The sequence below is a fragment of the Thermobia domestica genome, chromosome 10, assembly GCF_964235325.1.
Source record: "Thermobia domestica chromosome 10, izTheDome1.hap1.1, whole genome shotgun sequence".
Taxonomy (NCBI): Eukaryota; Metazoa; Arthropoda; class Insecta; order Zygentoma; family Lepismatidae; genus Thermobia; species Thermobia domestica.
In genome coordinates, this window is record NC_137463.1 from 120,282,319 (window position 1) to 120,354,407 (window position 72,089).

At 34.7% G+C, this 72,089-nt stretch overlaps 1 protein-coding gene across 2 annotated transcripts; it reads right to left on the reverse strand.

Moving 5' to 3' along the window:
• Nucleotides 1-1,081: 1,081 nt before the first annotated feature.
• pasi2 (Protein) lies at nucleotides 1,082-53,789 on the reverse strand. Of its 2 annotated transcripts, none has more exons than XM_081728513.1 (6): nucleotides 53,683-53,789; nucleotides 46,760-46,965; nucleotides 39,219-39,348; nucleotides 21,943-22,037; nucleotides 15,946-16,182; nucleotides 1,082-6,963 (listed from the first exon to the last, which is right to left on the reverse strand). In XM_081728513.1, the coding sequence occupies exons 2-6, from the start codon at nucleotides 46,958-46,960 to the stop codon at nucleotides 6,874-6,876; spliced, it is 753 nt and encodes a 250-aa protein (XP_081584639.1). In that variant the 5' UTR covers nucleotides 46,961-46,965; nucleotides 53,683-53,789; the 3' UTR covers nucleotides 1,082-6,873. The 2 variants fall into 2 exon arrangements, with proteins under 2 accessions (XP_081584639.1, XP_081584638.1); XM_081728512.1 differs by lacking the exon at nucleotides 53,683-53,789 and adding an exon at nucleotides 53,471-53,670.
• Between the last annotated feature and the right edge of the window lie 18,300 nt (nucleotides 53,790-72,089).

Below are 72,089 nucleotides of genomic sequence, written 5' to 3' on the forward strand. Positions count from 1 at the left end.
CCTGCTGTTATACCAGTGTTATATCTATACTTTTTACAAACCACGTTTATTTACATTAACATTTTTAATTGTGAAACTTGTATTAATTTTATTTTGAAGTTCAAAAGTATCAGCACTTTAACTCAGCTTAGAGTTAGTTTTAAAGTATGAGGTAATTAGTATAGTCAGCAGATTCAAGTCGGTATGATATGTTTTAGATCCATTACTGTACTCCTCATGTTAGTTTTCATATTTATTCCCACAAGTTAAAAAAAATGCAATCGTGTATTTTTCAGCTAGGTATAGGGTATTAATGAAAACTATATACTGTATTTGTTTTAAATTTTTTAACAATGAACCCATTATCATCCCAAATTCATATTTTGCCAGGTGCTTTACAACAATACTCTCTTTTCATGGAATTAATTTCAAAATTTTAAAATATGTACTTTTTGAAAAATTTTGATTTTGAAAATAAAAATTTGTATTAGTCTATATCATATTGTATACCACAGGAAAGGGCACGAAAATGCTGTAAAATGACACCTCAACCAGCTCGTTAACTCAATTAGGAGAGCTGCAATTCCAATTTCAAAATACATTGAACATGCTATTTTGGGCATTTTATCCAAACTTTACATAGCCCTATCTTCAATACCGGTCGATAAATAAAGTTGAAATTTGGTATTTTTCTTAAGTCTATATGAATAGTACCCCCGTGCAAAATTTCATGACAATCTAAAATGGTAAGGTAAATTTTGTTTTCAAATTGTGTATTTGACCGGAGCGGCTTTCATTTTCCATACTCGTTCGCCCTGTTTTGAACTCATGCACCCACATCCGAACAGTGTTCTCTGCTAGAGCACTATCACCACACACACCTTGCAACTGGCGATTAATATTGGCTGCACAATGTCCAGATGTAGTGAGGAATTTCACAATTATCCGTTGCTCTTAAACCGAAAATTCCATGTTCCCGAGCAGTATCAGAAGCATCTCTTACTTGTTCAAGCGCTCAATTGATTTTTTATTATAACTAGCAACTGTGATTTTTTTCCTTATTTGGCTAGGTGATAGCACATAGAAAGTACAAGATAACAAATACTTTTAGAACATTTATTAATAAAATATTCAATATGAGATTCATTTAGGCACAGTAACTTACATACATATGGAAAAGTATATAATAATTCATACCATCATACATAACAATTCGTTTCAATCGTTCAATTTGTTTAATAATAATTTTATATAAAAATATTCCAACAATGTAAATCCTTTGGTGTAAATCGATTCATCAGATATATAAAAAATATACAATACGCATATTTGTGCATACATACAAATAATTATTCATATTAAAAATGGACGGATATATTTGAGGATTGAAAAAGAAAGTCAAAAGTTTTTTACCTTTATATAATTAATCAGGCACTTCCAAATAATGTCTAAAAAAAAAGTGTTGCTAATCCTTCTGGCTGACTGACTTCTATAACTTAATATAAACTCCCTGGCCGAATAACTTATTCCAAAGCGCATGGATGCAATGAACGTGTTCAAGACAATGGTCCTAGTGGTATCGTGCTGTGACTTCACTCCGTACATACGCTTTGTGTTGGGTAGAATTGAATCACATTGAGCACTGGCACGATGGCATCCACGAAAGCAATAGACGACTTCAAAAGAGGCCAGGTTGTCGCTACCAAACAATGTGACAGGGAAGTGTCGGATATAGCTCGTGAGTTAAACACATCAACAAGAAGTGCGTCAGACTGTACAGAGCCTACATGATGGAGGGAAAATGAAGTGTTTCAACATCCCGTAGCCATCGATCTAAAGCCCGTGATAGTCGTCATCTAAAGAGACTGCAAATCGTGAAAGCAAACGTACGACAACGTTCCAGATCATGAGGGTATTTCATAAAAATCGAAATACAACAGTTTCCGAACGTACAGTACGACGGGAACCAAAAGCTATGGGATTTGCAAGTCGTCACCTCATATGCAAACAGAATTTGATCATGAGAAATAAAAAGCGACGCCTTGTCTGGGCGAAAGACTGCCGTCAATGGGGTGTGGAAGTACGAAGACAGGTGGTGTGGAGCGATGAGAGTAGATTTACACTGTTTACAACTGATAGGAGACGACGAGTGAGACAAGAACAGCACGAATCTCTTCATCCAAATTGCATTGATTCTGTTGTGCAAGTTGGTGGCAGCGGTATGCTTGTCTGGGTAGCATTTGGATGGAATGGTGTGAGCCCGTTTGTTACTCTAAAAAGTCACAGAACTGGTGAAGGGTATCTGGAATATCTGGAGGGTGTTTCACGCTCTTAATGGGAAGCCTGGTTTCCAGTTGGTGATGGGATCTATCAGAACGATAACGCGACGCCGCATCGGACCAAGGCTGTTCAACGATGGTTTAACAGTGCAACAGTGTAACGGCGGTGCAACAGTGGGTCCCAAAAAAGCTGGGCATAAGTCTGATTTAAAACTTGTGGGACGAGCTGGAAATCCAGCTACGCCTTCTTGACCGATTGTCCAGAAATTTAACAGAGCTGGACGCAGGACTTCATCAGGCATGGGGCAATATCACCCTTGACAGATACACGACCCTGTTGCTTTACTTCCATGACGTGTGGAAGCTGTACTCCGAACTAAGAGTGGAAGTACTAAGTATTAACATGTGAACCACATCATTTGGCCAGGGTGTTTTGTAAAACAGAAAACTAATCAATTGCTTTCACTAACGCCAGAAGGATTCTCAGATCTGCCTCCCCAAATCACTTATTACAAACTAATGAACAATGAACTTACAGCGAGCAGTCAACAAAGCAGCCGTACTTACTAGTTCGTAAAAATTACTCAATAACATCAGGTAACTAAACTGTGTGCTCTTAAACTGAGAATAACAATAACTGGTTACGAAATAATTTTAGTGTATACTCCTAAACGTAATCTTCTCTTCTAGAAACATTAGAAGCCTTTATAATACTTTTTTACTACTTAAAAAAAATCTTACAAATACACAGTATACACAATCACATGGACTGCGTGATATACTCTATATACTTTACATGCAAAAATATATTCCCACACACTTCATTTAAAAATATTTTTCATTGAGCCACACAATATTAAATTAACATATTCTTTTAGTATAACAGTTGTCGGACAAAAATGTACAATAATAAATAATTATTATTTAGCTTAACTCCTCTGTAAAATTAGCAGCTACTCTACTTAATTAAATTCTATGTGCTTGTGACAATTTATGTGAATTATTTTGTATAGAAAGTATTTAAGGCGCTCAGAGTAGTGAGGGCGAACTCAACAAAAGGCAACTACGTGCAATTTGAAGTGTTCTGCACAGTAATACCTAACTAGTGTGCCTAGCTCGGCTCTCGTGCCTACATAGGTATATACATTCTCGTTTGACTTTCCTTTAAAAAAAAAAAAATTCAAAATAAACTTATGATTATTTTGATTGTTCAAAGTGCACTAGTAAGAGGGATTTTTAGGAAACAAACCTTTGTTGAACTTACCCTTATTACCCGGAACGCCTCGATCATTTAATATGCTAAGGGTTGCTTCATAAGAGATAAAGAACGAGCTTTTATGCTCTAAAAATCACATTAATGCATGTATTACTAAGTAGTGTACCATATAGCTTGGTTTCCGTGAAAAAGAGATCGTAAGATGCACATATTTTCGGTGCATCTGTTACCATTTCGAATATTCTTACCGCTCTTGAATTATATTATCTGCTTACCGTTTGTAACTTCTGTGTTCACCAAAATCTACGATTTTACCTTTGTTAACAGTAGCAGCTTATTCTTAATGCTACATTTTAGTATTTGACATCAAAAGTGAATACCCATCGCATATACAGTTCCTTTATCAACAACTTTCATTACATTCTTAGATAACAAATTATCAACATTTGGTATTTGCATACAGAAAACCCACGCAGATTAGACCCTGCATATCACTTGGCTATTATCACTATCATACTAGTGATATTATGAACCACCAGATACAGTGAAACCTGTGAACTTGGCCACCTGCTTATCTTGGCCTCGTTCGTCTTGAACCTGCATTTTCCCATAAGACATTCGTTACTTACTACTCTATAAGTTGGCCACCTGTCTATCTTGGAAGTTGGCCACACTGAAGCAATGTTTATCCTATGATGATAATGATAAATTTACCTGCGTATCTTGGCCAAGCAAAATGCCGTTTTGTTATTTTTCTTAACTCTTTCGTATTCCCATATGAGAGGCAGATGTTCTGTATTTGTGACTGGAGAAAAGAAGCAAGGTTTCGCGCGATTTGCTCTTGAGGTCAATGGCCAGAAGACTACCCTGATAAAGGGGTGGTGAAGGAAGATGTGAATAAGAAAAAGCACGTACAGGAATTCAAGAAATTGTTGTACGTATTTGTTTACCTTATATGTTTTGGTAAAACCATTAGCTATATCAGCTCCTCTCATCAGTAGGGGGCTTTAGTAATGCCGGAAAATTCTCAAGGTTAAAACTAACCATGTCAATTGTCAACTATTAGCACCTGTCGGCTTGTCAAAAGATAACGGAGTTTTTGATATATGAATTCCCTTAAGATTTTCTCAAAACATCTTTTACTCCGAGGGAAGCACTTCTAGTTCATTAACAAGAGGTAGTTAACTACAATATTAGAATGTGCATATCTGCCAAAAAGAATAAGACAAATACGTCCAGAATAAACCACCATTCAGTAACAACTGAAGAGAAGTCATATAAATTGCATATGAATTTCTTAAATTATAACTTAGCTTTTCTTGTTTTCAATCTGAATAACTCAGTGTGCTATAATATCAATTTCAATAAACTGCGTACACACGCTTCTATTTCATGGTTGTTTGTGTTATTGTGTTTTCAATCCGAATAATCCAATGTACCAAACTAGTTTTCAGGAAGAGAAAGGTATGCACATATATTAAACATACTATAGTAATATTTTCTAGTACTGTATATTTTTATGATTATTCTATGTGTGTTATTTATAAGTAGCTGTCGTGCCACTACTTATTAAAATTTTACAATCAAGTAATACTAGAAATCCTATTCTAAAAGTACATCAATCACACTTGTTTTCTGTAAGTTGGCCACCTGTTTAAGTTGGCCACTTTTCGATGGAACCGATGGTGGCCAACATAGACAGGTTTCACTGTAGTTACACCATTCAGTAGCATGGTTTACTCAGCTTTTAATAGAGATACGAATTCATTTATTTTATTGACAAAAAGCAACTCTTGCTGTATGATAATATAATACTAGTTTAGCAACTATTATACTTCTAAAAAATGTAAGACTAGCCTTATATCTCCTTGTCGTTTTGTTTGCTTTTTGAGAATCAGCGTTCCCAAATATTACACAAAACGTATTAGTACGTCGTTTATCCGACTCTAGCTCAACATATCCGACCCAGTTTACTTGCACTGAATCATTGCATAATGTACTTTGCGGAAACCCATGTACGCTTAATGAAAACATTTTACGGTTATGTGGATTTTCACATAAAGCAAAACTAAGCCTATTTTTTGAACGAACTTTTCAAAATAAAAGGAAAATACTCTAAGTGAATAGACGAAAATGATATTGTATCTATGACATCCTAGTTGGTTTCTTTTCCGAGATTTTACTATCTTAAGTTTATAAATTTACTAATGTTCTGTAATATTCCATGTAAGCATTTTGTATTATAGTATCTAAAATATACGAAATTATCATAAATTGTATATCTCGAACACTAAAAATTAATAAATACGTGAGAGAACAAAATGCTCAAGTGATAATAGATTATTTTTGTTTATTTAAACATCTCATTTTAGTTCTGGCGTTGTTCTGAAACTACAACAATATGTATAGTTTCCATTGGAAATCTAAAATCTTCCTCCCCAATTATTCAGCCATAAGGGAGCTATGCATATCACTGTACTGGTTATCTGACTATGCTAGTCAGCAGTTAACAAAATAGGTCAAGTTACCTGTTGAAGGTCTATATAACCTGTATCCAACATACCAATGGCCAAAATAATTTCAATAGTAGCTTTGCTGTTCTACTTATATCTTACACTAACTATTAAGATGCATAGGATTTCCCTGAGTATTTGGTATGTGCATATTTTCTATGGTCTCGATAATGATCAGAGGTGCTGAGCCTCTTAAATATTATTTTAATCAGAACTAATAATCACTGATTTACGATAAAGTGATTTTTTGAGGGAAAAAGGTAACACTGATATTATGTTCCCTGTTCAATTTGTTGAATAATCGAGACTGCTGTGCTTAGCAACCGGAAAATATCCGACTTAAAACAATTATTGGTCATAGTAGTTGTTTATATCTTAGTGACAATGAAATTCACTATTTTCCATTTTTACTGTTCAAAGAGCTTGAATTTCGATTCATTAAACTTCATATTAAGAACTATATAATGCATTTTCACCTTGTTACATTTAATATCTCTCCTCATGAATTGTGAATTGTTACACTTTCACCTTAGCTCTTTAAAAACGTGATTTATATTTACTTTCTTCATGTTAAGGACGGGCATAATTTTCGACCAATTCCAGTTCAGGAGTACTAATAAAATAATATACAAGAAGCTTACATAGTACATAAGAAACTTACTGTAGATATTAACAAACTAAACTAAAACTTCTGTACAGTAGTTTTAAAAAAAATCATAACTACGCTACTGTAAATTAATTACATATTTTGATATACAAATTATAAAAACAAAATAATACTTCAAAAAAGTAGAAAATATTATTAAAAACTATTAACGAATAAACTACTTGCTTTGCCCGTTTTACATTATTGAAGCCACGACAAATGGCTTCAGATAGCCTCCCATCACATAACCGGTGCTGTCGAAACAGTACTGTGAGGTGTTGTTGGTCGAGATCCTGCCAGTGACGCATTCAACGACGTCATTGTGCCCATCTGAAAAATAAAAAGTATAACCACACCTCAATATTATTATCAAATTAATTACAGTTCAAGACAAGCGAAAATTAAAATATACAGCAACATTCATTTTATATTTTAAATTCATGGGTTTCATGGTAATAATGACCTAGTCTCATTCCGAAATCAATCCCTTTATCCATAGTGGAAACGAGAGAAATCAAGTTTGGTTCAAATACTGTTTCGGTATTCACCTGGTAATCAGAGGATATTTCGTTCAAAATTATTCCACTTCTATCTCCCAACTGCGAAATAATGAGTCTCTTCCCTTTTATTTTTTTTATATTTTTTTTAAACACAACTCTTAAGAATATACTCATATTTCACATCTTTACATGGCACAACTGGAGACATTCTAACACAATATTTTTTACAGTTTAAATGTGTTACGTTCTGTAACCTTGTTTCGTTGCTTATAATTTCGCTAATTTAATCTGTCAGTTTCACCACCGCACTTTATTACCATTTAATTTAATGTCCCATGGTTTTGCCCTTCAGACTAAAGGACACGGATAATTAATGGAAGTGAATGGTTATAATTTTTTTTTTTGTGCTTTCCCACCTTTTTTGTGTTTGGAATCGAACCCGGAACCACGTGCACCGGAAGTGCACGCGCTAGCCTTTAGAGCATTCGGGATTAGCACTTAATGAAATACATAAACCACCCAATTGAACTTTTGCTCCCATTTCTTAAACTAAATCACACCATGCTGCAGTTATTACTCAATCATTCATTTACAAAATATGAACAAAGTTATAAAAGATGCTTTAGGGAAAATTTTTCCAAAGAAGATTCATCCCCAAGAGTAAACTATCCTTGTGGATTTTTTCATAAGAAATGACAAGCCACATTATACGATTAGCAATAAAATATTTATTTATGAAATATGAACGAAATCTTGAGAAAATTGAGGAAAAGAAAAAAGTAAAGTAGCCTTTGTGGACTTACTTTTATAAAAGGAATTTACATCATGTTATAGGGTAATTAATAAAGTGTTTGTTTATAAAATACGAACAAAGATCAGAACTATTGAGAAAATCCTCGAAATAAATAAATAACAAGAATAAACTAGCTATTGTGAATTTTTTCGAGAAAAATTTGACTTATGCCATTTTGTACGGTTGTTAATGAAACATGAGCAAAATTGCCCGATTTGTTTTTGAGAAAATCATTCCAGAAAATGTTGCTCGCATGGAAAGCATATGCAAACTTTTTCTGATTTTCAATATACTTGCTGACGTAAGTTTGATTTCCCTGGAGTTGCGCAAATCTTGCACACTTGTCACTAATAACTTTTCACAACGTCTCGGCCGATGCAAATTGTTTTCACACATCCTAAACCAATGGATTCACCCAACAAGAAAGATATCTAGCCACCAGTGAGAATTTCTATAGCAGACAGATATACACTCACTTATTTATATAAAATTATACGATTGCTAATGAAATACGTATGTATGAACTATAAACAAAATCGTTAGGGCCATTTTCGAGATATCTGCATTTTTATATTTTCATCCTTAAGTAAATTATGCTCGTTTTTGGATTAAGAAGAAGAGAAAATTAAAACACGAAAACCTGGCATTAACCAGGCGAATATACATAATATCGGGGCGAACAGACACACGACATACATCCAAAACTTTTTTTTTTTTTTTTTTCGATATGTGAGGGTCATAAAACATGTATATCCAATCTCGATGTATTTCTTCACGATCTGCATTCTTCTTTACTATCATCGCTCGAAAGTAAAAAGGAGGACATGGAAACTTTGAATATGACAGAAGTAAACACACTCCTACTTGGTTAACTGATATTTTTCACTTCACCAGGTAGAAACGTATCTTTTATTGCATATAAATCTACCTTCTTCAATACCTAAAGTTCGTTGACCATACGTTTTAAGAGCTTTGATGAAGCTGACATTAAACAGTCACAGAAATTATAGACAACGCCATAGCGATACAAAAAATAATATGTGGATTCACAATGTTTTAAATACGTGTACTATGCCAATATAACGGGCTAATTCAGTAGGTTTAGAGGGAATATCTCTGGTGCTAGGAATCCCTGGTTTGATCTCCAGCCAAATGAGTTTGTGGTAGACAACATCATATTCATAGGTTTTCTTATTGTACTCTGTTTTCTCCTACATTATCATTCCACCAATTCTTTCATTATAATTCACCTTACTTAACTAGGTTTTAGTTAAGTTTCAGGAACAAACATGAATAGTAACCAACCATCGTACGTCTTTCGTAATTGACAGAATACTCAATAGCCAGTACTGGAAGTATCAGTAATTATAACGGCATTTTGCAATTTGAACCTTGAACAATCGAACAAGATTCTTTAATTCAAGAGTACTAATAATCTTTTCCTTCTAGTGTAGGGAAAACTCTTTTTTTACGTCGTTCACTTGAAATTAAAAAGAAGAAGAAAAAAACATTGAAAGATCTCATTTTTCATCCACACTTCCAAACTGCAGGACTTCTATGGATATATGCTTCTCTTCAAAGTTAAAAGTGAAACATATTCAGTTTTACTTATTGCAAGGAATTTGTGTCACCATTAGATGGCAATAATTAACACAATCTGCTAGTTAATGGTATATATATATATATATATATATATATATATATATATATATATATATTTTACATAGTGTATAAATAATTCATCAGTTCCTGCAAAATAAAAAATATCTATGATAATTAGGAGCGGACGACATACTTTTCAGCCCCATAAAAATGACTTTTTGTCAATCCTCTCGAAAACTACAAATCAGAATCTACCCTTAAATATGTTATTTTGTTCAGTTTGATGCCATCTACCGATTAATATACGTATTACCTTTGCACAATATTACAGTTAAGTTTTAGAGTTAATTATAATTTTAAGATATAACTCATTAACCATATTGTGTACTTGCAACTTGTTAGTGTCAAAATGGAAAGCCTGACGAGGATATACTTCACATCAGTTTTTAAGTTTACAAAAAATGCATTTTATCGGTTTTCTAGAAAATTTTGCATGAGAATTTAGTTTCATCCATATAATTTTGTTGGGCCTAATAAGTAATCTATCGATTGCAATATGTCTCATCTCTGGACTTTCATTTTTATTTATTATCTTATAATATGGTGAAAATTAGCATTCTTAAAGAATGCTCACCATGACTGCCAATCTTATTGGTCTTGCGAACTAACTGAACAAATACATAAAAGTAAATTACAAGAAATGTTATCTTACCCAATAGTTTTGAAACAACACCCACTGTAAAGATAATCATGCTTCAAGTATTGAATGACAAATTAATCGTTCACAAAATCTTTACCAAACAAACTGATCATTTGTAGAATATTTTTGCAGGCGTTTACCACTGTAACTTACAAACTGCTATTAACACTTTTTCTTCATTCTGAAACGTACAAATTAAAATTTGTTACACGTAAAGTGTAACTTGATTTCTCTTTGATGGTCAACACATACTTAGGTAATACAACTTAAAGTGTTCATAAAATATAAAGTCTAAAATATGTAAGTCTTCTCTTGATACAACGTTCAAGTACATAACTAAGTGATGGACTTTTAAATGTACTATTACCTAACTTATGTATAGTACGACATGTGTTAGAAAAGTAATGAGACTGATTTTGTACTAACTATAGTTTTTAAGTTTTTCAAACAACAATGTTATCTCCTTCAAAGTAGTTCCCTTGGGCAGCTATACACCGGCGGAGTTGTTTCCACTCTTGGTAGCAGCGCTAGAAGTCTTCAACTGGTATGGTATGGCTTTTAACTGGTCGGTCACAGTCTTTCGAATGTTCTCCAGAGTTCCAAGATGACGTCTTTTAGGACATGTTTCAATTTCAGGAAAAGGAAAAAGTCATAAGGACTCAAATCTAGTGAATAGGGGTGTTGAGAAACAAGAGTAATGCGTTTTGAGGTTAAAAATTCACAGATGAAAATGGCCGTGTGACATGGGGCATTGTCATGATGAAGCATCCACTTGTCTGCAATGTCTGGTTTCACACGAATCACTCTTTTTCTTGAGCCCTTCAAGGACACTTTTATAAAACACTTGGTTGACAGTTTGTTCTAGTGGAACAAATTCTTTGTGCACGATACCCATACTTTAAAAAAAAAAACTTGATCTTTGATTTGCTCATTCGATATTTCTTCGGGCGAGGAGATGACGGAGTGTGTCACTCTTCGCTTTGCCGCTTTGTTGCAGGATCGTACTCAAATATCCAGGATTCATCACTTGTTATTATACAATTGAAGAATTCTTGGTCATTGGCAATCATCTCAAGAAGATTAACGCATACGTTTTTTCGATTGTTCTTCTGTTCAGTTGTGAGGTTTTTCGGCACCATTTTGCCACAAATCTTTCGCATGTTCAAATCGTCTGTCAAAATTCGATGTACGGTGAAAGTGTTTAAATTTAACTGTTCATTCATCATCCTTACTATTAAACGACGGTCTGATCTCACAAGAGCCCTCACACGGTCAACGTTTTCGTCAGTTTTTGAAGTTGAAAGTCTCCCTGAGCGAGGTTCATCTTCAACGTGTTCTCGGCCTTCCAAAAATGATTTATGCCAGCGGAAAACTTGTGTTCTTGATAAGCAATGTTCCCCATAGGCCTGTTTCAACTTTTTAAAAGTCACACTCGCGGATTCACCAAGTTTAACACAAAACTTTATTGCAGACCGTTGCTCTAAATTCCGATGCCCATTTCTGTAACACACAATATAAACACAACTTCACTGATGGCGCTGTCAAAAATAATGTGTTAGCTGTACGGAGTAACTCGGAATGAGGAAGTGGAAGGGATAAACAAACCGGTTTAGCCCATGCCGGTAGACACAACATTGCCAGATCGCCCGCAGTGTTGCCAGTCTCATTACTTTTCTCACATACCTTGTATCCTATACTCAAATATGCAAGCAGATAAGCTAGGAAGTCACACCAAAAATATTTAAAAATATAATTAACATAAGACGCATATATTCACAGAAACACTTATCATTAAAGTTTCAAGCTACTCAAGGAAAACTACAAAATATGACTCAGGTATATACAAAGACGAAAGGTGTGTGGCGGCTGACTAATTTATTTGGGGTTTATCGGAACGTCAGCTATTTTCTCTGTCACGAAAATGGCAATGACTGATATATGCTGCTCATAATAGGATCGCCATCGTGAAACAATGGCGATCTAATATTTTATTTTGCCGATAGGCACTTAGCCTTTGCTTTGTTTGGCTTCGAATTGCAGTTTCTCGTGCATGGGGTAAAAAGTACTTACGAATTTCAAAGTAAAATATTAAAGAGGCAGCACTGCCGTAAACTCTCAATTCAGCGACTTCGCGAGGCCATCATATTGTTTGCTGTGCCTCAGCTATTGTTTGTTACATGTATTAACCTTCTTGATATTTCCCTGCATTTATTATATCTGTGTGAGAGAAAATAGTAACAAAGTTTTCTGATCCGATTATAGGATTCAGACCTGAAATGTCGTGCTTTGTAAGAAAGTGATCATAAACATCACTTCTTCTCGGGAGAAAAGCAAATACAAGCTCGATGAAATATAAAATAAAATAAAATAATAATAAAAAAATCATCAAATAAGATTTAAAACATAGATACTGAAAAAGCTATATATAAAAATAGAAAACAATCAATAACTAAAAGGAGTAATAAAGATAAAACAGCCTGTGAGAACGTCAACTGTTTCAATCCCACGATTGACTAACCTCTAAATAGGTATGTGTAAGATGAGTTCCAATATGCAAGCTTGTTTTACAGAATTGATTTAATTGGTTTAGTTCCAACCCACTTGCGAGTGAGAGCACATCCATTCAATGAAATAGCTAGACACTGGAATAAGGGAGAGGGTGCTTCAGTGCAACACGGCGTGCTTGACTACTCTACACCTCATTTCCCTGAATGCCGACATGTCCCGGCCCTAAATAGACAACGACACACTTGTCCTGTTCCTATAGCCGATGATGGTATCTTACAAGAAAGTCTTGTACAAAGGAATGTTCAACAGACATTCTGTAAGCTTATAATAACGCTTTGCGACTTAGTGCAGATAAGCACACGACGTAGAGCCTAGAGTAGTCATTTCCAGATAAGTACACAACGTAGAGCTTAGAGCCAGTCATTTACAATTGAATGCTCTGTAACGTCACAGTGTGTTTTCCAGTGAGAACGAGTTGGTGGGTAATTTGACGTCAATAAAGGGAGTAATGACAGACACACAACATCGATATCGTAATCGATGGTTTTACAGGCATATGGCTTATGAATCCATTATCAAGCTTCAATGCTAACACTTCCTCTCTACGTTATTCACTCCCGTCTCTCCTCATTGTGTCTATACTTTCTTTTCCAGATTGAAAATCTGCGCTTCTACACCATACATTGCCAAGTTAGAAAAGACTTGAAGTATATACAGATGAAGCGCAAAGTTGAAGGCAAGCTTAAATGCTGTTAGTTCAGCAGTGAATTCTGAACAAGAACGATGAAAAACTGTTCATATCCGTGGAAAAAGGAACATCAAGAGAATTATCAACTTTGGAACTATCCGTATACAACATTTTAAAAGCAGGACACTCTTTATATGTGTTCGTATGACACAGCTCTAAGTAGGCTTTTAGTTCAGAATTCTCCATTTGAAAACTGACTATTCACATAAAAGGAAGAGGAAAAACTTTCACTTCATTCTATTCTTTCTGTCACATTTAGTGAAAATGTTACTGTTAAATTATTATCGAAAACAATGTGGTAGGAGCTGGTACAGTCCGCAAAAAAAAAAAAAAAAAAAAAAAAAAAAAAAAAAAAAAAAAAAAAAACTGCAACATGAGCATGTAAGTTTATTGTGAAACGACGAAAACCTTTGCTCCAAAGTAAGTGTGTAGGGAAGGAAGCCGAGGTTTCTCCTTGCGTGATTCGTGCCACTTAGACGTTATCTTGATTCCCTGCACTGTTAGGCGTAGTTTCACAATAAACTTACATGCTTTGTTGCAGGTTTTTTGCTGCGGACTGTACCACACGCTCTGTAGTGCGAATCTGGCAACATCACTATCAACGTGCTTCCAACTACCTATATAAGTGCAGCGCAAACACGATATTTTCTTCTTTTTCGTTGTTACAAGTCCGGCTGGTAGCAGAGGTAGCAGTGAGGGAAGCTGCTCACGGAATTGGATTGGCGGCAAATGGAAAATCCAAATGACTTTCAAACTCTTTGTGGATTCTAGTGTACTGAGTCTAGGGTTAACGCAAATTAGTAACAGTGAGTGATAGTGTTGTACTGCTAGATGAAGACATTTTAGTGTCCTGCCAAGCAGAAGAGGACCAATAACCCTATAGAATCTCAAAGCTAAGTAGCGGAATATTGTTTTCCCTTTTCTACTGAATATCCCCCTCCCCCCTTTTTTTAACTTTTGCATAATGTTTTGTAATTATTCGATAATATATTCTTGGAAGTTAAACGAAGTGTTTCGTTTCTGTTTGCATCCCTAGAGTTTATCATCCAGTTTCATCCATAAATAAATAAATAAATAAATAAATAAATAAATAAATAGAAAAATAAAAAAAAAAAAACGGACCTCCACTTGTTACCACGCAATGTGCTCGTTGAACAGTCTTGTATGTTGAACGACCACAAGAACACTAAGTGAAAACACTACATCTACCGGGATGAACGAAACAAAACATCTAGTTTTATCGTTTGGAATATTCTGATATTTTAAACAGGAATTCCCCTTTCCAACAGCCCTAGATAAAATATAAAGGTTAGTTTCTCGAGATGTGTCATATAAAACTGAAACTTTATAAAAGTTACTCGTTGCACACGTTTGAAGCTACCTTGGCAGCCATCACTTATCATTATTCGGATCCTCGATAATATAATATTCTTATTTATGTCCCTTTCCTTACTGTTAGAACTTTAAAATAAGTTACAGACAGAAGAATATATTGTGCTGTTTCCATATCGATTGCTTTAAGGGAAACAAATTCCTACAAACCACATTTTTCTCATAACTGTGCAATCACCTTCAAAATTTTAAACACTTGCTGTTTTTTCTTACAACTACGAAATGTCATAAATTGGTATTTCCACAAATTTACATGACTTCCGAAATGACAGATTCGAAAAATTATCTAAATAAACAACATGTAATATACTTCGAAGTTTTAAGAGCTGTTTTTTGTGGTTCTGATAACACAAATACAAGCAGATAACGTGCTCAAGATGCGCCTTAAGTTGCAGCTCCGTCTCTGACACTTCAACATTCGGAAAACAACAGACGAACATGTTTTAAATACACGATAAACAAAGAATGAAAAATACAGGACTGGACGGGATTCGAACCCGTCTCTGAACTGCCGTGACAATGAGTTTACCACTACACTACCAGGTCCATACTGACTGTTTAGAAAGCGGATTACATATAGTAGTTGTTACGCATCGGCATAGTAATCCAGAAACACATGTTCGAACCTCGGTCCAGTCGTACATTTCTTCACTCTTTCTATATCGCTAAATTTGCACCTGCGGAAAATTTGGTGTGATATGAAATCGATTATTCTCTCCACTTATCTACATAATATATTTTATTCGTTATTCTCTTTTCAAGGACGTTACTTAAAGTACCTAATATTATGCTTGGGCCTGTGGTTACAGAGTCGCCTTCTTCTCCACTTACATGTTGTACTACTGCAAAATAACTGAAATTATCCAATTGCAGTGCTTAAATAAGTCGGTTTTATGTCATGCGGAAATTGTCTTTGCATTTTGTATTTATCTATGTGACATTAAATAAAATGTTGTGGTTATTCCTTCGAAAGTTGGCACTAGACATTACTGAATAATATAAATCCATAAACTGCATTACTAACCAACTCAATCTCACTTCCTAAATTCTTCAACTTATTAGTACTTACCCTTAAATGTGCAAGATCTTCTAGTTTTGTGAGATCACTCAGCTCTAAGTATAGTGAGTATACCAATACCCAGCCGAAAACACTGAGAACAGTAAAAATCATCCAGAGCAAGCACATTGCAATATTGTATCCGAATATCATGTCATTAACAATGGCAGCAAAAACGAAGGAGAAAAGTCGCCATAATGCAAATATAGCCATGCATATCAGCCACGGGACAATTTTCTTTTCATATTCCTGCAAGAAAGAAAAACAAGAATTAACTTCATCTGATCGTTAACTGTTATACACTAATTCCTTATATATATATATATATATATATATATATATATATATATATATATATATATATATATATATATATATATATAATGCCAAGACAGGACTTGTGGAGGCCTACTTTCAGATAACTATAGAAGTACGAATACTATTCTGTGTGGTTCAATAACACAGTTAAGTATGTAATACGAATGATTAGTATTAATAAGTACGAGTTGCTTGAAAATAATTATACTGCAAAATTTTGGCTTTTTAAATTTTATATTAAAAAAAAAAAAAAACCTTCTATTTTCATTACAACTTAAAGTCCTCTAGTGGGTATCTCATTAGCGTACTTGTCTTCAACTTCTGGTGAGAGTTCATGCGATTCGGATTACATGTTAAGTTGTAGATTCATGTCTCATATATATCCTCGGTGTTGAAAGAGATGGTAAATTCCAATCCAGCCAACAAACCAACAAAAACAACTTTAAAACTGTATTTTGTTCAAAATATGGCCAATAATAATAATAATAATAATAATAATAATAATAATAATAATAATAATAATAATAATAATAATAATAATAATAATAATATTTTCAGTTAATAAAAAACGACACAATTATAAATAAATACTATTATACTATACATTACAATTAGAACTCTCTAGGGCTTTCCTCGTATAACTACGAGGGCTAGTCAAGAAAGACTTGGACTGATTTTTTTTCTAGGCAATTTATTATTACTCAGCAACAGGTACATGATCCTTTTCAAAGTAGTCCCCGCCCATTTGAATGCACTTTTTCATTCGAGTCTTCCAGTCCTCAAACACGTGTCGCAGGCCATTCTTTGAGAGGTCCTTCAAAACCGCCTCCGATGCCTTCAGAACCTCGGAATTATCGGAGAAGCGGCGTCCACGCAGTCTGGATTTTAGGGCAGGGAATAGAAAAAAGTCGCACGGTGCGGTAGGCGTCTCCACCATCCTCAAACCTTTGCAACAGCTCCCTGCAAGTCTCCACTCGAACGGCCTTCTGCTCTGGTGTCAGGAGTCGCGGAATCCATCGCGCACACACTCGGCTCATGTGGAGGTGGTCATGCAAAATTTTGAAGGCACTGCCATGAGATATGCGTAGTGCGGCTGCCAGATCGTCGATACTGATGCGGCGATCTTCTCTAACAATGACTGCTGCCGTGTTAATGTTCACCTCAGTAACAGCTGACGCTGATACACCTGGTCCACCAGCTTTCGTGATTGTCATTCGGCCCTCTTTAAACTCTTTGAACCACCAGAACACGGTACTTCGTGGCAGAGCGTCATCTTTGTAGGCTGCTTTCAACATTCCTAGAGTTTCTGTTGCACTTTTCCCCAGGCGATAGCAGAACCGTATAGCTGCAAATTGTTCATCTCGTAATGACTCCATTTCTTCTACAGGCGACTTCTAGAGGCGGCGCAGAACATCACCAGCAATAAAAAGTCGTGGTTACCAAACATGCAATGATTCCTTAACAACATTTTATATATATGCACAGCAAGACCCACCCTACTTGTATGCCAAACTATGAAGCTCCAGCGTTAACAGAACTGCCGGGAAAAAAATCAGTCCAAGTCTTTCTTGACTTGCCCTCGTATATGGTTAACGTTATCGCTTTCGGCTCGATTCCCGATAGGAACGCATGTGGTTCAAATTAAACTGCAAGTGAACACCTCGTACCCAACTGAAACAGAAAAGAGAAGCTAAACAATAAAACTACAAGTCTCCCTTCATCCATGTTAATATGTTAATATGCTCATCGCTATTCATCATACACAACTTACTGAAACATAATTTCTTTTTTTATAGAGATATAAAGGCAATAAAAATTTTAATAATATTTTAGTTATACTATAAAATAGGTTACAGAGGAGCGTGTTAAAATATAGATTCGTGATGTCTTTAAAAACATTACTTTGTCACTCTGGCCATATGCTACTATAAAAATTTCATCTGTATATTGTTAGGAAAAATGTTATAAAACTTACTCAAACCGTATTTGCTAATAACTACAGCAATTAAACTATCTTGTTTTAAACAAAAATATACTGACATTCGAATAACAAATATATAAAAAATAAAAGTACTATTAGAATTATTAATAAATAATCAAGTTTAAACTACAGTTAATGGGTGATATCAATAAAACGAAGAAATTACTTATTATTCGCAATTTTGTAGTAGTTACTCGCATTGGTATCAATAAAAAGAGAACTGAGCACTACTCATCTCGGCTGACCTCGATGAAGCCGCGCCCCTTTGGAGTAAACACACATCTATTCTTGAGCTGAGTAACTACTCCGCGTTTGATATCAATAAAAGTCAGAGACTCCTCTGTGATGCAAGTAACTTTTCCAAATTTGTGGGGCAAGATCAGTAGGTGACTCCGCGCGAAACATGGCAAAGTATATGATTGTTTTGCAGCGTCAAAAAACTTATAAGCTGCATAGAAATGTTGCAAATGGTCATTACAAAAAACATTACAGGTTCATGAAAGAAAATGTAGTGTGCTTAGCACAACATTTTTTTAGGAGAACCAACCGAAAGTCGGGGTGGTGCGCTACGTAGTGACGAAAAGATGCGGGTTTTTTGCGTTACGTGAGTGATCCGGGATTCCAGATCGGAGTGTCAGAAGATTCTGGTGTGGCTCCTACAAGTCTGTGTCTATGAAGTAGTACTGTGTCTATGACTACTACAAGTGTAATGGATGCAAATATTGCGAAATCTGAAAACTGGATTGTTTCCGGCAAGTGTGCGTAATATGCAAACAGCAAAGCCAGAGTGGCAAGAACGATATACATTTCCGGATGCTATCGGAGCACTTGGCTATACCCACGTGGCAATGAAGAAACCTAATATTTTGGAGACGAATATGTTAATAGGAAGAGCTACTTCATGGCTAAGCGGTTAGCGTATATGCCTTTGGTGTGGGAGACCCGCGTTCGATACCCGGCGGGAGCTCATGTGGTTCGGATTCCACGTTAATCAGTAGGTTCCGTCTCATATAGCCTCGCTATTGAAAGGCACGTTAAAGTCAACTCAACTCAACGTTGATAGGAAGGGAATATACATGTGAATGTATTTTGTTTATATCAAGGCGAAAGGGGACACGTATAGAGTGGAAAACGCAATCAGATGGACGTGCTTTATGACGTGACTGGCTGGACCTTTTTTAAAAAAGAAAACAAAGGGGCTGATTTCGTTCTTAAAGCCAAACAATCTACAAAGACCTTGAACACGTGATATGCGCTTGTCGTGCTAATTTTCATATTGCTGGATTCGAATCAACATCCATTAGCTCCAATAGGTTCGTTCCCATGGTTTCAGTATTACGTTTTTGTTTCTCTTTTTTTTAATTAGTTTTTTGTTTTATTCTCGCTCGAATATTAAAGATTCTCTTTTGGATTTGTGTCTTAGTCGTAGATGTATTTGATATTTTATTGCATTTCACTGTAATTGCCTTCAAAGCTTCGGCTTTCCTTCGTTTACTCTCTGGTAGCTGTGACTTTGAAAGTACCACTGGAAACTCTTTTATAATATCCATAAATGCACTTTGATTGAAAATGCAGTTGCTACTTGCCTCTTCCATGGCGTTTAGGATACTGCGTCATAGGTTAACCACAACGAAATGACCGCGTGACGAATGAGAGAAATGAGTGATCACTTCTTTTATTGATACGACTCACTGCTACACGCAGAGGAAACGCGAGTGAACGTTCATAAATCTGGAGCAGTCTAGACCTGAGTAGTGACTTATTTTATTGATACGAAATTGAGGGAGAAGATTACTCCAGATGTAGTTACTCCGATTCTCGAGCAGGACTTCTCAGGAGTAGTTACTTACTTATTTTTACTGATATCACCCAATGGTGCATTAAACATTAGGCACAGTATTTTTTTTTTTTAAAGTACGTATACAAATTATGTAAAATTTATTTGACTTTTAAACACTAAACATTACACTAAAATATCTTAGTTTATTCGCATCCACTACAAAGCCTTGGGGGAAGCTAGGTTCGAAACCACGCACCCTACGCTCCAGGAATGAGCGCTCTGCCACTAAGCTACTGTACTCTCAACTATCTTCAAATCAAGAGCACTGATATAGGTACTGGTATGGCTTCCTCATATAGTAACAGATACCTGGGACGCCTAGAACAATAAATACTCATCCCATCACCACTTCAACCTTTCATCTGGTTAAATTCATAAAGGAAATCTTTATAATATGAATACACAGCCAACAAGCACAGAACAATCCCTAAACAAGTGTCCAGTTAAATTCACATGCCCTCCTGCCTGTAATCACTGTACTGGATCTGAACCTCAGACTAATCCGCTTTGCGTTCTTGAAATGTGGCTATTTCAGTGAACATCCCGGGCCACCTCTAACATCTTCTGAATACTGTTTCGAAACAGTATTTACAGAGGAATGCTGGAGGGACGTGTGTTTGTGTTGATCACGCACATCATCATCGACCTTCGCGTCAACCCCAGTAAACTACAACGGGTGTGTATATTGCTCTGTTCTTTTTCTCTGTTTGGTTTTCCTCGCGTGTGATATTCACGCACGAATATCGTCCACCATTCTCATGCATGTGTAATCAGTCTCGTCTCTTCTGTTACTTAGGCATTTTCCCGGTGTCCGATTTGCTTTTTTATTATCCTATTTCTGACATATCAACTTTCTGCTGTGTTGGTAACACTGCATTAAAGATTGCAACCCTGTTAATGGTCTTTCATAATCCTTACTGTCTTCCTTGTGGTAAGTTTGGTTTGCTTACTTTCTCTCTTTGCGAGATATTCACTTTCACCGTCATTACTGCCTTTCTCTCATTTTGGCGATATTCAAAGTTCGCTTCGTACAGTCTATAGCAGCTTAAAATTTGGTGATGTCCATTGCCTTTCATTCTCAATCAGACGCTATATGTTTGCATAGGATTGCGCGACAACCATATGGATCTTTACTTGTTACGGCTCTCTCATCGCATGCTCTCCTATCTCCCTCTGCCACGGCTTGGCTGACCTTCCTCTGGTCAATGTGCGGCCGGCTTTACTACACGCTACCAACTCACTCTTCTTACAGCCTACAAAGACATATAGCCGGCCAGACGACCTTTTCATCGGTTCCTATGGTAATTACTTCTAGTTTCCTAGACTAAGCTATTCTTACGCTAGCTTGATATAGTAAAAAATATGAACTGATATCGTCAACTTTCGCTTAGCACTGTGCTAATTTTCTAATACAGTCGACTCACGGTAATTCATGGTAATTGGGACCAAGCCTATCTTGAATAATACGGAGCTCAGCTATTATTAGGTACAGTGGTACACATTGTTAATGACGAAAATTGCACAGAAATTGTTTCTACAGTATACTAAAACATAAAAAAAAAAGTTTTACATGCATACAGTACTATACAATACTTATTTATTTAAATGGTCAGTGGTTATTTTCCAAGACATCTTTTGGTCTCACTTTGATATTGCTATGTTATAGCGATACACAATGACAGACGGTTGACTCCAAAGATCTGGGACTTGGCGGTTCGGAAACAATCAGTGTGCGCGCCATTCCTCACAACAACTGTAATCTACATTTTTTTTTTTAAGGACTGACGCGGTTAACTGGGATTCGGATAATCGCAAGTCTACTGTATACTGCTTGTGAATACATACATTTTCTATTCGACTAGTTACTTACCTTTCTTAATGCGATAATAAGTATTATACTAGTAACGAACAAGGCAATCGCTCCGATCAGTGAAAACAATGCAAATACCACTAACGAGTTCCTCACTGAAAAATAAATAAATAAAAAAATTAAATTATAATGATTTATGAAGATGAAGTTTTGGTTATTTGAGTTGTTACTATTTACATTCATTACAACTCTTAAAACGAGAACAAAAAGCATTGACAGAACACGAATAGGTTATATTACATACAATGACATTACAGGCTGAGACAAAAGTCTCCATACACAAGCACTCTCATTCTGGTTTAGATATATTCTCTAGAATCACAATATGTTCAGAATACCAGCCATTATTCTAGGCACACTCGTGTAGACGTTCCAAGCATTAGCGTTGAGCAGCCTGCAGAGTCACCATATTGTACAGTATTTGCTGTTTGAAATGTTACATGCTAACAATCTACACTTTGAAAATGAAATGAAATATTTGAGTTTTACGTCCCACGCTTATGCTGGTTAGGCTAAAGGAAACGGTGATGATGAGTAATGAATGAAATGGTGGAATGAAGAAAGTGGGCCGAAACGGGAGAATCCCGAGAAAACCAACGCACACGGTGTTTGTCCACCACAAAGTTCACTTGACGGGGGCTGGGATCGAACCCAGGACCCCAAGCACCAGAGGTGAACGCTTTACCACTGAGCCACCGCAATCTACACTTTGTACAGTCTTCAAGTGAAAGACTACTTCGTAACTAAAAGTCCAGAGGTTTCAGGTTAAGAGACCATGGTAGATACTCCGTGAGATGCCACCTTGCAATGAATGATCATGGAAACAGCACACATCTAACCACTGAGCAAAATGACGATTTCTCTCCTTTCTATGCAGACTTTTAACCTAAATTGCTTAGTTTTAAATAATCAGCAAGCTAGATTTCACAAAATATTCAACTTTCTCACGTAGGAAAACGAACTTTCTCATGCAATGAACTCTTATCTACAGGAGAGACTACATCGAAGACTTATTTTTATTCTTTTCACGATTTTATTGCAAACATACTTATTTTACGCTGAAGAGCTAAACTGTAAACTTTCTTTTACTTGATTTTTCTTTAATTTACTTATGTATATGAAACACATTTTGTAAGCTGAGTACTGGCAAATTACGGATCCACACGAAAAATGATAGCTGGCTAGTAGTCGGTTCAACTTGTTAAAAGCCAATCACGGACAGTAAAATTAACGTATTTAAAATATAGATTTATATAAGAGATATAAATTTTATAAAAAAGTTTAAAAAACCAGAGGGAATGCATTAAATCTTAAGAGTGCCATTTACAATCTATTTCACCACTCGATGCAAAGGCAGAAATGAAAGCCATATGAGGTACGAAAATAAATTAATCTGAAGAAAATGTAATACACGTGACATGATGAAAATTATTCTAAAATAACGCAAACAATCATTATCATTTGTATCGTAAATATACCCCATTAAAAACGAACGACAGTGCTTAAGAAATTGAATGATTCTGAAGAACGTACTTCAATGTTCATTGTTAATAGGCAATTGAAAGAATAAACAATTTTCATCAATGTAACTTTTTTTTTCCTAAATGTTAAATTTGTAAAGCAATATGAAAAACAAGTCACTTCTGTTCATTTTCCGTTATTTATGCTTAGTTTTTGATTTTATGATTTGAAATTTTCGCCTAATGCCCTGACGCAACAACGAGGTTAGAGAGAATGAGACGTAGAGTAGAATCCAATCCGTCACTCAGATTTACATCTAATTCGTTGCAATCCTATTAGGAGGATTCGGTCCTACAAACGTGCTAACGACGAGGCCACCTTACACTCAGCCTTTGAGCTTCTGTGTTTCAACGACATACGAATAGGAAAATCGCTCACACGGAGTCATGGAAAAAAGATCTGGGGATTCACAACTGATTTTTGAATAAATTTGCCACATGCAAATATGCAGCTCTTGTCGCTGTAATTACAATCAGGAATTTGACTTCTTGATACAAGAAGTTAACATTTTATGCTCGTCAAGAACTTATGTATGGGGACGAAATATTTAATTTTTTGACATCATCTTCGCGTTCTTCTCGAAGCTTTCGTTCAGCACAGATTTAAATTCAAGTCGCCTGTACAAGTTTAGCACTTTAATATTTATTTATTACTATTAGGGATGGCCAATTCCGGATTTTTTACTTTCCGGAATCGGGAAAGTAAAATCGAAAAAATCCGGAACTCGGAAAAATTCCGATTTCGGAATAATTCCGGAATTTAAAAGATTCATATTTCGCTAAAATTATTTTCCTTTTTGTAATTCTTTCCTTTTTGTAATCCTTAGAATATATGACGCAAGTTAAGCTGAAACTTACATCCTGAAGTATACACTACTCAATCTTTCCATTGTTAATGAGATGTAGCCCAAAAGTATGATGTACATCTAATATTTAATTTTTGTTTTACTGTGATATTGTCCAGAGATTAGACATAATGAAGGTGAATTATTATGCGTAGTTTTCGGGAAAATCGTGAGAAACGAATTTTTATGAAGTTAAAATATGCGTCGCTTGTTGTCAATGTGATACAATTGATAAGTTTTATACTGGAATAGTATTATTATTATTTATTAGTTTATGCACTGTAAAAGAAAAATTTGAACCGTTAAGGAGCAGATTTTATCTATCGTTTTTTGATATCTTCTAACCGTAACGCACATACTACTTGTAAATCGAAATGACTATCAAGAACAAGGGCATATTAATGTAAGGAATACTCTGCAGACTAGCAATAAATAACAGATAAACAATAGTTGCAACAAAATAACTAACTTGGGCACGTCAGGCACCATATCCCCATTGCGCATTATGTTCGCACGAATTGAGGCTCTAATAAAGAGCGTGATGTTATCATGTTCGTTTGGCTAATTTTAATAAGGTGAGCCTGATGTATAAAGTTATTAAAGTCATATTATTACTCCAAGAGCTGTACGAAGGAGGCATTAACGTTAATATTAATGGCACTAGTAAGCACTTATGTTGCTCTAACGGTTAACCTCATTTTTGAGATGATTCTTAGATGTAGGTCTGTTGGCATACAGTTAGAAAACTCATACTCATTATTAAAAAAGTACATGTTATCTGTGGAGTACCAACGATTTGCGTCACTATCGAACACTAACGTAGCACTAGCGACATGTCAAGTCGAAATTGGGGTCTGACGTAAGTGGCTTGTCAACTTCATGGACATTATTTTCCTTATTCATACAAGGTTTATGTCACCAGAGGCAAACATGAAATTCGACGACCCCTAATTTATATGTAAATTTATCTATCTATTGCCCTTTTAGGTGCAACTCCAACCACACGCCAGGGCACGTTCCTTGCCCCTTAGTAGCGGTCTGTATTCATATATCTCTATATTTGAAAAAAGTCCTGACTGAGTGAGTATTTGACTGACTGATCAACGTTCAGACCAAACAGTTTAAAGAAATTTGGACAAGACATACAGTAGGTACCACTAGGAAAGGATTTTTGGAGATTCGACGGGACAGTAGCAGAAGAGGGTCGGCAATAACTTTCTTAAAATGTCCATATTAGTGTTACCCACGAAACGAGACGAGACGAGAAAAGTTTTATTGTCTCGTCTCATTTTTTTTGTAAGTCTCGCCTCAATTCCCAAACCGTTCTCTCTTGTCTTGTCTAGGCAAGCCTTTTTGTCCCTCGTTCCAAAATTTCTCCTTTCGTGTGTCATAAATGTATATACAGTAGACTACCGACTATCCGGTCTAATGTTGCAGAAGGGCAAGCCGGATAACAAACATGCCGGGTACATTGGAGTACTATGATTGTTGTTCCACACATATCATTAAAAACACACTTTTTGCATCACATTCCGTCTTATTAATATTACATGAATACTTAGTACAGACAAGTAATTTATAAATATTTGTTAATAATGTAACATACTTTTAAACGATATTACATGCAAAGGAAGTGAAAAACAATAAAAGTAGTGAACACATTTTAAAATAAATCTAATAATGTCAAATTTAGTTGCAGGAAACATGAAAAAAATGTAAATCAGGAGTTCTCAACTTTTGCACTGGCGTACTGCCGTAAGTAGTATGGATCACCCTTAGCGCCTCGCGATCAAAATTAACTAGGTCTAAAAGAGTCAAATAGTTTCTAGTTTTTGAAAATGTCCTTGATCGATGACTGTTTCTTCTTGGCACAGTCGCGTTTTTATGAAAGCGTTACAAGTTTAGTAGATCGTTTACAAAACATTTCTCATTTTATTACGGAGTTTTCTCTCTTTCTTTCCTTTTTTTGTCTCTTAACTAGGCCGGATAGTGCTGAGTCTACTGTACTTGACTTTTGGAAATAACGCAAACAGTAGTCTTTGTGGAATAATTTATTAATAGGACCCCGCGGCTCGTTTCTAAACCCAGCATGATATGCGCAAAATGAGGTAGCAATTTGCTTTGGAGCTATCAGGATACAATATGTTGATGGACTGTAGGATATCCCCATGTCCTATTCGCTTGGTTTGCACAAAATTAACGTAGGAATTCGTGAACTTTTATTTTGACACATATCAGTGATGATAAAATATGCTTTGGCCCCGTGTGGCGTAGTCGCTAACACTCTCGTCTTTGGTGCGAGCGGTCCCGGGTTCCATTCCCGGTGGGGGACACTCGGTCGAAAAAGTGTAACACCTTTTTTCAGACCAGCCATTTTGAGCAAGGTTTTTCCTGAGTTTCTCTCATTCACACTAGGGAAATGCCCGGATGGTTCCTACATACAGGTCCCAGTCGCTTCCTTTCTTCCCTTTCCTCGGATAGTGTGCTCGCCGAGGGACGTCACCCTCATACGTGACGGGCTAAATAGCCATAGATGCCGACAGCTCAGAAATCTAATCCCTAATAAAATATACTGGTTGAATCCCTTGTTAACATCGTCTGAAAGATTATGTTTAACAGATTGTAGAAATATATGTCATAGGAAATTTATATGTGTAATCATCGATTTTCATGCCTGAGACAATAGGAAACCAAAATATTACACAATTTTCCAAACTCTGATGCAGCGTAACTATTTAAATTCGGTTGCAGAGGACCCAAAACAAATTGAAACACTAATGAACGTGAGATACAGATTATGGTAATGTCAACATACAACAACAGAAGGTTGGTTCTAAAAATTATGAATAAATTGACCGAGAACCAAAGTAATCGATGATTTACATCTGCTTTACATTGCTGTTACTTATGAGCGACATACATCTGCTTTACATTGCTGCTACTTATGAGCGACGAAAGCGATACATTTTTCGAACATATTCACACAGGCAAGGAAAACTAAATATTGCACAGTAAGCGACTTCTCCTATCCATGTTTGAAGTTATATAACTAGTCAACCTTCACCTCGGTGTTGTCAAAATTCAGCGTATATATCAATAGATATAATAAGTCACAGCTAGGCTTAAACAATGCATACGCATCAAACCTACACTACCTGACTCATAACAGGTCAAGTAATCAAACCTATACTACTCGACTCGTGTTTTAATACCATCCATCAACTGTAACCTCTTTCGCCGCTCCCTGTTTCTCTTTTCACCATATGTACTAGCACATTCTTCACGACGCAAATCCAACCAGTTTCTCTTCCTCGTTTCTATTACACCAAAAAATATTCTTTTCTTTCCTACTATTTCTAACACTTTCTCATTTGTTTTCCGTTTGATCCAGCTAATTCTTTACATTCTTTACCAAGCACAAATTTTCTAAAGCGGAAAATGCTCCCCAAATACCTAAGCTCACTATTTTCAGCAGATGCACAATTGGGTACTAGACATTAATATTATCGATTACAGGAAATCGCTTCTCGCTATATATTACCATATTTACTGTACAGTGATTAACGTCAAAACCGGAAATGGTTGATCTGTACCGCATCCGGTTTGAATATTACATTCAACACGGAACTCGATTCTTAACTATTGACTCTGTACAAAACTGATGATAATCCATCAAATAGTTCTCTTAGACTGTTTGTTTCCCTGACGGACAGAATGAATTTAGGGCTATAGAGTTTTGGTAAACTAAATTCATTAATGAGTGATGATGGAAGAAAACAAGAAAGATCACGGGAAAATTTGCAAACACACTATTTGCCATCGAAAACCCACATGACCTGGGTTAGAATACCATAGATGAAAACTCTACCACTGAGTCATCAATCACCCGCTTATAAGTTTTATTAATTATTATATTAATATAAATTAATGAATGCCTGCTTATGTTAATTATTGAACAATTAAATTGTATACTTCAAGTCAAAAATTATAAATTTGTATTTACTGTACGTAGGTATGTTGACAATAAGCGAATGTTGTCAGAATGGTTGTTGAAGATTTATTTTCCCTTCACAGCCTTTCGTTTGGTTAAAAAGTCAAACATCTTTCTCATAAACCAGTAAATATCTGCAGAAGCAATTCTCTACCTAAGTGATAAGACATCTCCAACTACAAGAAACTAATACAAGTTACAGTATATATTCATTATGGTGTTTTATTATTATTATTATTCTTTTAACAGCTACTAGCTGGGAATGGCCCATTCCAGAATTTTTACTCCACAATCCGGAAAGTAAAATCGGAAAAATTCCGGAAAGTAAAATGTCCAATCCCGGAAAATTTTGGCCATCCCTAATTATTATACAGCGTCATTTTTTAAGGTTTAAAAAGTGACGCTGTATCCTCGGTAATAATTATAATTAATTAGTCTACTATGAAATTCCCTCACTTATACTTTTATAAAGTCATTTGAGGTCTCCTCTTACTACTGTTGCAGTTTAAATGACCCCACTTTAAATTAACTTTTAAAATATGCTTTCCTTCCATTAGCATTTCCTCTCGTAATCTGTTTCTCAACTTCAAATACATTCTCTTTCTTGTCGTTGTTTGGCGTATTCTGTTTCCTATTTTTTTCAACATACCGTCAGTAATGTATCGCTTCACTGCCCTGCTCTTATCCCAATATACCCCACAGTTGCAGCCTGAAATACGCGAAGTTTGAACCCTTCTCCTTGAATTTCCAAACAAATACAATTTGTGTTGATCCAACTTTCAATTGAATACTCAAGTTGGCGAGATCAAAACAGTATCCGTATATTTTCTTGTAAGCAATTCATTACATATATTGAGTTACTAAAAAGTAAAGAAAATTATCACACAATAAAGTGGGTACATTATAACTTCTTTTGCTAAATACTTATCAGATAGGGAAGGGAAAGAGTAGAAAGAAAAGAAAATTTAATGAACACAAAAACACGGTAACGTTTACATACTAATTCACTTTTATATATTGAGTAATAAAATAGTCGTGAAGACCTACGATGGACGCCATATTGGAAATCTTGAACTCTTCACAATGTTTTTTTTCTTTTTCTTTTTTTCTCCCCTTCACTTCAGTATCTGCTGAAGTGTTTACAGACATATTATAATATACTTTATTCTTATTATGTATCAAGTCTCTTCATAGTCGGGAGGCAGAACACGTGGTTATTAAGTCTCGTTCAACCCGAGAGAGTAAAAGCAACCGATGGTTCTAACTCATCAAATCTACTATCCTGATCATTTCTAGACCGCCGGTCACTTGATGTGAGCGGAAGGTTTCCCCGTACACCCCCTTTCCCCTCTACGGAAGCTAAAAATGACCGTCTCAAATAAAAGGCCATATCTCCGAAACTAATCAAGATATTAATGAATTTCTTTTTCCGATTTTATCTCTAATGTGTACTTTACGATTTTTCTATTCGTGCTTTGGATAGAATCAACGGGTTTTCGGAAAATTTAACTTAAACATTAAAAAGTGACATATTTTGTCCTTAATATTTTCTTTTTTGCACTGTATCTCCCCAATGAGTTTAGATATGGAAAGAACACCCCTAATTTATTTATTTATTTATTTATTTATTTATTGAACAAATTCCCAGATACAGCATAACTTTGCCATTTTACACAGGGACATGCTAACAAAAGAAAGAAAAAAACAAGACAACAATAACAACAACATAGAAAACAGTGTAAAAGTAAAACTATTCCGTCAAAGCTCGTTTAATTGCTCTTTCAAACACTGGGTAGCTCGAAAAAATGTCCACATCAGTTGTTACTTGATTATAACAGTTTGGTATTCTATAAAAAAGAGACCTCTGTATAACAGCCAACCTAGGACGGGCAAGATGGAATAGGTGGGTATTCCGGGTGATGCGGGAAGGGACACGTAAGGATAGTTCCTGAAGTAATATTTCCGATCTTAAGTTTCCATTAACTATTTTTATGTAGATATTTCAGGTCAGAGATAATTCTGCGTACTTCAGGAGTCTGAATATTAAGATGTCGCAAGAGCTCCTTCTTAGATAATATTCGAAGTGCAGGAACACGAAAACGGACTATAGCAATGAAGAAATTGAGAACAGAATCAAGTCTGGAGAAATGTGTAGGTGCTGCCATGGCCCATATGGGAGAGCAGTATTCGATCTTGGGCGCTATAAAAGTTTTATAAAAAGTTGCTAATGACGAAACAGTGCGTAGTTCAGTGAATCGATAAAGAAGTCCCAACATGCGCATTGAATTCTTTAGTATGAAGGAGATGTGGTCAGAGAAGGTGAGTTTTGAATCAAAGATGACACCAAGATCGTTATGACTAGCAGAATGTGTGATAGGGGAATCGTTGATATGGTATATGGAGAGAACAGGAGACTTTTTCAAAGTAATAGTAATACTGTCACATTTCTTACTGTTGAGTTTCAAGTGCCACATTTCACACCAGCCTGTAAGGTAATTTATGTCTTCCTGTAGAGCAATTGTGTCATGGAGACACGATATTTCTCTGTATAACTTACAATCGTCAGCAAAAAGCAGAAGACCACTAGGTTGAGCTGACAGGTGCGTGTAGAGACCATCCATAATTAAATTTGTAGAGCATTAAATTATCTTTCCAACGGTACCAATATTGTTAGGTTTACTTCCAAAAATAGTCGTACAGTGAGGTAAGTTTGAAGAGAAGTGCACTATGATTTGAATGCTGATGCTCCGAATGGCACCACTGAATTTCACTCACGTCAGTCAATAAAGATTTGTTTCCGAGATAAAAGCTGATTTTTTCCCCAATATTTGAAGTACAGTTCTCATCCTTCTCCCTTGAGTTCTTCTGCACTGTCATGATCATTTCTAGATCTCCAGTCACTTGATACGACCGTGCGTTAAGGATCACAAAATTTTGAGATAAGTAGAGATGTCTTTTATAGTGTTAAAACCCATTTATAGTTGATATTCAGGTTGATTCAAATTTTTCAACTCTATTTGTATGCAGTATTTCCACCGATCCACAGTGGGGCGAAAACGCAAAAAGCTGGCCAAAATATAACTATATTCAACTTGAATGAAATTTAGTATTAAGGGGTTATTGAGGTTGCTGATTACGATGCTGCAACTAAAGTTGAAAAAAAAATGGCGGAATAAAATTTGCAAAAGTCGAAAAAGTCGTAGAAATGTTGTAAAAAGTGGCGAGAAAGGAGTTATTGAGGTTGTTGATTACGATTCTGCAACTAAAGTTGAAAAAAAAAAAAAAAAATGGCGGATTCAAAATGGCGGAATAAAAAGAATGTCAACATACTTCGTAATTTTCACAATGTATCTTTAACAACATTCACTTTTTTCACATATTTTGATGAACAATTACTTGTTACTTACGTTCTTATTTATTAGAAATGTATTATTACTTAAATGACACAAATTATTGGTATTTGATTCGGTTATGATAACTGCAACGGCTTGTCACTGTAACATTAAATGAACAATAATTAACATCAACACGCTTCGTAATTGGCACGTTTTGGCAGCTACTTTTTTGTCGACAGCATTAATTAATATTCAGACTGCCATTCTACAAAATATGAACGTGGTGCACGAGGGTACACATAATGTTTTCAACGCTTTAAGTTAATAAAATATATAAACAATGTGAAAATTTTGCCTGACTTGCGATTCAAATTATAAATTATTACATCATTATTATTAATTTTTCACTTCAGACACTTATTCTACTTACCAGTACGATATAGGAAAACTTTACAGATTTAAAAACTATGAACGCGTTCGAAAGTTACAACCGTTTCTGAAGGGTCTACTTAAGAGTGGCTCAGGTAATCGGAATAAAGTAAAAACCCTATTCTTTTTATGGGTTTGGGCCCTTCTACCATCACTCTAGCCAAGTACATAAAAAATTCCTATATTACTAAGTTTCGTGTTTTTACTTTTGGCCAGCTTTTTGCGTTTTCGTCCCACTGTGCGATTGTTGAAAATAATTCCTTATTTCTCTAACAAAAATGTTTATCTTGCAGAACATATAAATCAGGTAAGAATATATGTAAAGATGTCTTAAGTGAGGCAAACACCACTTACAGGTGATTAATAACATCGTTGTACACCTGAAGGGTATTTCTAAAATCAAGAATGGTCTGTATTTTCTCAACGGTCATTTTAAAAAATGTTTATGCAGAAACCTCAATTATTCAATTTGTATGTACTTAATTTATGAGAATACAGGGTGTCTATTAAAATTCCAAAATGAAATTTCGTGACTTTTTCGTGAACTTTTCTTTGCCAAATCACAACATTTCCTAACATTTTCAAGAGGGAATTTGGATGCGAATTAGGCCGAATTTTGATCCATGCGATAGATAGTTTTTTGCTTGCGATTTGGTAGCGTCTAAAGCCGACCATAGACATTTGTAGTGGTGAATTTTGATGTTTTGTAGAATAAAATTTTCCAATCTGTAGTTACATTTGTACAGTTTAAAAAAAATCGAGACCCAGAAGCTAAATTTCTGACATTCGTGACCGACAGACACCCTGGAATATTACATCGAACTTCATTAAATACTTACTACGTAATTACTGGAAACAAGCAAAACTACAATGATATTCTACATTATCATATCAAATCTGCATAAAATTACATATTTCTTTAGGGCCACGGTGGCTCAGTGGTAGAGCGTTCACCTCTGGTGCTAGGGGTCTCGGGTTCAAACCCTGCTCCCGCCAAGTGAACTTTGTGGTGGACAAACACCGTGTGCGTGGGTTTTCTCGGGGTTCTCCCGTTTCCTCCCACTTTCTTCATTTCACCATTTCATTCATTACTCATCATCACCGTCTCCTTTAGCCTAACCGGCATAAACGTGGGACGTAAAACTCAAAGATTTCATTTTCATTTTACATATTTCTTTAGTCTTTTGAATCCTCATCAGATGAATCATTTTCTGGTACATAAGTGTTTATAAGTAAGTTATAACACTTGTTACCATTACAGCTACAGGTTTTCATGCACTCCACTGAAGCCCGCACACAATTGCAATTGCTTGTGTCCCACGTATGTTTACATGTACAAGACTAACTCTGGGCAACTTTTAGCTTTAGACTCCTGAGTAGTCCATTTGGGCACTAATTTCCTTTCGTAGTTTGCCAACCAAAATGTTCGAGTTGAAGGAGTGCTGGCTTGATGTTGGGCATTAGAGCATCTTTCGTTGGTGGAAGTTGGTGTGAGTTTTTGTGACCGACCAAATCAGCACTGAGAGAATTGGTCGAGATTTTTTGTGAGTCGGTGTAGAGATTCATCACAAAGCACGAATAGACAAAACCGTAAAGCACACCTTCGAGATAAAACCGGAAAAAGAAATTTATTAATATTTTGATTAGTTTCGGAGATATAGCCTTTTATTTGAAACGGTCATTTTTTAGCTTTCGTAAAGGGGGAGAGAGTGTACCCCGCATGAAGCGACCGGCGGTCTAGAAATGATCAGGATAGTGGATTTGATGAGTTAGGACCACCGGTTGCTTTTACTCTTTCGGGTTGAACCAACTTCTGATTTTGAAGACTTTTTTTTTTTCTTTTTTTCAGATTCTGCCTCTCGACTATCACTTTTTTCTGGCAAGTTATTCCATACACATAGTATTGTTGCCAAACTTAAAATACGGTTAGAAGTTTTTAATTACTTAAAAAGTTGAGTTCTTACAACGATTTTATATGAAACAAAATCCACCCTATGGAACTGACAGAGGCTCTTCTTTAGCACATTCGTAATACCTGGTATCTAAGGGTTCGTCATTTAAGAGTAAATGAACAAAAACATACAGTAGCTCACTCTGACACATTGACGAAAGTTGCTTTGTGACATTGCTACATGACAATGTACTTACTGTCAATCGGCGCTCTTTTGGTGGAATCTTTAATATAGATCGATTATCTACTCAGATTTACAAAGCAGAGGTTAATAACAGTCAAAAATCAAGATCGAGATAGTTCTTCTCTCTTCAGCAAGTCAACTATTCTCAGGTTGCCTGCAATACATTGCTTCACACGGTAACTGCCCAAAATTCACGAATAAAGTGATTGATTAATTTGGACTCATTATTTAGTTTTAATTAAACAGAATATTTCATTCGATAACCCCTTAATAAATCAGATTAAACTAAGAACGAATTCTAATTTGTAAGTTACGAAGAATCAAAGTGTATTGAGTTCAAACTATATTACACTGATAAACTACATTTGAACTTAAAACTCCCTACTAATAATTTCACTTTTATGAACACATTCTTATACAAACATATACAAACTTTACGTATATGAGTTTCGACAGCAGGGTTTGAAAAAACACGGGTATTTTTGAAAAAACCCAACCCACCTGGGCCCATGTGGGTTTTTTCGGGTATTTTCGGGTTTTATTGGGTTTTTTCGGGTTTAATTGGGTTTTTTCGAAATATTTCAATCTCTTTGGGGTAAAAATGTTAAAATAAGATTTACATTTTATGAGTGTCATTGTCACAACTTGCAACAACTTTCTATTCACTGCTGTTTTGAAAAAAATGCCGCCATTTTGAAATTTTATATTGGATCACCGAAAAAATCTATACAGCAACTTTAGAATGTCTTGTGCTTCTACCTTCAAAATATCAACTTAAAAAGTCCGAAAATTGTACCTTGTAGCATGGATACCAGCTATTTTGAAAAATGGCCGCCATTTTGAAATTTTACGCCGCCAAAATATATACAGCTAATTTAGTCTCTCGTGCTTCTACTTTGAAAATTTCAACTTGAAAGACCCAAAATTGCGCTTTGTAGCGTGGATTTCAGCAGCGCCGCAAATTTGTCTTCAACATTGGGGAGACGGGTAACACGGTATATATATACAGGGTGCGAATTACCGGGGGGGATGAGAGGGATTTTCCCCCTCAATCACATTTTGTTCCCAACCAAAGAAGTCAGCTGAAGTATCCCCACCGGGGATGCTCGCTTTCCCCCTCAAACTATGCTTAGTATAACTCCAAATTTCACTGATTTTTGTTATTTCTTGTAAGTTTAATCTTCTAGCTGTATTTCGAAATGATCGATGTAAACTGCTCAGTTTTGGTCATTTCTACCTACCACCTAATTACCCACTATTTTCAACGTTGTTTAGTAGAACTATATTATTATGACTACGGTTGTTACTTGCAACTGTACCTTCGTACCCTTCAGTTCGTCATCGTTTGTGAATTTGAATGTACTAATTGCGTATAACAAAGCCACATATAGATTTATAAATGTTCTTAGCGGTTGGCCAAGGAGTAAACAAATAGCTTCTTCTACCATACTTGGCGAAGTTCGGATATGTAATATTCATACTCTATATTTGTATCGATTATCATCTTATTTTAATTTTTGTTATAACATGTTATTTCATTTTCCAGTGTACTCTTTGTTAGCACATGGTCTTAATTCCCTAGTAGGTTGTGTGTATGCAACTCAAAAGTTGCATTTAATTTGTGATAATTAGCATAGTAATCACTGCTTTTACAGTTTACGGAAATGAACTTTTGAAACTGTACTCAAAATCTGAGATATAGGTATTCTCTCGTAAATATATGTTAACGTACACACTGGGGGATACGCTCCTAGTGAGCAGACATGTTAATGAAGGTGATTTTTAGGTGAATAAGCGAATAATTCAAGATTTGTTTCAGCATTTGTTAATACGACTGGTTCTCCGTGTCATTGTCCGTGTCTGTATAAGCATTTCAACTGGAGCGGGTTTTTTTAAAGTTAACCCTTCATTTTTCCATCTTTTCGCTGTACAGTTTGCTGTCCACGCAATTAATGTTGTCTGAAAGACTTCAGTGTAATGTTTTACTTTATTTGAATAACGTAGCCCATAGTGAATCAACTCATCTTCAACCTAACAGTAAAGTAATTTTTAAGTGTTGACTTTCCGTGCCCATCACGGAATCAATATTTGGAGAAAAAAAAGTCGTGATGAGGACAGCTTTAGCGGGAAGTAGAAGCACAAGCTCGAAATTTGAATTGAGAGATTTTAAATATTTGGCCTTCGATTTGACCTTGATGTGAGAAATCGGGACCAGCAACAATCCATTTCTTATTTGATAGGCTAATATCTAGATTTTCTTTTTTTTTTTTTTAAAAAAAAAAAAAAAGGTCCGGTTTAACTGATAATTTTAGTGGTTTTCACAAGATTGAAGTAGGTTTCTTTTCGCAACCTGTATGTATTAATGTAAAGTGGAAGCTTTCAATATGAGTGGAAAAATTAACATATGCTTGTGATCATGGCTATCGTTCGAGCCGAATTATTAACTAAATAAACCTTAGAGAGCTACGGGGACAAGAGTGAGTACAACATTAAAACACGTTCAGAAAGGTTTAGTGGGGTGTGTGTATGTCACACAATATATATGTGCATAGTTATTGTCGGTAGATTTATTAAATTAATAAATCTCTTATTTATTAAACATGCCACACACACACACAGACACATACATATTATATATATATATATATATATATATATATATATATATATATATATATATATATATATATATATGGGGTAAGGCATTTATTGTCTCATTTTGAAATTTGAACCTTCAGACTATGTCCTTTGGCTTAATTTTATCCCCCCCAATATAGGTTATCTAATTCGCACACTGTATATATATATAATATGCGATGTACAAAATATTTATGAAGGAGAAAAACAATGCTGGGGAGGATTACCTATGTCGGTCCCGGCGTCCTCCACAGGGGACATAAAATATGACGACATTATTATTGCTTTATAACTTTAACATCCGACTGGCAACATTGAAAACTGTTTACAAGGGATGATCCAAATATGATCATTCCCTGTAAACAGTTTTCAATGTTGCCAGTCTGATTTTAAAGTTGTAAAGTAATAATAATATCGTCATATTTTATGTCCCCTGTGTGGGACTCAGGGAAAACATGGGTAGGGGAGCAGAGTTGTCTTCAACATTGGGAGGCGGTCAGATTTGAGGCTTATTCTGGGAGGTATCAATTTCATTTCACTTTCCTTTGTGACAGTTGGACACAAATCATCACATTTCTTCCTAAAAGACACATTTCCAATCGGATTATTGAGGGGGACAGTTCCAAGATTGTAAGAGATATGTCCCCATCATCCTCCCGGGATTTTCGCCAGTGGATATCAGTTATTTTTTTTATATAATAAAAGCGCGCCATTTTGTAATTTTTACGTTGGTATGCTGCCAAAATCTAAACAGAAAATTTAGTGTCTCTGGTTTGTATCCTGAAAATGTAAAAGACCGAAAGTTGAACACTGTGTGGTAAAGGCAGACAAACGAACAAATGTAGATCGAGTCATCCTAGGAGCCTTAGTGACGTTCGCCAAATATGAATACCAAATAGCTATACTAATTTAAAACAAAGACATAATTCATCAAAAAGTTTTAAATATTTTTCAACGTAAAATAAATGGTCTTATTGTTGAAGTTCACTTTCGATGCTTTGTGCATTCAATTACGGGAATTATCCGAGCACTTGTTGCAAGACCGTTCTCTTCCGAAAATTAATTCAAAACAATTAACAAAGATAGGCCTATAATTCATATTTTATAAAGTAAATGTTTGAAAATGTCTAAAATGAAATGAAATATCCTCCAGCGTAAAATAAATAGTTTTATTGTTGAAGTATTCACTTTCGATGCTTTGTGGGTTCAATTGCGGGAATTTCGCGAACACTTTTTTCACGACGGGTTTTCCCTCAAAATACAGCTTGCTTTACTGTACATCGAAACTTCCATTAATACTGAAGTTTGACTGCAGCACTTAAAAAAGTAAGCGTTACGTAGTCTTCGGAGCTCCGAGCATTAAGCTTCTTAGTTTTGACAAGAATTTTTACGTTATTGCTAGTGTTGATTCCACAGAATGCTTATTTGAAGGCTAGCAACAAATGACTGAACTTAACTGTTGCTGTTGGAAAACCAAATTTTACTGAATACTTTTTTTTACCATCAAAGGTAAGAAACAATACTAATAGTTTTACTAATGTATTTACATATTTACTGTTAGTACCGGTACCTATGACCTTAAACCCGTCAACGTATGAGGGATAACGTCCCTCGGGGTGCCGAGTCACGAAACATACTATTCATGGAAAGTATTTTCTAAAATATACAATCGCTTACTTTACTTCAAATAGGCTATAAGCATAATCCACACATTAATTTGTTCTACAATTATCTTAAGCTAAGGTGAGGGTTTTATTTATTTATTCATTCATTCAGTGCATTTAGAGCTTTATAAAGGTCTTATGTTGAATATTTTTGTCTATCTTAACATGAAAGCATATAATTAGCCCAAAGAAAGTTTAAAATCTGATAAAAATAGCTTTCAATGCGATCACCTTAGTTGTACCAATAATACACTAACAAAAAAGTCAAAAACCCAGGTGGGTTTTAAGATGGGTTTTTTCAGGTGGGTCCAACCCGAAAAAACCCGGTGGGTTTTTTCGGGCTGGGCCCACTTGGGCAAACCCTGTTCGACAGTAAGACATTTCAAATTTTTATACATCGTCCTGAAGTTACATGAATTTGTCCATCTTCTTGGATTAAACACAACAGTACATTATGTGTAAACTACTGGTGAATAATAATAATAATAATAATAATAATAATAATAATAATAATAATAATAATAATAACTTGACTTGTTCTAGAGAAGCAAGTAAATAAGGAATTCTACACAAAAGTATTAAACTACCTTACTAATTTTGATCAAGTCGAAACATTGGGCAGGTACTGTAATGTGAAACATAACGAACGCTACATGATGGTTGGAATCATACACTTAAAAGGAATTTATATTAAAAAAAAAAAACTGAAGCTCCACATACCATGTACGTTCCCTACATAAACGAATTCAAAACTTATGATGTAGTATCCATAGTGCGTTGATCCCGGAGCTGCTTGCGCCAAACAATAGATGTCGAAAACTGATGTAACAATGGTGAAGACACTTAATCCCTGGAAAAGAGAAACTTATAATTAACACTACAGATAATAATAATAATAATAATAATAATAATAATAATAATAATAATAATAATAATAATAATAATAATAATAATAAATATATATATATATAATAAAATTGTAATAACACTAGAGTTATTTTAAAAATTATCCGGCTAACCTTGCTACCATCGTTCGAATTATTAATTTTTATTTATTCATTCATTCACAAATATAACGATTTCTTGATGTATATACTTCAACTATTATCTATTTATCACAGTGAGCTGCTCTAAATGACAGAACATCAATTATGCTGGACTGCCTTCTATCATGGGAATTTGGCTGTGTTTTCCTATCTGTAACGTCAAAGTATATTTACGGATATCATGATGTGAGAACTTTGTATTCTTAACGATAAGGTTTCTCCATATTGCAAAATTCTTAAGTCTAACGTCGTTATCATTACTTTCCTTATGCAGACTTTCGTTCCCTATAATCGCTTTCGAAATGTCCTCGTCCTACCTTCGCATTGAAATCTCCTAACATAGTTAAAAGAAAGCCTATCATTAATAAATTCAACTCACTTAATTGATTATATCATTCGTTTGTGAATAAAAAAAAGCCTGTTTTTAGTTGTTGATAGGATTATTACAATAGGAAAAGTTCACTGTCTTTCAACGGAGGAATCTACATTCCTACGGATGGGAATCTTCATTACAAACAGCATTGTATCACTGTTCGGAAGATAAGAATGTAAAAGATAGATATTCTGAAAAGACGTTGGTATAATATATAAATAAAATATGCCCGTGCAAAAGAAAAAAACGTAGGGCAGACATATATCTTAAATCAGGGACGTATTTTCAATCATTTAATTAAACAAAAAGCAATTTACAAATAAATACCTGGCCATCTGTGACTTTTAGTCGATAATGGGCAAGACAGAATAGCTCTGCAGTACAAAACTATAGTAAAAATGGGAAAACTCCAGCAAGTTGACAAACACAACTGAGTTTAAGTTACGATGCTACGCTGACAAACAGAATAGTTGCAATTCATCTGGGGCGTAAGTTTCATCAAAACTTCACAATTAAAAAAAAATAAATTCAATAACAGTGACGTAAAATATGGAATTATACATAACGAATCTAGCTCGTGCTTGATAAATTCGCTGTAACGGTGTTCAACTGTAATCTGGAATACAAAGCAATACGACTATATTCCCTTTGTTTTTGTCGTACATATTCGCGTATTAGTGCATATAGAAAATAAAATGTCCTCTATGTGTCAGTTACTTACAAATAGAAAATTCTTCACTTCAAAAAAAAAAAAAAAAAAAAACGCTACTTTTGGATGATTACACATACAAAGGAAAAAGAGCTGCATTAAAAAATAAACAAAATCTTCTCTTATGATAATTACAAATGCATACATCAGTTTTTTATCTTTCTTTTTTTTTAAGCACGATAGTTTGAATCAAAGACACCAAATGCTTCACTTAAAAAAGAAAATTACTAGAGATATATCTCTATTTTCTCAACATTACACTTGGATAATTACATACATAGAAACGAAAAATAGCTGCATTAAAAAGGAGATCGGCAAACTCCCAAATTCTTCTTGCACATCTGATGGAATATGTGACGTGTAGCACGATTATCAAATGTTAAATGTAATATAGCAAGTCCTTTAATCGTAAAATATTTGTAAGAAAGCAAATTGGCAACTGAAAATGAAATTTTAAAGATTCCATTTCAGTTCCTATAATTTTTTTATATTTTGTTTCTTACAGTTTTAAAGGAAAAACGTGTTGACTTTCAGTTAACTAGATACTTACTGCTTCAGTATTACTCACTTGAGTTTCGTGTTTCACACGTTATTATCTTCAGAATGAAACAAATATATATGGTACCATGCACATATGTGTGTGATGTAGGAGAGAAGGGGAAAGTTCTGATAAAATTTAAAAATTTCCCAGTAAAACAATCCCTTTTGTTGTTTTGCGCCCTCTGAAGCAGGCTCGAGTGCAGGTATCCGAATATAATTCACCTTAAAAAATACTATACTCTGCATGTGATATTTGTTCCAAGTTCAATTGCAATATCTCGAATAGGTCAGGGTTTGTCCAAGTGGGCCCAGCCCGAAAAAACCCACCGGGTTTTTTCGGGTTGGACCCACTTGAAAAACCCACCTTAAAACCCATCTAGGGTTTTGAGCTTTTTGGTAGTATATTGTTCGTACAACTAAGGTAATTACATTGAAAGTTATTTTTATCAGATTTTGGACTTTCCTGGGCGAATTAGATGCTTTCACTTTAAGGTATACAACAACATAATACTTTTAAAAACTTCTGAATGCACTGAATGAATTTAAAAATAATTAAAGAAAACTTAGCTTAAGGTAATTATAGAACAAATTAATGAATAGATTATGCTTATATCCTGTTTGAAGTAAGATATGTTATTTTATATTTTAGAAAATACTTTCTGTGAAAAGTGTGCTCGCTTACTCTTGGCGACGTCGAGGGATGTTATCCCTCATCGGATTTAAGGCCAATTGAACGCACAAAGTATCGGAAGTGAACTCCAACCAGTGGCGGCGGTTGGACGTTAAAAGTGGGTGGGTAAGACATGATCTGAATATTTGATATCAATGTTAGTTTTCCTGGTTGCTTGTAACACTTTGTTTGACGAAAGGTTGTATAACTATTAGGATACTGTCTTTTTCAGTTAAAATACCATATATCTTGTTTCATATTTTATTTAGTAAATTGACAAGAGCAACTCTTAAACAACGAAGGTGTAAGAAGGGATTTGATTCCTTGCTCATGAATATCTGTCTGGAAAATTGTGTGATCAGATTAGGGGCCTATTTAATAACATATTTGCAAAACAAATAAACAGAAAGGATAATATTAATCAAATAATCATAGCAATGAATAATGAGGCTTGTTTTGCAAAAGTTACATTGCAACTGGAAATTAATGAACAACTTATATTTTTAATTCCACGCATGCTATTATATGTGTTATTACTCTTAGAATGACAGTGAATACTACAAGTATATGCTACGACATTTAAAGAAATACTTTTGCAGCTTCCCAAAGCATGTTCGCTGCCATTAAGTACAGTTTTCACTTTCTTGGAATATATCAAAACTCAGCAATACTTAGTCACTCCACATTTCAGTTATACAAAATAATTCTAAAACCTAGAATTATGCTGAATTTACTAAATTTTATCTATATATACAAAACTGCATATGTACACTCCTAAACTTGCATATTACACTGCAAATTAATATTCCTTACTGAGCTCCTCCATGGCTAAGCGATTAGCGTACACGCCTTTGACGTGGGAAACCCGGGCTCGATTCCCGGGGAGGAGCTCACGTGGTTCGGACCCTACGTTGATCATTAAGTCCACGTCTCATATAACTTCACTGCTGAACAGGATGTTAAACTGAAAAAAATCAAATCAAAATATTCCTTATTATTAGAAAGAAGAAAATACACTTTAGGAACAGTCGATTTTTGTGAGATTCAAGAATAACTTGTGAAGGACTTTTTTCCTTGCGAAATGTTATCTCAATTCGTTCCAGAGCAGCTGACTAACATATCGCGTCCTTGCAAGAAGAAATGAAAGTATGCTCGAATTGTGGCGCTCCAATAGGTTAATTTTTGGGCCATTTTTAGTGGCAGTTCAAATGCAATTCCTGTAGCTTTCTTAATTCCACGGGAAAACAACCACTACGTACTCATGGAACGACAAATATTTTATGGCACCAGTTTTACTCTATGAACCAATAATGTATACAAAACTTTATATTTGCAAATGAAACTATATACGTTAATGGGTAATATCAAAAAAGTGGGGGCAACTGCCCCCCTAATCACCACAAATGACTCCTACAATATAACTATTTATTTTACACTGGAAAATATTTGTGTCGTATAAGACATTTTGAGACATTTATTTTATAAAACACGAATTATATATCTTTGTTTTAAATTAATATATTTTGTGTTCATATTTGGCGAACATCACTGAGACTCCTGGGATGTTTCGATCTAAATTTGTTCTTTCGTCTGTCTGTACCACACATACTACAGGGTACCACTTTCGGTCTTTTAAGTTTAAATTTTCAGGATACAAGCACAAGATACACTACATTTTCTGTATAGATTTTGGCGGCATACCAACGTAACATTTCAAAATGGCGGCCATTCTTTTTTCAAAATAGCGGATATCCACGCTACAAAGTGTAATTTTTCGTCTTTTAAGTTGACATGTTCAGAGTAGAAGCACGAGACACTCTAAATTAGCTGTATATACTTTGGTAGCGATCTAACGTAAAATTTCAAAATGGCGGCCGTTTTTTCAAAACTGCAGTGAATAGAAAATTGTTGTGACAATTGTGACAATGATAATCTTGAAATATAAGTCACATTTTAACACTTTTACACCAAAAACATTGAAATATTTCGGAAAAACCCAATTAAACCCGAAAATACTCGAAAAAACCCACATGGGCCCAGGTGGGTTGGGCTTTTTCAAAAAAAAAAAAAAAAACGGGTTTTTTCAAACCCTGGAATAGGTACGAGAGAAGAAATATTTCTCAATCTTGTTTGATTATATATAAATAGGAAACTTCTTATATATATATATATATATATATATATATATATATATATATATATATATATATATATATATAGGGATGCTACTCCTCGGAAAAGAAAACAATTTGCAACCGACAATGTCTTGTGGGTCGCGTTTAAACAAACAAGAATGAAAACTGCGCGTACCCCAAATGAACCGTAGCAAAAAAGAAAAAAACAGAACGAACATGTGGTCCAATATGTTATTTACAGAATGCCTACGAAACTCTCGCTGGCGGATTTTGTTGGATTACACGTGTTCGTTCACTACCTCTCCACGTCATTTTCTTTTTTCTTTTTTTTTTCAATATTGCGCAAGTAAAAACTACTAAAATTTATGCGTAGATATTTAGTACCGTACCTAGAAAATACTCTTTATAGTCGTCATATTCATCTCTGTTAAGGAATACATCTTCTGATCATTTAAGTCGTTGTAGTAATTGCTGTTAGGTGCTACAGGATACGTGGTGAGTAACTCAAATCTACAGCTTTTTACCTTGTATCATGAAGAAGTTGTACTTTAATCAAACATTTTATTTTGCACTGGCATTTTTTTCATCATGATCATCATCATAGGTATTCTGCCATTATTGGCAGATCCTTGCCGCAACTGACAAACTTCCATGCTCAACCGTCTTCCGCTAACCTCTTCTTCTTCTCGTCCAAGTTTTATGTTTTAATATCGTCCATCAATCGTAGCCTCCTTTTTTTTCCTGCCACCATACCCTCTAGTACGTCACTCATGATGCAGTTCCTTCTTAGCCAATGTCCTAGCCAGTTTCTCTTCTTCTCAATATCTTAAATTATGCTTTTTTCTCCCCCACCATTTCAAACATTCTCTCAGTCGTTTTCAGCTCGAACCCAACTAATTCTAACCATTCTTCTCCAAACCCACATTTGCCAATGACTTCTAAAAATTGCTTACTCAACACATATGGAACGACTCTTGTCTACCTACGGAACCTTTCTAAAAAAAGTAAAATAATCTCACTTCTTAAAGTAGGATCCACAGTAGTAGTTGTATTAATGATATTAACTAGTTGTTCTTAATAGCGTAAAATTGGGATGAAATTCCTGATAACTGAATTTCACTATTACAAGTAAAACCGTTACTACTGAAAGTAAAAATGAAAATGAAATCTTTAAGTTTTACGTCCCACGGTTATGTGGTTAGGCTAAAGGAGACGGTGATGATGAGAGATGAATGAAATGGTGGAATGAAGAAAGTGGGAAGAAACGGGAGAACCCCGAGAAAACCCACGAGCACGGTGTTTGTCCACCACAAAGTCCACACGGCGCGAGCTGGGATCTGCTACTGAAAGTGCATTAAGTTACATTATACAATACAGGGTTATCAACAGTGGTATAGTTCACTTAGAAATGTTAGTTCTCTGAAAGGACTCACGCTGAGGAAGGCAATAACCATTTGCGGAAACGTTCACGGTGACATTTATAATCTGGGTCTTGTTTAGTAAGCATAGCTTTAGAGTTTATATTACATTTCTTTCGCAAGGCTCCATAGAACCATAAGCAGAAACCTTCACAATGTGTTTAGTTTAGCAACTTTCAGAAGTTACCAAACGGTGTCAAGCACACTCCGAAATTGTTTGATTAAAGAATAACTATTTCGTGATACACGGTAAAACTGAGTATTCTAATTAAGATATTACAGATTTAGACGACGAACTGAATAAAAATGAAGACAACCTCAAAACAATTCCTTAATTTACTAAGATTATGATTTCTAGAAAATTATACACAGAAAACATATTATTCCTTGATTTCTGCAAAATTTTGAAAAATGTGAAGAAAGTAGGGATGAGGTAACTCTCTACAACAATAATATTACTTACATGACTAAAATACACAGCAGATCGAAGGCAAGACTGAGACAATCAAGCATTGACGTGACCGAACTTAAAGACAAAATTCCTATTCCAAAATGGATACCACATATCATTCATCACATCAGTACGTCATTACAAACAGGCGGATGTTAGGTAAAATAAGACAGTGGGACAATTGTCTAAAAGTGCAAATGTACCAATCCATATGAATATATATAGTATGTTTCTGTTACATCCGTGTAAATAGAAAGGTCGCTTTCGATTTTCTTTTTCAATATGTTGTACGGCCAGATCTCTTGAAAACTTACTTCACTATCACATGGAATCACAATTATTTCCTTTGACGGAGTAGCAAAATAAACTAAAATATAATTAACTTAACTACTCATCTAAAAGTAATAATTTACCAACTCACCTGAAAGAATTAATAATTTCTTTCTTTGGATTGTGTATAATGCGTGTTATAAAACTTCGGATTGATGTGTAAAGTGAGACTATGCTCTAATAATTATTACATATATATATATGGAAAGAATTTCATTCTTCTTTCTTTAGTAGAAGTTCTCTACAAATAATGACCAGGTATGGATGTTTAAATGGAATTCAAGATTAATACTTCATTAATTAATATGCATCTTATCAGTTCATTTAGTAACGATCACGTTCGTTTACAGATTATTTGAACGTGCGGTACAATTTCAGTTTTTGTATGTCATTTGATGTTTATCTTCATTATTTCGCGTAAAATTTTAATGCCTAAGCCTGTACATCGCGTCTCTAGTCATTATCTTGTAGTTTTAGAATGAGATCCTAACAGGGAAATATTAAACAAAATAGCTTTGTCCAGCCAACATAGTTAATATAGCCGTCTGATCATTTAAGCATATACTTGTTACCATGTACTAATACTTACTAACGAGAAAAATCCCATAACAAGAGATCCCCTCTGAATATCAGTTACAACTGCATCTTGTAAAATTGGCCTTCTATACCATGGAATCTTCAATGATTTAATGGACCGCGATGCCCTTAAGTTGGCCGATGATCGTGAAGTAGTTGCATGAGAATATACAGATGACGTGCCAATGCTTGGAGTTCTTTTCTCGTAACTCATTGTAACTGAAAAAAAAAAAAAAAAAAGTTAATTACCTTTAACGTTATAAGACATAATTTACCTAGTTGATGCTTCTCCATAAACAAACTGGGTGAATTATAGAAATATATATGTACAAACCATTTAATTCTCACTTAATTCCATAATGGCTAACCTAAACTTCTACACGTATTTCTTTTTCTGCAGTTGCAGCAAGAAAGGAACATTCACGAATGTATATGAACTGTAGAAAGAAAAAAGCTAAATAACTTAAGTGTTTCTGATGGCCTATTCTAGTTGAATGCTGAAATTTTCTAACCTCTAAGCAACAGTCGCAAGCAAGTCCTTATGATATGGTTAAGTTTGTTATGTGGAAATAACAGAACTGTAAACAGCAAGTAACATTAAAGGTATGATCTCCATGTAAAACAGACCTATGTGAAGATAGAAGTTCTACATTTTGAGAGTTCGTTATATAGAGGAGATGTAGTCAGCATTACAGTTTAGCTGCCTTAACTCCTCAGGTCTCACTGCACAAAATCTGGATAAGCCCCTGAGCCTGAGGTGAGGATAGAACAAGAAAATAAATTCCGCCTTACAGTGGAATGAATCCAGGCCATTTGGCTGGTAAGTAGACACTACCATATCTCTAAACACTCAACCTTAACCTAGCAACATAATGTAATATCTACTTTGTAAGAGGCAGAAGACCACATTAAGAGGAGTGTCAAGTAGATATTAATATTTACGAGTGAATGTATATTATTGTGAAGCCCCCATATAATAGTCACTTTTTTAATAATACCTTACTTCGTATAGAAATTAAAATATTTATTGATATTGAAGTTAGACGCATGTGAAGAACTTATTGTAGAATATGGTTTAAACCTGTAATCCTTGAAATGGAAAATCGCTTAAGTATCTGAATATTGCATCCAGCTTCTAGGAATACAAAACGAAGTTAGAACTATTTTTATATTGATTATTCATCTATTCAGTATGAAGCGGAACTAAGAAAATTCATTATATTTGAAGACAAGTGTCTACATGCTTAATGGACCTCAAGGAAGTAACGAAATAAATATAAAAGCAACCGGTAAGGCAACGCAAAAATCTAAACACAGGAAGTTCGAAACAGAGCTTTCTCTGAAAATGGGTCGAAAAGCCAATTTCGGACAAGACAAAGGACATTTCACTTCCAGTGTAAATGAACCAAGAAATCTTCTCTCAGGGCACCCGCGCTAGACAAAGGTTATCAGAATAGTAAAATGCCACTGTGTTATAACAGTTCAAAAACAAAATCAACTAAAATGAAAGCAAAAAGCAATGAAAGACATAATAGAAACTAATTCCACCTCGAGCGGTACAGAAGCAAGGGAGAAGGTACTAATATGACCTGACGTAATCCATCCTACTTTCAGAGATTTTATTCCAAAAGTATAACTAACACATGACTGTCCCACTACTGTCATACCTGACTTCTACATATGCACGTCAAAAATTATAAATCAAAATCACAGCACTATTTTGCAGTCACACAATCAAATAAACACAAAACGCATGGCTAATTTAAATTTCCGAAATGTGTTTCGTAACTTGCTTTGTAAATATGGATGGCTGAACCAGTATCATCGAGCAAAGACAGAACACCGGAGAGAGTTCAAGTGTCAGGGCACCTTTTCAAATCAATGGTACTTAAAATACCTTATAAAATGTAAAGTTTTTCCTCTTGCAAAGAAGTGATGCTTTCACATTATTTGTTACTGTTATTTATTCACATGTTCATAATAATAACATAAAATAACTTCAGAAACTAAGTTGACACAGGATTACAAGTATTCACTTGGACTAATTTGATATACGTCTATTACTTAGTATCTCGAGCTTCCTCCAAGTGGGCTTTGTAGTAAGCAAACACCGTATGCGTAGGTTCTCTCGTTTTCTCCCACTTTCGTTCGCAATTGCACCATTATCATTCACCTCATCATCACCGGATCCGTTAGCCTAGATGCATTATCGTGGAACATTAAATTACAAAAAATACTTAATGATTGCCGAAATTTTCAATGGAAACTTTCTTCCTCAGCGGCGTATTCTTAAAGCTGAGTAATATCAAGAAGAGTTTCAGAGTGGTTCTGTCAAAGTTCAAAAAAGAAAAAGCAATTTGTGTTGCTGACAAAATATACAATAGTTATGTAAATAAAATATTTTGAGTTTTGTTCCGCAGATTGAGCCAAATTATCCTATTCTATTTTATGCTGTAAAAATATTGGCTTACATCTGCCGAATATATATATTTCAACCAAATAGTCTATAGTTTCACATTTTACACATGCTCTACTGTAATAACAAGACAAAGGACATTTCACTTCCAGTGTAAATGAACCAAGAAATCTTCTCTCAGGGCACCCGCGCTAGACAAAGTACAACAATAATAATACCGCTAATAATAATAATAGTAATAGTAATAGTAATAATAATAATAATAATAATAATAATAATAATAATAATAATAATAATAAACAAGTATTTAAAAGAATATCTTCAAAGGTGTCGACAAAACTACGTACACTGTACTACTTCGTTTTTTCCATGGTGCACCCCAAATTTAAAGGAATCAACTTGAAAATAATAATAATGAAACTGGCGGTACGTGACGTTTGGGCGCGAGTTAAATTAAAAAGTCATTATGTTAGGCGCTGAGTACTAAGTTCGAATCAAAATATCACAAGGTGTCTACTGTAGTAGAAATCCTTGAAGTATACCGGATTTTGTTTTACATACTAGAACTGGAATTTCAAAATTCTAAAAACTGAATTAACAATTAAATTTTGTAAATTTAAGTTTCAACCAAAGTTAAGTGTGCTTTTTATTTCATAACTTTTCAAGCCAAAGGTAAGTAGACCAGACTACATATGATTGACTGCATTACATACATAATAAGCCTATTCCATTAAAATACTTAAAGCAGGCATTCTACTGTAGTTATGCAATAGGTGTGAATGTCAAACACATTTCTAGTGGCTAAATGATCAATATATGTACACTTAACTACTATTTTTCACTTTGAAATCGTTCTTTTTTTCCTTTCGCCACTTTCTTTAATGCAGATTAAATGCTTACAATCGGACGAAGAAAAAAAGTGTGTTAAGTTTTGATTTTTATATTGGAATGTTAATAAAAAAAAAAAAGTGATACCAGAAACACGGCATACTGCAGTTCCTAAGCTCAATGTCTTAGACACCCTGTATTAACATCTTTCCCTCAACTCGATTAGGATTTAGGAATTTTAGATTTCTGGGCTCTCGGCATCTAAGGCCATTTAGCCCGTCACGTTTGAGGGAGCACACTATCCGGGGAAAAGGAAGGAAGGAAGGGCTTGGACCTATAAATTAGGTACCACCCCGGCATTTGCCTGGTGTGAATGAGGAAAACCCAGGAAAACCTCATTCAGGGTGACTAGCTTGAAAGAGCGTGTTACACTTTTTCGACCGAGTGCCCCCACCGGTAATCCAATCCGGTACCGCTCGCACCGAAGGCGAGAGCGTTAGCGACTACGCTACGCGAGGCTACTACTCTCAACTCGAGTGCGCGGAAATCTTTTATTGGTAGTTCTTTATTGGACTTAAGGAAGAGAAGAGTTTGGCAAACGTAATACGAAAGGAAACGAATTTTAATATTCATAAGTATGTAATTATTAACTTTTTAAAAAAATGCAAAAATTAAATCAATATGTTTTAATTAACATTAGGAAAATTATCAACAGTTAGTCTGATTCCTTCATTTCCTAGCTTTCTTATATAATACAAAAATTAGATCAACACTAGACCAGAAGTACAAGAATCGTGAACAAGCAAAAAATCAATCCATGACGAGGTTAGGCAACAAATGCCACAAATGCATTAAACTATTTAATTTAAATGAATAAATAAGATAGAGACGGAAAATATACAGATAAATGAGGTGAGATAAAGATAGAAGTGTAGGAAATGTGTATATATATATATCTTGATTCGCGCTTAGTTTTCAGTGCCTAGCTTACTTTACTTGTCGTAAATCGTGATTTTTACTATGTACCTCGCGCCCAAACGTCTGAGGTCCAAACGGCAGCGCCGAAACGTCCTGTCCCGGAAACTTTAAACTCGTATCAAACATGGTGACGGGAGCAAACAGTCTCCATGCTGATATTCATTAAACGTATAATAAACCAATCACATCGAATGACCCATTTACAATGAGATATCTTTGTAAACGACGAAATAAAACATTTAACGCAGGAGAAAATAAAATGTAAAGATATGTGGTATTCTAGAACATGAGTGGAAATTCAAAGCTGAAAATACCTCTATTAATTACCACCATATCATAAGGGGAAAAAATTGCACTGGTCGACACTTATTTATTATATTATTACACTCATTTGGTAGAGTTGAAGTTCAGGAGAGCCAGAGCAAGCTAATACATAATTGTTAGTTATATTTACAACTTAACCTAATGTGTTACTAACTAGCATTGTATTAGCAAGTTTTCGTTAGTAATTTGTTATGGTGTTTTGGAACACAAATGTGCAAGCAACGAAAATATATCGGGATATAACGTCCTTAGTAACGAATAATCCAATAGGTAAAATAAGAGGGTATTTTTCCTTTTTCTTTTTTATAATACCATATACAGTTTTGCGCTGCGCTATCATTACTTGTGTATACTCACTGTCGCTGATGCGCCTCGTCCGTACGGATGTACCCCGTGCGAGTTCCCCTGCTACATGCCTGCTTTTAGTCGGTTAGACAGCATTCGCGCCTTTTAGAGGTCACCTAGTACAAGTTGGGGCATTTATTCCGAAGTTGGACGTCCGCTTTCGCCACGTTTCTTCGCTGTCATCCTTTCCACATTTTCAGCAATTTGTTATTGCTCTTCACAAACTTTTGAAAGATTTTGCTCGTTATCAATGTATTGCATCACAAATGTTAAAACTGTCAATTCACATCCTTTGTACAGCCGCTATGTTGATAACATAAATGCCCGTTACTTTCTCACAATGCATCTGTTCAGTTACCTTGCGCCAAGTAGTTCCCTCCGCTCGCCGTATAGTCTCATGTTTATAACCGCTTATAGCTATATAACAAACAGATTTTTCGAGATCCTTATATATTATCAAGCACATAAACGATAAAATTATCCATATCTTCCCTGTATATTTTCAAAATTTCACTGGAAACGGACGTCTAACTTTGGAACTTAACCCCGAATTGGTTAGTGCCTTTTGCACATCAGTTCTAACCGTGAACGTACACTGAAGCAGTACTAAAGTGAACCTGGACAGAAGACTGCAAGTCCACATCCCAAAAATAATCCTTTAAGACAGTCATTTTATTGAGAAAAAAAAAGTAGGGTCTACATGTAATGACTGTATCTATGGATCCATACAAAAAAAAAAAAAAAAAGCCTGAAATTAATACCATAGAAACTACTCCTTAACATGCACTCACACATTTTTTAACTATTTTATTTTCTATGACGAACTATTTTCAATCTGCACCGACACAAACTTGTGTGCTATCCCATTGTATGAAGCCATACTTATATTCATGAAATATGATTTCATTCTTTAACAGCAAATGCACTTTTACTGCCTTCGGCAGTGGTTCTTAAGTGAGAAGTTGCATTAATGGGTGCAGATTCACTTTAGAACTGCTGCGTATTAAGCAGAACACAAACCAACTTGTGCTACGTGCCTACTAGAGAGCACCAATGCTATCTAATGAAGTCAACGCAATAGAACAGGAGGGAGAAGTGCGTCTGTGGGGTGAAGGCGCGTCAGCGATGATGAGAGTGCGCGTAATACATATATAACGTAATTCATCTTCCATTGGAAATTTTCACAATCTTTCTTCTTTTGGGGTATGTTTAGTACAAGGGGTCCAGAAACGCGTAAAAAACACACAATTTACAGGAAAAATGATTGATGCAAGTATTTAGACGTAACATAACGTAACCAAATCTATTCGAACCTAACATAAACTAACGTCAGCTAACCTAAACTAACGTAATATTAGTAGAAATAAGCGAAATTCTATCATTTTTTGGAAAATTATGCGGGACCCGTACACTAATATATAAACTAACCTAACGTAACCTAAACTAGCCTAACCTAACTTAAACTAACCATCCCTACCCTAAACTAACCGAATGTGAACAGAAATTACCAACATTGTAACATTTTTTAGAGAAAAGAGCTGGACCCCTTCTATTTTATGTACGTCTTTACCACCAATTTATTTTTTAACTTCAAGTTTGACTTGTAAGAAGTTATCGGTGCAAGTAAATGTATCGCACTGTACAAAGGAACATTTACTGTTCTAAATTTACAGTATTGATATTTCGCACATTACAGAATACACGCACAGACGACCGTATAAATAACACGCCTTTTTACTTTATTATTCTTATTATTATTACTCAAATAGAAATTAAAAAGCATGAGATTTCACCACACCCACAAAAATACAGAACAGCTTTTATTTGCCATACCTGTGTATTATTATATATATATTTTAATATCTACGGACAAACTATAATGATCACGTTTAGTGAATAAAACAGTTATATCGTAGGCACAACCATTGTAGAAAACAGTGAATAACTCTTCACAATTAACAACTTCCGCGTAAATTTGTAAATAATACAATTTACATTACACACCCTGATGTTTTCGATTTCACTTAATATAAAGAATGACCTACCCAACAAATCTTAGTAACCTCAAAAAGCTACCCAAAAGGTGTAGCAAAGGCAAATCTAATTGGCTGCTGCAAATATAGTACATATGATTGGTTGGCAGTACCGGAAAAGTTTTGAAATAGAGCATTGTTACATGAAACAAAACAAGCAAAATAGAAAACTGTACCGTTGCGTTGGATTTCAATACAATATTTGGATGCCATATGTAGGGAATTTCCAACAATATGGCTACTCCATACAAGCCATCGCAAAAAAAATGAGCAGTGTAAAGGAACGCAAAATACCCAAAACTCAATTGTAACTTCTATGCATATTATTGCAAATTAAACAGCAAATTTTGCGTTACGTTGATAAGTTCACTAACGAATGGTTGTACTTTCAATGTTATGAGTGTCAGAAGTCTAAAGCTAGTAGATAGGTAAAGATAGATATGTTTTGAAATTACAGCAAAAAAATCACACCAGTAGTTTTTTTTTTAACGGAATATGGTTCTGTTGCCTAATTGTCTCAAAAAAAAAATTTGAAAATAGCAACGCAAATAATATAATTAGTAAATATAATTGTTATAAGACTCCCTGAAACTATCACACATATTGGGCTACATTGAAATAACTACTCTTTTGCCTCCACTTCCCCATGACTTTCCTGTCTCATACGGTCTGATTTAGTGCAGACTCAACTGCCTCTTATGACAATAGTTTTAATATAAATAAATGAGTAAAACAACGAAAAATTGAACGAAAAATTTCTAGCTCTCGGTACTCCCTCAATAGGTTCTAGTCTTTATTAATTTTTTGGTCATATTTGATAAAATTATATATATATATATATATATATATATATATATATACATATATATATATATATATATATATATATATATATATATATATATATATATATATATATATATATATGGCGGATCCAAGGAGGCTATAGAGGCTACAGCCCATCCTTGATGCTCAGGTATACGCTCGATAAAATGGGCTCTTCAATCCTGCTTTACACTGGAGCAAACGACAAACCATGGTTTAGCCCCTCCCTTCATCATATTCTGGATCCGCCACTATATATATATATATATATATATATATATATATATATATATATATATATATATATATATATATATATATATATATATATTCCACAGATTTTTCAAAATATGTATTGCAACTAAATTCAGGTTTTCCCCTTTTTTGTTTATTTCCTATGATTCTGTAACTTAAATCTCATCATGTTTTATTTAATCCGTAAATTCCTTCATTTTGTTATTTGGAATATAAATGTTACAGTTCCAAAATTTGTGAATAAGTGTGTGATTTCTCTATAGTTGAATTTATCATGATCTTACATACATGATCTTTAAATGTGACTTAAAAGATCCATGGATTGAAGTGTATTCCATTAATTCTTTACTTATATCTTGCATGAATTTTCTCTTCTTTTAAACTTTAAATAACATTCTTGGCCGTTTCTCCTTTTAACGCTGATCTCAAGTTAAAATCCTCATTATTCAACATATTTCACTATCAGTTAATACACAAGAAATAATATATGTTGTGTCTTTTCCTTTAGTTTTTTTCTTTCTATTAGTGGTATATTATCGGATGTATGTCTGATCATGTTTCTTCCAATATACTTAGGTATTAACCTTCATTAAAAAAAAAAAAAAAAAAAAAAGATTTACACATTTACCTTTTAAGTCTCTTCCTTCATCAAATTTAACTTAATTGCGTATGAATGGCTACGTTGTCCACGGACAACGTATTAAAATTATCTTTATTCTTGTATGAAGAGTGAGAGTTTTAATACTAATATGTTTTTGGAAAACTTCAAGAATATATAATGATTCAAATAGATTCCTAAGAGCTCTAAAAATAATTTACGATTAAGTAAGAACCCTCTGCTTCCTTAAAGGTTAAGCTACTTTACTATATGGCAAAACAACCTTTCCTAAATTTGAACACACATTTCTCTATTCAAACTTTACTTTTCTTTCATATCTGTTTGATTATGTCTTTATTACTTAATTCACGTTGTCACTGGAACGCTTAATGTTTAGTTCAATCTTCCAAAACTAGTGTCCATAACTATAAATGGTTAAAGTTCACTTACTTCTTGGTCTGAATACATACAAGCATAATATTAATTAACTTAAATGGACGATGCTAAGGAAAGCGTACGCAGCACACTGAAAGAAATCAAAGTTGCATTATATCGAGTAGTAATTTTTATCAAAAATAATATACACGCGAACCCAGAGGTCGCGATACTTGTTTACAATTATAAAGGAAAGAGAATGAACTTGTTCTTTTTCCAGTTCAATAATATAGGAGTTAGCATCAAAAAGGGAGCGTATACAAAATGGCAACTTTCAGGAAAGAAGTTTTAAAGATTTTCATGGAATGTATTGATGTACCTCTATTTCAAAATAATTAATTAATTCAAAGATTTTACACAGAATGGTACAAAAAAAAAAACACGTCGGTTTTTTAAAAGTGTTCTTCATAAAAATGACAATCATGGATGCACCTTCAAAATCCAATATGTGCTAAATTCACAATTTTATGAAGAGGTGAAAGATGAATGCATTGCTTTCATTGCTTATCGGGCGTCAGGGAAAAAGAAAACAGATATGTGCAGCTGCTGTGGGTGCAGTATTGTTACTATTTTATCATAAAATGTACTATATGTCTTAGAAAACTATATCAACAATTTGACCGCAACATCACAAGGTGGATTTTGATTTATGACATAATTACCCCTTAAATAAACGATATCGTATAAGGGTGTTGATAGGAATATGATCTATATCAAAATGCTCCTGCCCAGATATATCAGTAACATTCATAATTTGAGCAAGAACTGGACACGGCGCTTTTTCAAGGCACAGCAACGATATATCGGTGTGCGCCCTTATTGGACCTATCTCTTCAACTCAACCAGGCAATTAAACGATTCGCTCATTAGGACGACTCATCTATTAGAATCTACAACTAAAATCCTAATAATTACAGAGCCGTCTGCTAGGTCATAGGGAGAATATAATTCTAAATAATTCTGATTTCATATGATCAGCTGTACAGCCAAGTAGAAATAGGAATTATCAACCTACTCTCAGACATTATGGGGAAACTGAAAAAGAGTAGAATTGATATTCCGGGTTCTACTTAAATTTGACCAGAATCGGAGATTTAACAACCGAATCTGATGCACGACATGAACTCTCTTACTTCTGTCATAAACCATTTGTGTCCTTCAAAAAATGCAGCCTTTCCAAAACTAGAAAGAATGAAAATAAACTTAGAATCCTTATACAAGGATCATTATTGGCCTTAGAGAGAGATCGCGAGGAAAAGTAAAATATGAAATGAAAGAGAAAGTTATAAAAATAATTATTCACAATTCCTAAGAGCAGCAACTAAAACGCATGTTACAAATATATACAAAATAAACATTAGAGATAAATTCCGAATCTTTGCTGTTAATAATATAGATATGTTGTTAATAGTAAAGCAACTAAAATGATTTGCTATTTTACTTCCTTTTAAGAAAAGAAGGAAATACTACAGAAGCATTTGAAAAATATTATAAGAAATATAAATGTAATATATATAAATGTGTAACTATACCAGCTAAACAAATGTACAACGAAAACAGTACAGTATTCGGCTAATAAGACGAAAGCGATGTGGACATTAGTAAATAAGGAAGCTTGAGTTTCAGGTTGTTAAATTGTTTTCTTTTTTTCTTTTTCTACATTTCACAAAAGCCGTAATAAACAGAAAATATGTATAAAAAGTACGTTTTACAACGATAAACTGGTTCCTTTTAATTATTAACTTGAGCCATTAAAATTGACGACAACTTCTATGCAATCCCTTCCATTTATTTATATCTTTCTATCTGTTGTCCTGACAACGACGTCTCCAAAACTTTATTATTTTAACATATGAATATCTTTATATATTAACATTATCGACAATCGTATTATTATTTGAAACATTTCTTTCTCTTCTTCTGCAGCCAGCCTAGTACATATTTCGAATAACTTATGACCCAAAGTTACAAATATACAATAAATTACAAATATACAATACTGTTGTAGTTTGGCTGCGGGCATCACGTCTTTCGCGGGCCAACGGTTAGAGATTTTGATTTTCCCATATTGAGTAGACAGGATAAAATGTTGAACTCGACAATCTGCAATGCATATTAATGGCTCGTGAAAGAATGTAATTATAAAGAAATACCCAAAGATATATTTAAACTGCAGTTTCACATAACAACTTAGCCTTGATGCTTAAGTAATGCGTTAAACTTCCTTATATCTAAATGCTGCAACATCTCCACTAATACTACTTTTATCATTCATTTTCAACTATTTACTTTGACAATTTAGATTTGAATGCTCCTGACTATTATTTCTACATAATACTTTCTATTTTATTATGACCGAAACACGATTTTTACAATATTGGAACCGTATAAGTGTGCAATTTGCTGACAACATTTCACCCCAAGTTTCTCGACCCTGAATTAACAGCGATGTCTTAAAGTAGTGGGATAAGGGTTGGGCTCATATCCTGGTGGTCGCGGGTTCGATTCCTGTTGGGTAATTAAAGGAAACTTTTATAATTTGTAATATTGATACTTCCAATGTAAAATAACATGGAAAATATTTACTTTCTCTCAGTTTTAGTGTTGACATAGCTTCCTTCAATGCACTGGCCTTATGACATCAGCCTTATCAACCTTGATTCGTGCTGACTGGGAATGTAACGTGTTTAGGGAACAATTGATGAATACGTAAGGCATATCGTTAGTATAGATCAAACATACGAATGATTAAACACAAACGTTCCCCAGCAATTGCTTATAAGTTTTTACTACGAGTACTTCTTCCACTGCCACTGCTGCTAGAAATATTAATGTTTAAAGCAATTTACAATTTCAGATCCGTTCCATATCAAAAAATGACTTGAAATTCAATCAAAAACTTCATAAAATATAAAATATGTAGCCATGTCTCGACTTTCCAATATTATTATTATTATTATTATTATTATTATTAACAATACGTAAATACCATTTACGTAAACAATACCTTCCAATAAAGAAAATGTTGCCACGACGGGATACGAACCCGGTCTCCACTATACTAGTTTTATGCTTTACCACTCTTCTAACAATATGTCATACAAAGATTAAAAAATAAACTAATAGTTACGGAAGATAAAAATATAACTTTCTATTTCTACACGTGTTGATACAATTCAAAGATTGCGAAAATAGTGTCTGCCGTCTTTTCGTCTTTAAAAATTAGAAGTTATGATGAAGAAGAATATTAGTAATATAAATTGGAACCATCGTTAAAAACGATGAGGTAGCCTCAACTTGAAGAACGCTTCGTTTTATTTTCCTCAGTGACGAAGGTCTATATTACTTGTTTTTGAGTTAAGAAGGAAACCACGAGTAAGTCATTGTGACATTCACATGAGGAACGTCTCCTTATATAAGTGTTAGTATCATGTGTATATTCTTGCATGCAACGATTTCAACTAGGTTTAAGTTCCAGTTTAGGTGGAAGAGGAAATGACGAGGTAGGTAAGTGGTTAGCATATTGAACTTGTAATCGGCCGACATGGATTCAAATCCCGGCCAGGTTGAAACTTTTTCAAATATTTTAATATCAATTTCAATAGAGACTCAGTATGACAAGCATGATTTCCTCTCCAGAATGAAAACGATGTTGGAATGAGGAGAATTGGAGGTCTCTCAATGAAGGCAATCATTTACAAACTTATTTCCAGCAGTTGTTCTAGATTTGATATTTTCATCTACTTTCAAACATTTTTTCGGAAAGAAATCGAAATTTTTAGGCCCCTCTGGTCCAGGCCTCGGTTCACGTAGAGATGAGATTTTCTTTTTTAAAATACGTTGTTATGTTCTTAATACATGTGCAAAATTTCAATCACGTATCTTGAAAACTAAGGTCGGGAGAAATTTTTGAAAGTCTGAAGGTAAGCCATTTATATATTCACTTCAAAACTGTACTGCGTCATTAGTAATTGATCTAGACTCATCTTCAAACGCCATTTTCTTCAGTATAACGAGCCCTTTCCAACGGTACCACTCACATGTTTGTATCATACACCTGAACCGAAAAATTAGGGGGAAACCTGAATTTTGTTAGAAAAATCATGCCAAAACACTTTGCCCCTCGGGCCCGGGCCTGGGTTCACGTGAAGATCTGAAGTTTTTTTTTTTTTTTTTAAAGAAACCTACGTTGTTATGTACATAATTCGTGTGCAAAATTTCAATCTTGCATCTTGAAAACAAAGAGCTGAATAAATTGTTGAAAATCTGGATATAGGCCATATATATATTAAAAATTTATTGCGTCATTACTATTTGGCATAGAGGCATTGTTAAAACGCCATCTTCTTTAGTATAAGGAACCCTTTTGAACGGTGTCTCTCACATGTCTGTATCGTACATTTGAAAATCGGGAAAAACCGGAAATTTTTCTTTAAAAAATCACCCCTAGGAACACTTGCACCTCTCGGGCCCGGCTCCGGTTTCACGTAGAGATCTCAAAAATCTTCAGAAATACCCAAGGTGAACACGATCCGTATGCAAAGTTTCAAATTTGTATCTTGAAAACAAACGGCGTGAAAATTTTTTTGAAATTTGCCTTAAGAAAAAAGTCACGCACCTCCGTCCCAACTTGACGCCGCCAAGTTGACCATCCAGTTCCAAAACGCATCTGGGGGTGTTTTCTTGTCCATCCTTGACTTGACCAATAAAAAAACACCGGCTTAAATACCTGTTATAGAACTTAAATAAGCAGTCAAAGGCGATACTCCGCCATGGTAACAAAAGTTACCAAAAATCCCAAAGGGGTTAAGGTAGCATGAGCCCTCCTGCAGCTGTAAAATGGACGCCATATTTAATAAAGCTCGGCGCTAGAGAAACAATAATGTGCCTAAGTACGTGATCGGAGATGAGGAAAAAGGAGTTTTGTGTTTCTACGAGAAAACATGAGGCATTTTGTGTTGTATATATATATACCCGTACCTCTCTCTCTCTCTCTCTCTATATATATATATATATATATATATATATATATATATATATATATATATATATATATATAGATAGATAGATAGATATATATATATATATAGATAGATAGATAGATAGATAGATAGATATAGATAGATATAATGTTTTAAAGAAACATTTATTCTATAGTGGAACTGTTCGAGCACCAACGATCTCGACTCGGGTCGCTGTTCCCGGGTGTCGTGTCGTTATCCTGCAAGCGTATTCTAAATCTGTTCGAGCACCAACGGTCTCGATTCGAGTCGCTGTATTAGGGCGCCATGTATTCTATAACCGCTTTCCGGATCAATCTGTACAAAATTAGTTGGGCATTCACCGTTAAAATAAGAATGCAGAATAACTTCTTAGGGAATCATTTAAAGAAAAAAGTGAATATATATTGTTTGAAAGCTTTGTTTCATCTACTAGCTGCAATTCGAAATATTTTTTGTTTGAATGTTCTTGGTTTTTGTTCTCCTGAACATGTAGTAAGTTCATCGTTACCTAGACTTAGGAACTTTCCCGACCTGTAAAATTATCGAGAAGTTTCTAATTTTTAGAGTGTCTATCAGTAAACGGTATTTTCCCGCTTTTGCATGACATCCAGTGTATCCACTGCTTGCGCAAACTTTCATAATTCCGGTTTCATTGTGATGGTGCATAGATGAAGGTGTTAGTATATATATATATATATATATATATATATATATATATATATATATAATGTTTTAAGGCAACATTTATTCTATAGTGGAACTGTTCGATCAACAACGATCTCGACTCGGGTCGCTGTTTCCGGGTGTCGTTATCCTATAAGCGTATTCTAGATTGTTCGAGCACCAATGGTTTCGATTTGAGTCGCTGTATTAGGGACCCATTTATTCTATAACCGCTTTCAAGATCTACCACCCTTGTGTCCCACCAACGAGTACTTTCAAGAGACCTGAACTTACTTGGTTAAGACATCAAAGAACATTCCAAAAAGGGAACACAGACAACACAGACATTTTCCCACGTGGCCCTCAGGTCTCAATAACGGGATGAGCATCAAGCACCGAGAGTTTCGGATGTTTCGTCTCGAAATCCTCGCGGACATCCAAATGGTCGCTTAGACCACGACACACAAAAATATCATTCACACATGCAACGAAAACACATTAAATAAAATAACACTATGTTTATTTATTAAATGTACTATGTGTAAAGAAAAAAGAAAACGAAGAAGAAATAAACAATCACAACACTAAACACTGATATGGGTATAGACACTTGACTATTTCCACAAACAAAATTACGTTTCGCATTTCGTGAGATAATAGCATTTGTATCACGTATATATATGAATGAAAGATTATACTTGAGGGTTTCACCACAAATACTTTCCTCACACCACTCACTGATGTACGTGGGGTAACACTGTGGGGTAACACTAAAGTAATCCCACGATGCAAGTTCCCAGTTGCGGCGATACGTAAATATTAAACGAGGATGAACGCAGACAGTCGTAATATGTAAATTGGGACATTAGAGGACCCGTTTACTACTTATACGCACTGGATCAGTGGACCCGGGACTTCACTAAACCGCACTAGCCGCGATACCAGTTCTTGAGCGACCTCTAGACGTATGCCCCTTTACTTAATTGTGTACTTCTCATTTTAACGAGAATTTTGCTAGATTAGAGAAAAAAGTAGGCAAAAATGAAGAGAATTTTGCTCATTTTGAAGAGAACTTCGTGCAGCAAAAGAGTGAATTAGATCAGAAGTTAGACGCTATACAGGACGAGTTTCGTGAAAATAACCAGCAAATAAATTGCACTGAAAACAGAACAGCGGAATCTGAATCCCAATTGTAGACAGATATTCTTACTGAAAACAGAATACATGAATTGGAACGCAATTAGAGACATACACTTCTAGCAAAAATGAAGCACAGGAATTTGACAGCCATTCCTAACCAGCCTCGTAATAGGCACGATAATGATTCTGCTAATTCAGAATCCAATGACACCAGCACTAGTAGTAGTAGTGAAAATTCTGAAGTGAAGGTTGTATACAACAGAAGTCGTAAGCGTACTAAAATAGCTACTATCACAAACAACAAAGAGCAAAGGCACAAACGACATAATAGCTACAAAAATATGCATAGGTATCAAGATCAGTGTGTAAATAAGACGAAGCTTAAAGGGAATCAGAAACAAGACCGCACACGAAAAAATAACAGAAACAGAAGTAAACGTAAATTATGATCATTTAACCAGATCTATAAGAACAAATAAGACTTTAATGGCCACTTGCGTGATATCTGTAAGAATAGATCTGCACGTAGAAGTAATTATGTAGGAATAGACAAAACAATTGTAACTATCAGAATACGAATACGTAGTAACCATAGAAAAACTAAAAGAAAAAGGCAACTGAAAGTCGACATTGCCCACTAATTACTTGTGAGGTTTCAGGCGTCTCAAAGAGATATTGATAGATTTTTGCTTCAGGAAAGTGACGTATTTTATTTGTTTTCAAAATTAAGTTGAAACAGTAATAAAATAGACGATAAGTTTTTTTTAATTATCAGCTACCGATAAAAAAACTACGCATTACTTTTAACCTTTCTTTTTGCTTCCAGACTTTTAATCGTCCAAGTGATAAACATGTATTACGTTTCTCTTTCTTTTGTTTTAATAAGGCGACAACTGGAATTTCCAATCATCTGTGTTTGTGTCTACGAAGAACAGACAATACAACTGTTTGATCCCTTGTATTTTTTTTTTTAAATCTCATTCATCTACCTGAGTACTAGTGTAGCAAACTTTACTAAAAATTTACTTTAATTCAATATCGTTAACTTTTAATTTCAGATTTTAAATTTTAAGATTTTTAGTAAATAATAACAGGCATTACATGCGTAAGGGAATCGCACTTTTAAAAGCAATTAAAAACCGTAGCGAGTTTTCCGCGCCCCAGCTAGTGGGAGGACATTTTGGTTTTATAATATATCTTGTTATTAAGTGTTTAAATTTTGAAATTCTTTTTCGAACCCTCTCTCACTCTTTAAATCATTAAATAGATTATAACATATGACTTAAAATTAACTCTAGGAACACCAAGATATTTTTGGGCCACATGGAACACCGACGGTGAGGCATCTGAGGCCCACAGAATAAAGGTCATTATTTCTGACGAAAAATAATTTGTCTTGTCTGATATGAACTTGGGATGTCTAATGGGGCGTTTACACTTGGTCGATTTAGTCGCACGACTAAATCGACTCGCTGCATTTGCCACTAAATCGAAGCAACTAGGCCGAATCAGATCGATGGATGTGTTCAATTATTTCAACCACAGAAAATAGATCGTCTTTTAATTCAGTTGCCAGTCGATTAGTCGTTTTCGATCAACAAGCGATTAAGTTGAATTCCCGTTTACACGGTCGATTAAGTTGAAAGTGACGTCAATTCAACTGAATCGAAAGACGTTCTATTTTCTTCTGCTATAACACCGCAAATTGTACCAATTACTGCTTGCTTGGACATCTTTAAAATTGCCAGTCGATTTCGAATCGACCAGAGGAGAGCGAGTCGACAAGCAGCATTCAATTTCGGTTGAAACAATTGAACACATCCATCGATCTGATTCGGCCTAGTTGCTTCGATTTAGTCGCAAATTCAACGAGTCGATTTAGCCGTGCGACTAAATCGACCAAGTGTAAACGCCCCTTAAGACATCATATATTTTTATTCTTTATTATTACTAGGTTTCTAAGTACAGTGTTGCCAACTATGTTTGTAATTGTTTGTTGTCATTTTTTATTTATGTCAGTAAATATGACATTTATTTTACTTGTTTGTGTAGAAAAACTATCAATTAGCTCAATAGCAACTTAGTTCAGTGTAGTATGTGTACAAAGGCGGCTTCTAAAAGCATTTTGGTGGTGGTGCAGTAAAGTGGAGTAGAATGGAGAAGAGTGGAGTATACTTCATTATTCCAGTGAATTCAGGATTAATCTTTTATAATTTTATCCCGATTATCCTTGGAATGGCCAATTTTTTTCAAATTTTAATTGCGCAAAAAAAGGGACGTGTGAAGGACGTTCATTTGACACTATAGGGGATGTCACCAGAGAACCAGTGTTGCCAACACAATATAGGTTACAAATTTTTCTAGTAGCACAACGTCTGGTTTTTGCACCTATGGAATGAACATGTAAAACGTAAGCAAACAAGCTATGACTTGTCTGTGTGTTTTGTAAACTAACACCACTACAACATTATAAATATTGCAAGGGATTCTTTGCAAGAAAAGTACCACTGCTTCCGTTTGTTCCATTTGCATTATCAAATAAAATGTTCAAATCACTGTCTTTTGCATCAAAATCTGACAGGGTTATTTCCACCTTGCTATATTCAAGCTCACTAACTTCTATGTCAGATTCATTTAAAAGTTCTTCAAGTTCTTTCTCAATTAAACTTTAACGAAAAGCACGATTTGCCATTGTTCCAATTCTGCTGTAGATTCCCACATACAGTCGCAATCACAGAATACGAACTGAGAATTTCCTATGAAATATGCGTCTTCAGTCAGTGTTAGTGCCTGCTGCTTGTAGATTCTGTGATTAAAAATACTTTATAGCACCAGAGGTGCAAAAAAATGAAACCTTTGAGTTTTACGTCCCACTGTTATGCCGGTTAGGCTAAACGAAACGGTGATGATGAGTAATGAATGACATGGTGGAATGAAGAAAGTGGGAGGAAACGGGAGAACCCCGAGGAAACCCCACACGGTGTTTGTCCACCACAAAGTTCACTTGGCGGGTGCTGGGATCGAACCCGGGACCCAAAGCACCAGAGGTGAACGCTCTACCACTGAGCCACCGCGGCCCCTATCAGAGGTGCAGCAGCATAGTTCTTTCCAATCACTATTGAAACTAGATTCTCTTTCTTTCTTTCTTTCTTTATATATATATATATATATATATATATATATATATATATATATATATATATATATATATATATATATATATATATATATATATATATATATATATATATATATATATATGATAATAATATAAAGTGACATATTTAGGTGTTAGCATGTTTGAATTAATAAACAAATAGAAAATAAAGTATTTAGGTGCCAAAATGTAATCAGAAAAATGTATATACTAAATTTGTATAATGTGCAGTTGGCAACACTGTACCAGATAATAACTCAGTTGGGTGCACCGACATTGCGCAAATTTTCCCACGCTTATCTGTTGACACAGATAAAGCCTTAATGAGCAGGCAACAAAATTGGAAATTGCGAAAAAAATCTTGTGCAACGTTGCCATCATTACCATAAGTATATCGACTAATAAAAACAGTCACCAAAATGCAAGTCGTTTTAACAAAAAAAAAAAAAAATACAAAGTAATGGATAACAATAGCATTTTCAGTCATCTATATTATATGTGTGCAATGGCGTCGTTAGAGAGGGTGACTGGGGAATGTGTCCCAGTCATTCATTTTCCGTATCATATCTAACTGTAAGATTAAAACTGTAAGAATATAGTTATTGAAAGCAAATAGTTTTGAAATACTGTAAGGAAAACAAACATATATAAAATAAACAATATATATAAATATTTCTAGAAGTTCTCTTGAAATATCGTGAACAGACGTTCGACCAATCAGAAATAAAGATTTGTCTATATCTTCCAGTTTTGGCCAATCAGAAACAAGCACTTGTATACATATTTCAGGTGTGTCTACCACATATCTTAATAACTATCCTTTCACCTTTCTATAAATGATACTTAGATTTGCATTTGCGTCTTAGTTGTTCTTAGGTGCTGTGAGAAACATTTGCTATATATTACCTAGGTATTATCGTATAAATTGTTACAAGAATGAGTGGTCAGTGTATTAGAGATAAATAGGGCCCCTTGGCAAGAAAGCTCGCCCCCTTGAGTGATGCAGCAACTTATATCTACGTGTACCTCCTACATGCAGTTAGAATTCTAAAGCAGCATGTCGAATGTTGTGTCTCGCCGCGGTTTTCAACGAACTTAAAGAGTTCTGGTTTGGCCAATGGCCACCAATTAATATTGCTACCAAAGTGTTTACCATCCTCTTAGGTATTGATTAAGACCAATATCGTCTCTCTATGAATTACCGTTCCCATGATATTGGCCAAAAATGGCCGATTTCCAGAGATTTAAGGAGCATTATTTGAGGAACCGTAAGTCATAGAGAGGTCATATTGGTGTTGGTCAATATCTAAAAGGGTGGTAAATATTTTGGTAGCAAATAGTAACCGGTGGCCACTGTGCAACTGGCCATCAATTAATATCAGTACGAAAATGTTTAATGTTCTATTAGGGATTAACACTGATATCATCTCTCTATGACTTACCGTTCCCGTGATACTGACTAAAAAAGTTCGAATTTCTAGATATTTAAGCAGTCATATCTCGAGAACTATAAGTCATAAAGAGATGATATTTTGTTAATTTTTGCGAGAAAGAGAAGAGGGTGCGGATAAAAAGATTTACCTTTACATCTAGGAACAATTACAGCTATCCTTCCCGCTAGATCTCTCCATTCTTTTAAAGTTCGTTCTGGCAATGCTCTTAGAGCATTCTCAACTGTTTTATCCTGAAGATATTTACCGGACAGTGTACATTAGAAAGGTTTTGGACCTGAAATTGGTTTGTGGGCCTGAAAAGGGCCTCAGTTCTTTAATTACTGTGTATTTGCTTCACTCCCAGAGAGATAACAAAGCGTTTCCGTTAGCCGACTGTCGGCAAAGCGTGTTCAACGTATATGGCCAGAGCAAATGTTGAAAACATTCTCAAGATGGGTGCTGGTCCCTCCTTTGTTTGGACACGAATGAGGTTCGTGAACTGTACGTTTTGCTGTTTTAATGCATCTCTGATGTTATCTATGTTGGTTGTGGTTGGAACACCTTCTTCAGGAAAGCAATGCATCTCAGCAATTCTTCTCTGCAAAGCTTATTCTTCTCCGTTGTGCACTCTCCCAAATGTCACCAGCAACTGTATGTCAGACCTCCTCAGGTTCTGTTAAAACCCCGAACGAATTGCGGATATAATAAACCAATAATAGAACAAGCCAATGAGGAACGAGAATCACAACGAGCCAATCAGGATCGAGAATTAATCGCAAGTTTTAGTGAGGAGGGTAATATAAACAGGAAGCAATAAACTGGAGAAACATAAGTGAAACTTTCAGAATGGAGTTTACATTGACGAAAACAGAAAAAGGTGTACCTTGTGTATTAATGGGAGGCTTTAAGTATCGTTTCTTTCGCCAAGGAAAAAAAGGCTCAAATTGGAGGTAAGTTAATGTAGTACATAATTTTTGCATGTATATAAGCCTATAGCTTGCTAAGTTATGCAAAGCCTACATTAGTATTTTCAGTAGTCAGCTTGACCTATATTTTAGTAAGTTCTGTAAGCCTATATTAGTATTTATGCTAGTCAATAGGATCCATATATACTTTGTTAAAAGATGTAACACACTATTAGTATTAATGTCGGGAAGTTGGACCTATATTTTGTTAAGTGATGTAACCTATATTAATATTTATGCCATTCAGTTGCTTCTATACTTTGTTAAGTAATGGAAAGTTACATTAATATCCATGTCAGTCAGTTGGGTCTATATTTTGTTAAAATATGTGTCTAGTCCCTATTTTAATATTTATGCCAGGCAATTTGTCCTATACTTTCGTAAGTGAATAAGTAAGCCTGCATTAGTATTTATGTCAGTCAATTGGACCTATACTTTGTTAAAAGGTGATGGAAGATATAACATTTTTGCCAGTGAAATAGTGAATACATTTTTCTTTAAATAGTAAGTTTAGAACACGTGATACGATTTAATTATTATTTCCTTTCTTTCAGATGTACTAAGAAAAGCTGTAATGCTAGTATAACAATGGATGAAAATACAAGTGAAGTTTTAGAAAGGAAAGATATTCATAATCATTGTGAAGATGAAGATGGTGTTCAACGGCATTTTCTTAGAGAGAATTGTAAGCGACGAGCCATTGAACAATTGAACGAGAAGCCAAATAAAATTATAAGGCAGGAAGTTTCAAAATTGGAACATCATGACACACTTGATCATAAAGAAATTAAAAGATGCCGAGACGTTATTTATAAAAATCGAAGAAAGGTGACTCCTCGTCTACCCAGAAACACCGTAGAGGCTATACAGCAAATGGTTCAGAAGCAGGATGATATAGCAATTGACGGAGAAAGATTCATCTTTGTTGATGATGAAGCTAATATAATTCTTTTCACGTGTAAGAAAAATATCGAGTAAGTATAATTTCATTTATAACCATTAACTTTGAAATGAGTTTCATTTACAGCATCAAGAAGTAGAATAGGAAGTAGTTGCTTGAACAGAAAAGTTCCTTTTTCCGTCTTATTTCCAAATTATAGTAAAATAGTTTTTTTTTTTTGATTCTCACAAAATATATCGTAACATAGCATTTCACCTAACGATATGACACTACAGTCTTGTTTACTATTTTCTTTTCTGACACTAATCTTATTTTCTTTTCAGTTTTCTGTGTGAGTTCAGCGGGTTAGAAGTATTTGCAGATGGAACTTTCACTTATGCTCCTAAGCATTTCACACAGTTATATACAATACATGCATATAAAAATGGATATTATCTACCTCTATGTTTTGCATTTTTGCCGAAGAAAGACAAGAATACGTATGTGGCCATGTGGAAGATGATAAGAAACTTAGACAGTAGATTCGACTTGAAAATCATTTACGTTGATTTTGAAACAGCTGCTCACGAAGCCATCAAGAATGTGTTTCCAAATTGTGACATTCGTGGCTGCAGATTCCATTTGGGACAAACATGGTGGCGGAGGATTCAAGCCGACAATGATCTGCGACAAGCATATATGGATCCAAAATCTGAACTAGGTATTATTGATATTATTATGGTCTATTATTCTTTATTATTAATTTAATAATACCATGTGGACTTTGTTTTGTTATATATTAATACAGAATACAGTTGAAAATAGAATCTTATTCTGTTTGACTGAAGAATCTTAATTCAGTCACCATTCTTAAAAGCAAATAAACTGCTGTTCTAATAATGTACGAAATGAAGAAATTATAAAGCCAACAGTAAGATCCATCAATTTCACTACTTTCCCAATGCTTGCTTATTCTAACAAATTATTATTATTATTATTATTATTATTATTATTATTATTATTATTATTGCTTTTCTTACAGGTTCATGGATAAAGGCATTTTTTGGGTTGCCATATTTACATCCAACAGAAGTATCAGATGCCTTTACTCAACTAATATCAATGACGCCGGATGATACAGGGCATAAATTTTCCGATTACGTCCTAGAAAACTACATAGAAGACGGTTGCAAGTAAGTAGCTTCCTTTTGAATTTCATCTATAGTAGCACATGCTTCAATAACTCTTAATACTGCAAAAACTGTTGTCCTAGTTTGAACACAACATTAATGGTTGTGCTGATATGGTATTTTCTCTCAATGCAACTTAATTATAGTGAAATTTTCTTCTGTCTTCATGTAAGACGTAGATTAAAATGCAGGTTTTGATAGTTGTAAACAAATTACGGACCAAGACTATAAATATTTCTTGAATCTAGTGTTATAAATGTTTTAGTGTTTTATATAAATTGTCAATAATTGTGTGCATGAACTAAGGATCTTTTTATTTTATTAATTTTAGGTATCCACCTGTCATGTGGGCGTCTATACCATCCACGATGCGTCGGACGACAAATGGACCAGAAGCTTTTCACAGACATTATAATAGTCAATTTTACTTCCCTGCTCCTGATATTCATACGGTGATTTCTGCTTTGTTAGAGATCCAAACGGAAACTGCCATGAAAATAACGTCCATATTAAAAGGAATTTCAAAGGCCCAAAGACCAGCAGAAGTCAAAAGGAGCGAGTTTGTCATGAGGAAGTATGCTGAGTTCAGGAATTCGCAGAGAAACTATGAGAAGGCACGTATGACATTTTTAAAAGCTGTAGGATTTAAATTTCAAGCATTCAAACTGTAAAATGAAATTTTCTGTAAATAAGTATGTTGCTTTGTAAATATTAGAATGCAATAAAATATATCTCATAAAGGAATAGCTTTATACATTTCATTTCGATGCAAAATTTCACACAATTCCTTAAATCCTGTTGTTGGCAACGTCGCGGCGGAAATTTGCGCAATTTCAGCACTTTCTGCTCCTCGTTAATAAGACATAAATTACTTAGATTATCAACGATCTAATCTTTAGAAAAATTTGCGCAATGTCGTTGCATCGACTCAGTTCCCCTGCATGTTGTAATTAAGTAAATTAATCCAATGAAAAATAAAATAAATAGCCAAAACACTGGAATATAACAATTAGCGTATGTGGTGAATAGCTCCTTAGTACTACCAAGGGGAGGATCTGAGGCCAACAGCACTTTCTTTATTTATAAATAGAAAAAACAAAACATTAGAAACTAAGCAAATACGTTTTATGATGAATGTGGTCAAGCTTGACAATATCCTTTTTTCGGATTTTTTATGCAATTAGAAATGTTACGGACTGTAAAATAATAATTGTGGGCCTCCGAGGCCCCCCTTGGTGTTCCTAGGGTTAATGTTTAATTTTTAGAAACATTTCCACAGATACATCGAGATGCACAGAGTAATTAAGAAAACATTTACTTGTTGTCAATTATACAGACGTGGACAAATTACTATTAGCAATTTTACAATTTTCACGTAAAAATTTAAGAAAATCACATAATAAAGAAAGAATACGTGTGGAAACGTTTTAATTTCTGAATAATTTTGTATCCCACTACATTCTATGTAATGTTACAGTATTTTGGCACCTTGTATGAAAACTCTTGACTTGACATAGTGTTTGGATTCGTATTGGCATCAGGTTTATTAACGTACAGCAACATTTCTTTATTTCTGGATCACCGTGCCATACATTATTTACCATTTCTATCAGCTGGTCTCTTAAAGTTGGATGCTAGTCCATAACTCTTTTCTTCAGAAAGGGCCCAATAGACTCTATAAAGTTCATATCTCGGCTGTTTTCAGGCCATGGAAGGAGTCTGAAGCAGCCTTTCTGTTAAGTCTTGAAAACAGCCTTAACCTTACGTCACGGCAAACTATCATGCATAAAAATCGGGTTCCCAGATTGAAACCATTCACGCAATTGTGGCAAAAGATGTTCGGTGATGACTTTCTGATATTACCCTGCATTCATG

Excerpts from the sequence above, each read along its gene's own strand:
- pasi2 (XM_081728513.1), bottom strand. The coding sequence starts at position 46,960 with ATGAGTTACGAGAAAAGAACTCCAAGCATTGGCACGTCATCTGTATAT. Across the intron at positions 22,038-39,218 it reads TTATGTAGGGAACGTACATG|TGAGGAACTCGTTAGTGGTA; the intron begins GTATGTGGAGCT and ends TTTATTTTTCAG. Across the intron at positions 16,183-21,942 it reads TTATTATCGCATTAAGAAAG|GAATATGAAAAGAAAATTGT; the intron begins GTAAGTAACTAG and ends TCTTTCTTGCAG.